Source organism: Urocitellus parryii, chromosome 9 (assembly GCF_045843805.1).
Source record: "Urocitellus parryii isolate mUroPar1 chromosome 9, mUroPar1.hap1, whole genome shotgun sequence".
Lineage (NCBI taxonomy): Eukaryota > Metazoa > Chordata > Mammalia > Rodentia > Sciuridae > Urocitellus > Urocitellus parryii.
The window spans coordinates 33,809,735-33,881,823 of NC_135539.1; the positions used below are offsets into that span (position 1 = coordinate 33,809,735).

General features: G+C 43.4%; 2 protein-coding genes and 1 pseudogene across 2 annotated transcripts; 1 reads left to right on the forward strand and 2 right to left on the reverse strand.

The window, feature by feature from the left end:
• Window positions 1-3,606: 3,606 nt before the first annotated feature.
• Window positions 3,607-51,076, reverse strand: LOC113193555 (sperm motility kinase 3A-like). Its single transcript, XM_026404183.2, has 5 exons — window positions 50,818-51,076; window positions 29,745-29,833; window positions 25,851-25,960; window positions 13,776-14,139; window positions 3,607-5,117 (listed from the first exon to the last, which is right to left on the reverse strand). Exons 4-5 carry the CDS (start codon window positions 13,797-13,799, stop codon window positions 4,335-4,337), a joined length of 807 nt encoding a protein of 268 aa, XP_026259968.1. The 5' UTR covers window positions 13,800-14,139; window positions 25,851-25,960; window positions 29,745-29,833; window positions 50,818-51,076; the 3' UTR covers window positions 3,607-4,334.
• On the reverse strand, window positions 41,719-50,853 carry LOC113193556 (guanine nucleotide-binding protein subunit alpha-12-like; annotated as a pseudogene).
• Window positions 51,077-64,898: 13,822 nt separating the features above from the next.
• On the forward strand, window positions 64,899-69,822 carry LOC113193531 (speedy protein E4-like). Its single transcript, XM_077802903.1, has 6 exons — window positions 64,899-64,999; window positions 65,563-65,783; window positions 66,353-66,411; window positions 67,390-67,475; window positions 68,188-68,356; window positions 69,763-69,822. Exons 1-6 carry the CDS (start codon window positions 64,899-64,901, stop codon window positions 69,820-69,822), a joined length of 696 nt encoding a protein of 231 aa, XP_077659029.1.
• The last annotated feature ends 2,267 nt before the right edge of the window (window positions 69,823-72,089 follow it).

The following is a 72,089-nucleotide window of genomic DNA, read 5'->3' on the forward strand; positions in this document are numbered from 1 at the left end:
ATTGTTCCAAGTATAGCCAAGTTAGTCACAAACTTGTTGAGATTTACCCTCCACAAACATTGTATAACTTAGATATGGCACAACTTTTTACTTTCCCACACAAAAGACTTTGTGATCCAGAAACATTTATTTTTCCTTCTACTTTCATGCTAAAATATATTTCCATGCTAGAACCTTTTTATAGCTCTTTCCTGTTGACCCCCATTAAAACTCACATTTTGTAATAATCCTTAATGAAATGTCTGAATTTAGACAAATTACTGCACTTTAATAAGATGAAATAGTTTTTTATAGTACTTGAATTGAAACCCAAATTAAATCTCTTGTACTCTTTGTATGTAGAATTACACCTAATAGAATCTTAACTCTTAGTAATGTTGTTTTTAGTGAAGACACAGAAATAAGGCATTCTCAAACCTTTTTCCATTTGCCAATTAATGAAACACATTTAATGTTTAAATATATTACCTTATGGAATTTAAGAAGTCAAGAATACTTGATTTGATATTTAGCAGTTGGTGTTTTAGCATTTTAACTTCATAAGTTAATCAGATGTCTCCTGTAACAAGCACATTTATAAAGATTAATCCCATTGTTGTTAAATCTAATTTACTCATATTAAATATAAAAAAGATATTAGACAAGTGTAGTTAACAGTATTAGCCATCTCTTCTTTTGTTGAAGACCAATCCTAGAAGCAAGAGAAATTATATTCTAGAAATTTTATAGAAACCAACACTTTATTGTCTGAGCACCTACTAAAACTTGTGAGTTAGTAATTTTAAAAACATCTTTAGTCTCATTTTTTTATTACTCAGCATTAAAAGAGAATAAAATCATGGCTTTTGCAGGTAAATGGATGAAGCTGGAGAATATAATGCTAAGTGAAATTAGCTAATCCCCCCAAATTAGCCAATCCTGAATGCTAAATGATTTCTCTGATTTAGGGATGCTAATCCATAATATGCTGTGTGTGGGAGGAGGGATGGGAGGATTAAATTAACTCTAGATAGGGCAGAAGGGAAAAGGGAAGGGAGCGGGCATAAGGGTAGGAAAGATGGTGGAATGCAGTGGCCATCATTACCCTAAGTACATGTAAGAAGAAGGAAGTGGCTCTACTTTGTGTACAACCAGAGATATGAAAAATTGTGCTCTATATGTGTAATATGAATTGTAATGCATTCTGTTGTCATATATAACAAATCAAAATAAAAAAAATAAATTGAACTTTTAAAAAAAGTCATGTGATTTTAAATTTGGATCCATTTCTCATTTAAATTTTGATATATGAGTGCTCATTTAGCTATATGCCAATTTTGACACCACATACATGATATATGGATACAAGCACATATGTAGACACAATACAATAAACAGATGTACACAGATAAATAAAAGAGATGGCAAACAAAGATCTTGCAGTTTTTTGTAGACAGGTCTTCACAGGTATGAGGCAATGCTACCAATCTTTATTAAAGCTTCTATTAGATTTAACATGTTAGAAATTAAAACAGAGGGAAAAAAAGAAATTAAAACAGAGCCTATCAGACTTTTACATTATGACTTAAACATAGGGCAGGCCTGTATAGTTGGAAATGCTAGGCATAAAGTCTGACAGCCATGGTGCACTAAAACCAAATGTTCAGGGTCCACTTGTCCTCAGTGGCTGTCAGATTTATTCCCAATATCACCATGTATATGTCCTTCTTAGGATTTTGTAATAGGAGATTTTTCCAATGTATTTGAGAGCTAACCCCTGAAAAACTGGCTTTTTGTGATCAAAGAGTGTAAAAACCTCTACAGTTAGATAAAATAAGTCTGATCAGAAAAATATATTAACTTAGGTATGCAGGATCAAATATGAGTTTACCATAAAACCATGAGCTCAGAAATATAGAAATTGAAAAAACAAACAAACAAGAGAGTTCTAAAACAATGACATAGCTGTAATTACTCTAGTAAGGGAGCGTGCAAAACATGTTTATCAGATCAGTGTAATTTTGGGTCAGATTAGAGTCACTCCAGATATTTTAAGAATGTGAGAATCAAGAAATTCTTAGGTAATGATTCTCAAGGTAAAGAAAATTTGTATATATGAGATCTTCTATTTTTCCTCCCGTGCTGTAGCATTTAGAAGGAACTTGTTAAGAAAGCAGGTGGTAGAGTGCAAGAAAAGATAAGATAGCCAGCTATTTAGGTCCTGCAGTGGCTTGAATTTAAAAATGACACTTTCTTTTTTTCAGTCTCACACCAGTTTTGGATAATCACCTCTGTAGCTTACATTTCAGATGCAAACCTTGGAGAGAGGGGGAGGTGAGGGTGTGGGGGAGAGATATCTGATAGAAGGCTAACAAGGGAGAGCTACTCTTTTGAGCTTGAGAGGGAAAGCCCCATAAGTAGGACATTTTCACTATTTTTCTTTAGTAAAATCAGTCTCTTGAGTGGGATGTTATACTTTTTGTTTACTCTGGAGACCTTTTTCCATTCCTGCAGTTGGTAATGAGTCCAGGTTTGGATGCAGACATCTCTTTTTCCAACTGTGATTAGGTTGGCAGCAGAAGAAAATGAGACACTTTTTCTGAGCATATGTGGGTCAAACTATCCCAATTTTTCAGTATTCAGGCTAGTGGTGAACCTGGCATACTATTGAGAATGAAGTTCCCATCTGAGTGCATCTTGTTGGGATGTCTCTCTAGAAGAGCTTCTAATGGCCAGCAAACCCATCTCTTACTACCTTGCTCTGAATTTGTTGCTGCCGCACCAGTGAGAATGAACAAAGTCCCAGGTTGCCATATGACAATGACCCTGAAGAATTTAGACTCAGCAGCATGACTGAACTCCTCCTGCCACCATTCAGCTTTTAAATGTGATGACCTACAGGGGAAAAAACTGACCTGTGGTGGGGAATATTCCCCCTGCTCTATGGGCTAAAGAACTTCTAGAGGAAAAGGGGAACATCTAGTGGTTATTAGATGCTTAATGTTCTTTTCTCAGAGGAGTGAATTGAAAATGCTGCCCTTTTTACAGCCAAAGAATCTCCTAAAAACAGAAACAATGGAGAAAATCCCTAAAGCTTGTAAGGGATTAATATGTGAACACAGGGAACCTAGGCATGTCCTTACGAACCATGCCATGTAAAATGTTCCTTTCTCAACAGCTAGAGTCTGATCAGATGAAGTGTGATAGGGGAGTGGAGGGGAGGGTTTGGGAGGAGTGAGTGTGGGGGAGTGCATTTTGGCCCCTTCGGAAGTGTATGTCACTGGGGCATTTGCCTAGCACCACTTGATTGACCAGTTACCCCAAGATGCACTATTAGGGCTGTTGGGAGATGGCTGCAACCTGTCATCCCCACATACTTTATGGAAGGGCATGAAGACCAGGAAAAGGATTCCTTCTGGCCAAAGCAACCAGCTCAAAGTGAATCAGGTACCCACTGGCTCAAGGGGAGCATCTCCATCTATACTCTGTCATGGTGAGGGAATCCCCATTTACATTGGCTTTAGGCAAGTGAGTCCCCACGAACCCTGGCTTAAGGTGAGCAAGTATATACAGTGAGCAGGAAAGGGAGGCACAGTGGTCCAGGTCTTAGAGAGGATGGCTGCTGGGCTCTGGCTCCTGCTGTGAGGCCTCTAAAAAAAAAACAAACAACAACAAAAAAATTTGCCTTTTAAAAATCTTAGAAACATCAATTTTATTATACAATTTGTGAAAAAAAATTAAGAATAAGTTTCTCTGAAAACATGGGAGAAAGGACAAAGGGCAGGGCAGGAGGAAGTGTCCCAGAGAAGAGTCTCTATGATGTGCTTCACATGTGGGAGCAGAGGAATCTTCTGGTGGATGCAGATGCTCTCCTGCCTGGAATCCATGTGGAGAAGCCTGAGCCAGTTAGCACACCCCACTCCCACACCATAATGTCAACATCCACACAGCTCAGGGTCTTCTGGCTGTCTGTCAGTTCTGTCCATCTAGGCTGGGCATTTCCACTGGAGCCACTCTGTTTCTGGACACTGGCCGCCAGAAGCAGGGTATACAGCAGAGATGCTGGATGCATTTGGCAATCTTACTCCTTTCCCTCTTCCAACCCTGGCTACTGTCTCAGAGTTGCCCATGGAGGTCCTATGGGAGGATGAGTGGCTGGGCACAGGGTCATGCTGGGGGGCTAGGCTGGGAGGGGGTGTGTCCACGTGAAGGAGTGGAGAGGGATAGCAGGCACACTGGCACTTCTAGCAGGCTTCTGCAGGAATTGCTTGGCCTCCTCAGGCTACTTCTTCTCACAGGGAAAGGGAAGGGCAGGCTCACTACAACACTTGTTGGGGCTGGGCAATGGTTGGGCTTCACCTGGAATGTGCAGGACTCCTTCTGGGTTCTCTGGCACTTAAGGATGAGGTATGTTGCCATTCTGTTATTGAATTTCCTACATTGCCATGGATACCCAGGTATTTTAATGGTCGCAACCCATGTTGATCATGGTTTTCAAAAATTGCAGGATCTAGGAGTTTGAGGAGTGCCTCAGGAGGAGGACTGGGTGAAGTTTCCTCACCCTGGGTCAGCCATGGGTGCTTCATTACATAGTCTATGGTGGGCCTCTGCATGGGATCCACTGTGAGTACCTCACAGAGGGAGCTCTGGGGTCCCTCGGAGACATGTGGGGGAATGTCATATGTTCCCTGCTTGATCAGCTTCTTCACCTCCCTATTACTGCTTGCCTCAAAAGAGCATTTTCCTGTGAGCATAGCATAGAGAAGGAGACCCAGGCTCCAGATATCTGCCTGTGGGCCCTTATATTCCTTCTCCTGAATGATTTCAGGGGCAACATGGAGGACAGTGCCAAAGAACTTCTTCAGCTTCTTCCCAGCTGTGAATCTGGTGCTCAGGTCAAAGTCGATGAATGTGATGTTGCTGCCAGCATCCACCCCCATATTCTCTGGCTTCAAGTCAAGGTGCACAATGCCCTTCTGGTGGAAATACTGCATGGCATGCACAATCTGCCTGAACAGTCTGTGGGCCTCCTCATCCTGCATGCCATCATTTTGTAGGATGAGGTCCATTAGCTGTCCCCCACCTGTATGCTCCATGATAAGGTAGATATATTCGTTGGTAGATATATTCTCCATGACCTGAAAGAGGTGGATCACGTTTGGGTGGTCCAAGCCCGCCATCACATCTGGTTCAGATGGGAAGGGGAAGTTCGAGGCTACTTTTGCCAAGACCTTCACCGCATCCTCTGTCCCAGAAAGGAGATGGTGGCAAGTTTCACCTCAGCAAAGCCCCCTTCCCCAATGTTCTGCAGGACCATATAATGGTCCGTGAAGGTGGGCTCACAGCAGGAGTCCTACCCCTTGAGCATTACACTGCTCTGACTACTCATCCTAAACTGGAACAAGGATGCTAGCTTAAAAACAAAAAACAGGGGCTGGGGTTGTGGCTCAATGGTAGAGCGCTCTCCTAACATGTGTGAGGCACTGGGTTCAATCCTCAGCACCACATAAAAAAATAAATAAACAAAACAAAGGTATTGTGTTCATCTACAACTAAACCAAAACCAAAACCAAAACCAAACCCCCCAAAAACCAACCAACCAACCAAACAACTAGAAAAGCAAAAACAAAACAAAAAAAACCCCAAATCAAAAAACCCAATATCCAAAGACCACAACCACCAGTCAGCAACCATCAACCACCACCCACCACCAAATGTGCTAACTATCTGGGAGTCTGACAGGTCACCATCAAGAGCTTCCTATACTTATGGACCAAAAAACCCAGCTGTAGCCACTCTCTTAAATACTATAGTTTGAAACTCACTCACAATGGCTCCAGGCACACCTAGGCACAACCCCCAGTGGTCATTGCACTTTTGGGCCTCCAGGACCTTTTCCACTTTCATAAGAATAATAATAAAGGACTTGTTGGGAAAAGGTATAACGGCAGCCACACCCCTAAAAAAACCCCAACATGGCGCCTGAGGAACTTCTCTTCCTGCCTCCTCCTTTCCCACGGGTGCCAAAAACTCCCGCCGGCGCCAATATTCAAATCTTGCTGGCGGAGAACCTTAGCCCCAATAAGAATAGTTTTGTGGGCTCCAGAACTGACATCTGGAAGAACTTACCAATAAACGGGTGACCCATCATTTACCTAAGCCCTGCCACCTCTCCTTAGATCTATATAAGCCCTCACGTCGCTTCTTCTTTCACTGGTGCTGAAACTTGGGAGACGGGTGAGCTCATTTTAACAGAGCCCCGTCTCTGGCTCTGCCGAGACATGTTGCCCTCATCCGCCTTTTCATACGCTGGCTCCTTACACCCACCACTGATCGGGCTTAGGTAAATTCCCCTCCTGGTTCGTCACCCTCTTCGGGCTACAGCAGGAACTGCGACTGTGATCGTGCGGCACACTCCTGAAGCCCGATAGAGAGACCCCACCCCACTAAGGTCTTTATGGCTGCAGTGGACTCTCTGATGACCTGTTCTCCTTTTGGGGAGTGAGGCTTCTAAGTGCAGGCGAGAGACCCCTCTGTTTCTTCCTTCTCCTCCTTCTGTAACCAGTAAATCCTAGTACTAGGTTCTCTGTGGCCTCCGGCTATTGCCTCCCACTTTTTGCCTCCCAAGAGTTGCAGTTCGGGTGGTGACCCTCACTGCCTCCCGTTTCCTGGCTCTTTCTAGAGTCTCTGTGATCCCCAAAGTCCTAAAAGGGGATGCCCTTAGCCCTTGCTGATCCTTCTGGCCCGAAGATTCTCTCTCTCTCTCTCCATCTCTTTCTGTGACCATGGGTGCCTCCTCGTCTATACCTGAAACCTCCCTCTCAAATGTATAATAAAAAATCTGACCACACTCTCTTTCACACCAGATATCAAACCCAAATTTCTGATCAAATTCTGTACCCAAGATTGGCCTATATATCCTCTGGATAATGGCAATCATTGGCCTCCAGAAGGCTCATTAGATCCAAATCTTCTCCAGGACCTTTTTAACTACTGCCAGCGTCTGAAAAAGATTCCCTGAGTTGAAGGTCTCGTACAGCACCCTGCTCTCTGCTCCTCCTGTTCTCCCTCTCAAGTCCTCCTTGCTTGCAAACCCCTCCTCCTTCCTCTACTTCTGCTCCTGACCTCGCGGACTCTTCCTCATTTGACCCGGCAGACGAACCCCCACCTTATCCCTCAGCCCCACCTGCTTCTCCCCTCCTGCCATCCCCTCCTCTTCCTCTGCCTGATCCCATGGATCCTCAGCCTTCCGTTTCATCCCCTTCCCCTCCGCCCTCTTCCGCCACCGCCTCCGTGGAGACATCCCCTTCCCCTCCCTCTTCTTCCTGCCCATCGCCGACCGCCTCTTTCAGTCCTCCTGTTACCAGGTCTAAGGGACCCCTTCCCGCTCCCATGACGATTGCACCTCTTCGTGAGGTTGCTGGTCCCAAGGGTGTTATCAGAGTACATGTGCCCTTCTCCATGTCCGATCTTACTCAGCTAGAGAGGAAGTTAGGCTCATTCACCACTGACCTCACCACTTACATTTGGGAGTTTCAATGGGTCCTGCAAGCATATAGCCTCACTCATCACGACATTTACATGCTTCTGGCCAATACACTTCTCCCTGAGGAAAGGCGACAGGTCTGGGAACTAGACCAGGCCCATGCTGATGAGAATCATAGAATCAAACTCAACCACCCTACGGGCCCACATGCTGTCCTGGAGCAGGATCCTCTATGGGATTATAACACCCTTGGAGCCTTACAGTCTCGTGACCTTTTTGCATCCTGCCTCTTGTCGGGCCTGAAGAAGGCTGCCCGCAAGGTCATTAATTTTCAAAAAGTGTATAAGGTCATTCAGAAGAAGAAAGAAACACCTTCAGAATTCCTGGATAGACTAACCAAGGCCCTCCAACAGTACACAAACCTTGACCCAGAAACCCCTGATGGTCGTCATGTTTTAATGACATATTTCCTGGCCCAAAGCTACCCTGACATTAAAGCCAACCTTAAGAAGCTTGAACAGGGTCCTGCTACTCCTCAGACCGAAATCCTTGTGGTTGCTTTCAAGGTTTTCCATGGTAGGGAGGACGAAAGCGAACGCTGCAGGCAGAAGGCCGAAATCGCCAAATTCCAAATGTTGGCCCAGGTCATTCAGGGAAGGTCATCACTCCTGATAAGACGCCCCCTGGAGCTTGCTTCAAATGTGGTAAGGAGGGACATTGGGCTAAGGCTTGTCCTTCACCGAGGACACCGTCCACCCCCTGCCCAAAATGACACAAGAGGGGGCGCACTGGGGGTCAGACTGTCCAACAACCCGGAGGGGAGGTTGGTCAGCCACCCCACAACCCCAGCCTCTCCTGGGCTTGGCAGAGGAGGATTGACAGAGTCCTGGGCCTTCCCTCCCGACTATTACCATCAAGAAGCAAGAGTCTAGGGTCACCTTCCTGGTGGATGGACGCTCCATTACCTTCCTCTTGGATACTGGTGCCACTTTTTCGGTCTTGAGGGAGTACTGGGTTCCTACCACACCCTAGAAAACTCCCTCCTATTGTCGGAGTAGGAGGTAAACAGATTTTCCCTCGGCAACCCTCCCCCGCTTATCATGTTATATGCAGGGAGCTCTTTTGTCCTTCACACACTCCTTTCTTGTTATGACCCATTGCCCCATTCCCCTTCTTGGAAGGGACATACTCTCACTATTGAAGGTCACCATTCACATATCACCCCACACCTCCCCCACCTCTCATTTCCTCATGATGTTCCTAGGGACAGATACACCTCTTTTACACATTCTCCCACAACTATCTAAACCAGTTAACCCTGAGGTTTGGGACACAACTACACCCTCTATGGCTAAGTGCAGTCCTATTCATATTGTCTTATGGGACACTTCAAGATATATTAATCAACCACAATATTCTCTTACAACCATAGCCCTCCTCAGATTAGAACCCATCATCCAGGATTTATTACAGAAGGGGTATCTTAGGCCTACACACTCTCCTTTCAAAACTCCCATTCTGGCAGTTAGGAAACCTAATGGGTCCTACAGACTGGTCCAAGACCTTCGCCTCATCAACTCCTCTGTAGTCCCCATTCACCCGCTAGTGCCCAACCCCTATACCCTTCTCTCTCAGATCCCTGCTATTACTACCCACTTCTCAGTCCTAGATTTAAAGGATGCTTTCTTTTCTATTCCCTTGTCCTCAGAATCTTAGGATATCTTTGCTTTTATGTGGACTGATCCTCACACCTGCCATTCTCGTCAGCTTACCGGGACCGTCCTTCCACAGGGATTCAGGGATAGTCCCCATCTCTTTGGCCAAGTTCTTGCCCAGGACCTCACATCTTTCCACCCTACCTGTCCTGACTCTACCCTCCTTCAATATGTCGATGATCTTCTTTTATGTAGTCCCTCTTGGGAACACTCTCAATCCCACACTGCCCAGCTTCTCAATTTCCTAGCAGATAAGGGGTATAGGGTGTCTCCCCACAAGGCCCAGGTTTCCCAGTCTACTGTCACCTACCTTGGTTTTTGCCTTGCACTGGGAAAAAAGGAAATAACACTGGATAGGAGGAAACTCCTCTCTAATCTTCCGGTGCCTCATACGAAAGCCGAAATACTATCATTCCTAGGACTAGCAGGATATTTTAGGGCCTGGATCCCAAATTATTCTCTTCTAGCCAAACCCCTGTATGACCTAGCAAAGGGACCCCCTGGTGAACCTCTTGCCTCCTCCTCCCCATCACTTCCGCAGACTTCAGCAACTCCTCTTAAAGGCACCCGCCCTTCACCTTCCCGATCTTTCAAGACCATTTCATCTATATGTCCATGAAAAACGGGGATAGGCACTTGGGGTTTTGGGTCAAACTTATGGGCCTACATTTGCACCTGTGGCATATCTATCCAAGCAATTACATCCTACTGCCCGTGGGCCCCTTGCTTTAGAGCTCTGGCTGCTGGACAAATCTTACACAAAGAAGCCTCTAAGCTGACTTTCGGGGCCCTTTAACTATCCACTCCCCACATCATTTGAAGGATCTTTTAGCTTATAAGGGCCTTCAAACCCTTCCTCCATCCAGAGTTTTGTCACTTCTCACTTCCTTTCTGGAAAACCCCAATATTACGTTCCCCCTGCCCTGCACTGAACCCTGCCTCCCTACTCCCAACAACCTCCACACCTGACGCACCAGTTCATAATTGCTTGGAAACCTTGGATAATTTCCTCCCCTGTCATTCTTCCATTTCTGAGGGACCACTCACCAAGCCCTACCTTATCTGGTTTACTGATGGCAGTTCCTTTAGGCAAAATGGCACTCATTATTCTGGATACACCATTGTTTCGGCTACTAAGATTATAGAAGCCAAAGCTCTGCCTCCAGGAACCACCAACCAGTAAGCTGAACTTGTAGCAGCCACTCGTGCCTGCCTTCTAGCGCAGGGCAAATCCCTCACCCTTTATACTGACTCAAAATATGTCTTCCATATTCTATTATCCCATGCTACAATCTGGAAGGAGCAAGGTCTACTTACCACCAAAGGTAATGCGATCACTAATTCGGCTCTTATAACCAATTTGATAGAGGCTTCCCACTTACCCACCCAGTTGGGAGTTGTCCATTGTAGGTCTCATCAGAAGGACAACTTTCTTGTTGCTGAGGGCAATGCCAAAGCTGACCAGGCAGCACGGACGGCTGCTACCATTTCCAATCATGACCCCCCTGGGGGGCATATAATGGTCACTTTAGACTGTCCATCTGAAGCCCCTACTTCTTCCAGTAAGAACAAGGACCTTTTCAAGTTCCTCCATCCTCTATTCCATTCCACTTCTCAGTCCTTGACCCTCTTTTTACAGAGCTTCTTCTCCCTCATCCCCTCTGACAAAGCCATGCTACAGAATATAGCCTTGTCAGATCTGTCAGTGGACTACCCTCACACTCCTTTAAGGCCTAAACTGTTTCCCTCCCACCAAGCCCGGGGACATGTTTCTGCTGCTGACTGGCAGGTAGATTTCACCAACGTGCCCGCAGTACGGTGTACTAAATACCTCCTTGTCTTTGTGGACACTTTCTCTGGTTGGGTTGAGGCATTTCCCACTTCCAATAAAAAGGCTTCCACTGCAGCTTCAATATTACTGACAGAAATCACTCCCAGATTCGGTATGCCCACTTCCTTACAATCTGAAAATGGCCCTGAGTTTATTTCTAGAATCATACAAAAGGTCTCTCAAGCCCTCTCCTTCAAGTGGCATTTCCGCTGTCCATATCGCCCCCAGGCTTCAGAAAAAGTGAAAAGGGTAAATCGGACTCTGAAGGAAGTTCTTACCAAATTGAGAATGGAATTAAACTTAGACTGGGTCAAGCTCCTTCCCTTGGCCTTGCTTCGGATCAGAGCTCTCCCTAAGAAACCATCTTTACTGTCTCCCTTTGAGATAATGTATGGAAGACCTCTTATACCACCTGGGTTGGTTGTTTCACAGGGACCTCTCTTACGAGATTTGTCTTTGCCTCTCTCGTTTCATCTCGCTCAGAACTCTGGAAATATCAGGAGTGGCTTCTCCCGGACCCAGACTCCTCTCCAAACACTCCTCCCTTAACACCTGGGAGTTTAGTCTATTATAATACCTTGGAGGAGAAAGGGCCTCTTGCCCCAAAATGGGAAGGCCCCCATCCGGTCATTCTCTGTACCCTCACTGCCGCCAAACTCTCCTTACCAGACAACCGTCTTACCCCCTGGATTCACATTTCTAGGTTGAAGCCATACCATCAAGAAGTCTCATCGACTGACGACAGGACCATCTCAGGGGAACTCCAAGAGTCACTTCCTGAACCTCCCCTTTACTCCTGCTCTCCACACCCATCTCATCCCTTTAAGTTGAGGAACACTCGGAACCCAATTCCTCTAAAAGAAGGCACAATGAGCTCTCCCAACACTCTAGCTCTCTTTGTTTATTTTCTGTGCTCTGTTGGGACTGGTCTTCACCTTCCTCTCCTACCATGTACCAATTCATCCTTCAGGAACGATACTCAGAACACAGCATGCAGAAGGTCCGCACAATCAATGTAAATACTTGCTTCATCCACAACTGCACCTCTGTTTCCCTAAAACTGACACCTTCCAGGTTCTTCGATCCAGGTAGCTATGATGATCCTTTCATTTGCTTTCTTTTTGATCAGATTGAAAATTATTGCCGCCAGTGGCCAGAGGTTTATAATGGGTGTCCTTACTGGTCATGCATAATTCATTATACAAATCGTAAGGCCAGGATTCAGACTGGATTCCTTAAACGGCATGGGCAACATGCGAAACCAACCTCATGGTACACTTTAACTATATCTGACCCCAAAGACCAATGATGGGAATATACTGAGTTTACTGTCTACCCTCGGATAAGTGCAGCCAAACCCATAGGATGTATGACTATTTCCTGCTCCCTGATAATGCCACCTAAGGCAACCATCCAGGTAATTGAACACATCAAGGAGTCAGAATCAAAGCTTCAAGATCTTATCGATAGCCCATCCAAAGGGGATTCAGAACCTTCAACCCCCTCAGGCCCCCCCTCCCTCATGGCTTAATTTGCTATACCAAACCCTCCGATTATTAAACTCCACCCTCTTTCTGTGCCCACTTCTCAGTGCTTCCTCTGTGCTTCACTCAGTCATCTGCTTCTAGCAGCAGTCCCATTAGCGGCAAGAAATATTTCAGCAAAAACCTATAATTTCTCAAAGAAAGGACAACCCCTACATGTGGCACGCATCCCACAGTGGGAAAGTTATTCCACCAATGCTTCATTCCCTTTCATCTGTTTCTACCCGCCAACAATGAATCCTTTACCCATTTGTGCCTTGAGCTATAGCACCCCATCGAGCCCTGCGTTTATGCAACCTGGACATTTCCTCTGGTGTAACGTGTCTTTAAGTACCTCAACGACCAATGTCTCTGGCACCTGTTTCTAGGTTACTGTAGTTCCTCAGCTGTCTTTGTACACTTCTGCCGAATTCTGACAACTGGTCCCACCTTCCCGCACCCGTAGGGCAGTCTTTCTGCTGGTTCTGGTAGGCCTCACTTTAACAACCTCAGTGGTGAGTCTTGGACTCTCTGGTGGAGCTATAGGTCATGCTCTATGGGCATCCAATGACCTTCAACAAAAACTGCAAGAAGTGTTCGATACCACTGCTGAATCTCTGGGCTCCTTGCAGCGGCAGGTTATTTCATTGGCACAGGTGGCTTTACAGAACCGAAGGGCGATTGATCTCCTCACTGCAGAAAAAGGGGGTACATGCCTGTTCCTCATAGAGGAATGTTGCTACTATGTTAATGAGTCTGGGCTAATAGAAAAGAATGTTGTTAAATTGCAGGAATTATCGACCCAATTGCTCAAACCCACCTCCCCTAATCCCATAACGGGGTTCTTCCAATCCTCTCTCGCCACATACTTGCTACCTTTCTTGGGGCCCCTTATTGGGATGCTCCTTTTTTGCTCTCTCTTGCCCTGTATAACGAAGTTCCTTCAAACCCAATTACAGAAAATTTCTAATCAAACTTTCAACCAGCTTCTGCTTAGGCATTACCAGCCTCTGATGACCAATGAACCCCCAACAACTTCAAGAGAGCTCACTCAGTGCTGAAGCTTACTACCAGGCACGATGGAATGTAACGGACATCGGACAGCGGGAGACAATGAGCGCAGAGGATCTCTTAGTCTGCCATCCTGTATTTTTGAGCCTTTATGTCCTTTTAAGCCTTCTCATGGCCCTCGGCCTCTTCTCTGTCAGTCCCCCAACATGGAACTCCTGCCAAAAACTGACCTTTGAGTTAATTTTTATCTTCATCCTGTTTTTGTTTGCTCTGATCTTCTTCAGGTGCTGGTGACACCATGTCGAGGCAACGCTTCCAATACTTCCTAGAATCTCTGTTACAAGACCAGTGGCTGATACCAACAATCTCCTCCATCCAGGACTGGTTCGATGCCATCGATGACTTGTGGCTTCAAGGAACCTTTATAGACTTCACCCCTACCAATGTAGCTGTCTATAGTCACTGGGTTTTATTTCTGGTTGCCTTGGTATCCCCAGACCTGCCCCCGAACATTCCTCCACTTCCCCTTTCTAGGTCCCACGCCGCCCCCGCACAGTAGGAAGCAGCCAGATTTGACCAACGACGCCCCAGTTCCTAAGAAAACAAAAAGGGAGGAATGTTGGGAAAAGGTATTATGGCAGCCACATCCCAAAAAAACCCCAACATGGCACCTGAGGAGCTTCTCTTCCTGCCTTCCCCTTTCCCGCTGGCACCCAAAACTCCCGCTGGCGCCAATTCTCCTGCCGGCACCAATATTCAAATCTCGCTGGTGGGGAACCTTAGCCCCAATAAGAACTAATTTCGTGGGCTCTGGAACTGACATCTGGAAGAACTTACCAATAAACAGGTGATCCATCATTTACCTAAGCCCTGCCACCTCTCCTTAGATCTATATAAGCCCACAGCCTTTTGTAATAAAGTGGAACTCCTCCAGTAATTTGTCTCACATCGCTTCTTCTTTCAGGACTCTGGAAGATTTTTTGCTTTAATGGGTTATGGAGACTGATGTTTACTTGTTTAGAATTTAAAATTTGTAGGATAATTCAGCAGTCTTTTCATTTTGAATCTGAAAATCTAGAATCACTTTTGTAATCTGTAATGAGCTTTGAAAGAGCTCATCATATCTAGGCTCAAGGTTTCTGCTTCTTTGCTGCCCTGAATGGAGCAGCTTTCCTCCACTGGGTCCTTGCCCCATGGTGGAATACCTCCCCTTGGGGATAGCAATGGAGTCACCTATTTAAGAACTGAGACCTCTGGAACTGTTAGCCCCAGAGAAGCTTTTCCTCTAGTTTGTTCTTGTTGGGGGTCTTGGTCAAAGAGAGAGAAAAAAGGCTAATTAAAACAGCCATACATCACTGTGTCCAGCTGGAAAAATGCGTGTGTGTGTGTGTGTGTGTGTGTGTGTGTGTGTGTATGATGTTGAATCAGGTCCTTGAACACACTGGAGAAGCTCTATAATGTGCACATCCCATCCCTAGGGTTGGAGCTTCCTGGCCTAACCTCAATCCTGTTACAATGAGGCCGAACTGTCAACAGGAATTTTGGAGGGATACAGTCAAACCACAGCACATGATAAATAAGAGTCCAGGGGGCAGGTCCTTATTATATGTGCCCTGTGTAAAGGGAGTCTTTTAGGTTGCACTGAAGGATATTAGATAGGAACTCAGATCTTGATAAAGACAGAAAGAGGTCCCATATTCATGACAATCATAAAAGCTAGTGCTACTTTTATTTTCTACATGTAAGACAATAATGTATCAAAACACCCAATTTTATTCTATGTCATCAAATAATTATCATATATAACACTGTAACATGAGTAACCGAAGGGGAGGAGTTGGAGAGATACAGCAGCCACATCTGTACACAACTGAAGTCATGCTGTTATAGATTCACATCAGAATGGCATCTATTTCTCATGTTAAATGGAACCCCATAGGAACCACAAAGAAAGGCTTGTACAGCATACTCAAAATGAGAGGTAAGAGTATTGAAATATTTTACTGCAATCATGAATAAATAGGAGGAAAGATAATCAAATAACCAAAGCAAGTCCCAATGAATCAAAGCTTGTGCTGTTCTCCTTATCCTTATAAGGATACAAGGCACACTGAACCAAGGGCCAATGCTGTTGTCCTTATAAGGGCACAAGCCAAGCTGAAACAGCTCCCCCCACCCACAATCTCCTTATAGGACACAAACCACACACTCCCCTGGATGACACTCCCCTGAGAGGATTGGGCCCACAGCTGGTGCCCCTGGGAATGGGGATGTCTTGTCCCTTAAAGATTTTTAGGTTTCCTTTCATCTCATGCCTAAATGACCAAAAGGCAGGAAAAGAGCATCAACGAGGTATTGCTTGTGTTGGAAAGTGAGACCTTTCTACTAACCTGGAGGTGTTAGGAATTGGTGGATGGGGAAGTGCTATCTAGTTATTTCTTTTTCTTTGATAATCAGCTACCTGTCTTTTTCCCCTTTCTCAGGTGGTTGGCAGATGGTTGGTAGACAGGCTGGCTAGCTGGGAATTACTAGAGAAATGTCTGGTACATATAATAAATTGTAACTGTATATTTCTGTTGTATTGTGGTGGCACCTGCTCCTCCACAAAACTTCTTCAGAGACCCTCACCATAACTGTTCAGCAAGAATTTCTGCAGAAGAGTTTTCAGGCAAGAAGGCCTTGGTCTGAAGCCTTCTCGGAGGCATTTACATTTCAAAGGAAAGTAGTTAGATCCCAAAAGTTCTTCACAATCCCAAAGATAAGAATGAATGGTGCAAATTAGATTCCCTGAAACCAGCTGGCAAGAAAGGGGAAGGGAACTCTCCCTTTCCCAGGGACTGATTTTCACAAACAGCATCCTTGAATTATTTTTGTATCTAGGCCTGGGTTGACTGCAATAGGAAAAAAACCTACTTTTATGTGGACTTTTGCAGATTGTAAGCCTCTGAGCCCCCCTTCCCCTACATACTGGGCATAAAGTTATAAACATTTTTGAACTCGGGGTTCAGGGGGATGAACTAATTTAGGTGAAAGCCCCCTCTGGACTGCTGCAGCTAAAAAACCTGCTTCCTGCTAATTCCTCGGTGTCCAGCCTCATCTGTCCTACAACAGTCTTACAGCATCTAAATCCCTTATTCTCATATACTGAAATATTTGTGTCTACAAATTTCCACTGATTTAACCTATTTTTATACTGTACATGGGGGGGCTGGGATTGTGGCTCAGCGGTAGCACACTTGCCTGGCATGTGTGAGGCACTGAGTTCAATTCTCAGCACCATGTATAAATAAATAAAGGTCTATCAACAACTAAAAAAAATACTGTACATGGAATACTGCTGTTCTCATGATAGAAAAAATCTACATTGTTTCATATGTGTTTTGTTTGTGCAGAGAACAAAAGAGCAAATGCATTCTGCATAAAACCTGCCCCTTTATGTTACCAAGCTAAGCATTAGTCCTTATACAAATCAACCAACAATTACTTGGCATAAATTGTAATAAACAGATGTGCATTTTCCCTCAAGGACTTTATCTTTTCCACTATGGGAATGGGAGGAGCTTCCACTGGCATCCAAATCTGTTTTGAATACTATTGCTGAGTAACAAACTGTCTCCAAACTTAGTAGTGAAAAATATAGACTGAATCATGGTTATAAGTTTTGTTGGATCAGAAATTAGGACAGAGCATAGGGGAGATGGCTTGCCTCTGCTTCAGGTTCTCTGGTATCTCATCTTGGAAGACTCACTGACACATATGGGACTTAATGGTTGGTGACCAGAATCATTGGGAGTCTCATTCACATGTCTGGCACCTGGACTGAGATGTCTTGCATACTGACCTCAGCAGGATTGTCAATCAGAGTACATGTATGAGTCTTCTCCATACATCTGTGCTCTCCCCAGAAGTGGCAGCCTCAGGATAGTTGAACATATAACTTGAAAGCTGTGGCTCCAGTGCAAGGGTTCCAGTGGGCAAGGCAGAAGCCCCATTGCCTGTTATGATCCGGCCTTGGTGGTCACATAGTATAACCTCTTGTAGGGCATGGCTGCCCGCTTCCAGGTCTTGGGGCTACACATGTGGCTGGGATGGCTCCTGTTTGATCAGCCAGGAGGTGGTGCTGTGGGCAGTAATGGAGAAGGCGGACCACCTCCAGGATAGGTCTGGGACTCTTCTACCCTCATGGACAACTCATGCCTTCCCTTAAGGACTATGGGATGGGTGTACACGTGAACTTGCTCTACCCCTCTGACCTTTATTCTGATTGGCTCCTGTGCAGTGTATAAGCTGTGTGTACTTCCTCATTAAATGAGATCCTGTTTCCACTCGTCTCTCTGGCACATCTGATTGTCTTCCCGCGAGGGAGGGCTGGGTGCGGCCCGCCAGTCAACCTTTACCTCTCTTGGCTTGTCTTGGTTGGGGCGTGCTTTCCCCACTTCTCCCGCCAGTCAGGAGGAGATGGGGGGGGGGGCTAAAACCCCTGACATCTGGCGCCTGGAAGAGGGACGCCAAACCCGGACGCTGAACATGGACACAAAGGAAGTATTGGTGAGCCAAGCCAAGCAAGTTTCAAGGTAAGGGTATACCTGGTAAGATGGGGCAATCTTATACTAAGTACGATGACCCAGGTTGTGAAGCCACTGTTAAGGAGCCTCTTGGGTTACAGCGAGTCAGTCCTCTAGCTGCCCAGGAGAAGAAAGATTTAAAACCTCACTCTGACAATGTCCTCCTAGATCCTTTTGATTCCTGGCCTGGTCCCCTGGGTTCCACACCAAGTGCCCCTGTCCTGGAACACATAGTAGAGAGTCAGGATGGGGAATGGCCTCCGTCATATTATCACCCCCCCGCGGAAATTCTCTGCCCTCTCATGCAAACCCGGAAAAGCCGGGTAAACCGGCCATCTTGTATGGCTTTCCCAGTAAATGCTAACCCTGAGAGAAATAGACTGGCTTTATGGTATCCCTGGGAGGCCCAAGATTTGAAAGAACTCAAAAAGGCCCTCTCCGAGGATGGACCTAATTCACCCTGGGCTGAAATCATCCTCCAGGATCTGGCCCACCAACAATGTACCACCCAAGACTGGAAAAACTTACCCAAGGCCATGCTTCCTGGTCCCCTGTACCTGAAGTGGTGTGCTTTTTTAAATGAGGAGTGCCATGCTCAGGCTGAGAGGAATCAGGCTGTTAATCCCCCAGTTCCTGTAACTTATGGGATGCTGTTAGGGTCCAGTGATCAATTTTCCACAGGCCTTCAGCAGGCTGCTATCCCTGCCCACTACCAGGAGCAAGTACGGGCTTTAGGACTGGCGGCATGGAAAAAGTTGGAGGAAGGCCCCTCAGAGCCCCCGATAGCAGGAATTACTCAGAGGGCTATGGAGGATTTTGCCACCTTCATCCAGAGGGTGGAAAAGAGCCTCCAAAGGAAATTCCCCCCAGGGCCCCTTCGAGACCAGTTTGTCAAGATGCTGGTCTGGGAGGGGATGACCAGAGTCCACAAGTTAGCCTGTGTGGGGATGAAGGACAGATCTATGGGGAGGTGGATAGTGGCCACTAACGATGTCGGTACTCAAACCCACCAATCACAGTCGTTGGTCACGGCCTTGCAGGCCCAAACGGCTTCGCTTGCTGAGGCCCTTACTACACTGCCCTTGCCTCTTCCAGTGGCGCTGGGAAAGGGGTTTGTTATGGATGTGGTCAATAGGGCCACTTCAAGAGAGAGTGCTCTACAGGCCGAATAAGACCCGGTGCCCCACAGGGACGTCCCTCAGGCTGGACTAAGGGACAAACTCCACCTAAGACGCCTTGCCCCTGGTGTAGAAAGGGATTCCATTGGTGGAGGGATTGTAAGTCTAAATTTGATATTGAGGGGAAGCCTTTAAACTAATAATGGGGCACCCTCCAGTCCTGTCACCCAAAGGAGGCACTCCGCCTAGTGGCCCGCCTAGGGCCCACTGGACAATCCCAATAATCCCAGGAATTAGGCCAAAAATGGATATCTTCATAGCAGGGAAAAAGTTCTGCTGCTTGATTGACACTGGAGCGGATCGGACAGTATTAAGGAAAGAGGAGGTTCCCCCACAATGGAAGCTGATTCCCGGACCTCAGTTATTGAGGGTGGCGGGGGGGGGGATACAAGGTCTGAAGAAACCAAGGACTGGCTTATTTGGAAGGATGTAGATGGTAGTCAGGGAGAAGTATGCCCTCTAGTGGTGTCTGGCCTGACAGCTAATCTGTTGGGACAGGATATTTGGGGGAAAGCTGAGGTGTTCATCACCACAGATCACAAAGGGATATATGACGATATCCTAGAGGAAGAAGAGTGCCAACAACAGTTTGCCCATTGGGTCCCCTTAGCAATTACCGGGGGTATTCATCGAGGCAGAACACTTCTGCACCCTGTGTGAGGCCTCACCCCCAATCCTAAAGGCCACTGTTCCTACTGTCCCCGCCATTCAATGGTTCCGGGCCCTCCAGTGTGGGTGGAACAGTGGCCACTTCTCCTAGATAAACTACAAAAGCTAAAGGAAATAATATTAAAACAATTGACCTTAGGGCATATTAGGCCCTCCCTGAGCCCTTGGAATAGTCCTGTATTTGTCATACAAAAGGCCACAGGGAAATGGAGAATGTTACAGGACCTAAGAAAGATTAATGAGCGGATGATTCCCATTGGTACCCCCTTATGAGGGCTACCCTGGATCCCCTCCATCCCTCGGGATTTGACTCTCATTGTGATTGATATCAAGGATTGCTTCTTTTCTATTCCCCTTGATCCCCAGGACTGCAAGAAGTTTGCCTTCTCCATTCCCTCTGTTAACTTCCAGGGGCCAGACCAAAGATATGAGTGGATGGTGTTACCCCAGGGCATGGCTAACAGTCCAGCTTTTTGTCAACATTATGTTTCACAAGTCCTGCAACCCCTTTGGAGGTGACCGGATATAATTCTATGTTTACATGGATGACATCATTATTGGGGTGGTGGATGCCAAAGCATTAGGCTCTGCCTATACGGAACTCCAGACTCTCTTACAAAAGGGAGGATTATATATATCTAATGACAAGGTCCAGTCCTTACCCCCTTTTAAAATTCTAGGGGCCGAACTTAAGTTAGACTCTGTCTGTCCCCTTAAGTCTCAATTACTTTTCCAGTCGTCCTATACCTTGGTGGAATTACAAAAACTGTTGGGCAAACTCAACTGGTTGAGGCCTTGGCTTCACCTGCCTACAGAAGACCTGCTTCCGCTTTTCGACTCTAAGAGATAAAGTCCCCACAGAAGTCATCACAATGACTCCATTGCATCAATCAATATTCCAAAAGATTCAGTCAGCCTTAGATGCAGCACAATTGGCTTGCTATAGGCCCCAATGCCCACTCTGTCTTTAGATCCTTCCTGGTTTGGAGCTTTCTTCGGCCGCCATTACCCAGTTAGGTGAGCCTCTTCAATAGATACATGTGACTGTGGGAGGGGCCCCTAGGGTCTATTCCCAACTTGACCAGTTGGCTGATCTGATTGTTAAGGATAGGGATATTTCCTTGAGACATTATGCGCAGGATCCTGATGTGCTAGTAGTCCCCTACCGGTTTTTGGACTTTGAATGGGTCAGAAGAAACCATAGTCAGGTATCCAATGCTTTGGAAGGTTTCATGGGAAAGGTGGATTGTCATTATGGTACTTTGAGATGGGTGACATCATTCTCGAGGTTACAATGGACACCCCCCATACTTTTTTCCACCAGACCCCTCACTAAAGTGATAATGTCTTTACTGATGGGGGAAAGGCAGGATCTGCCGCTGTGGTGTACTCTGCCTCTTCCCCTGTCAGTGAAGGAAAAAGTACCCACTATTTTGAGCCAGTTATGGGATAATTTAAGGAACTATATGCAGTTGCCTTGGCCTTGACCCATCTCCATGGACTGATGAACTTATTTTCTGACAGCCTATGTGTAGTCAACTAGTACCAACTCTAGTGTCAGCATATATTAAGTTGGACAAAACCCCAATTACTCCTCTAATGATTCAAGTCCAATCCTTGTTAAAAGAGCAGGCTGAGCCCATTTTTCTGCAGCATCTCAGGGGACACCAAGAATTACCTGGAATCTTGACACAGGGGAACCAAATGGCTGATCAATTGGCTACCAATGGGACTATCATAGCTACCGCTCAGTCTCAACAGAACCTTCAGATGGCTCAAGGACTTCATGAACTTACTCACTTAAACTGGAGAGTGTTACATCAAAGATTCCCCCTGATTCCCATAAAAGGTTTTAAAAAGATCATAAGGACATGTAAATCATGTATGCCGTTTTTACAGGTCCCACCTCTTCAATCCCCTGGGGGTCAACCCCAGGGGCCTCAGACCTAATGTCGTCTGGCAAACTGATGTGACCCACTATGTACCTTTTGGAAAATTAAAAAATATATATTTATGTCTATAGATACTTATTCACATGCTTGTTGGGCAACTGCTCAGTCGGGCAAAAAAGCTTGACATGCTGAAAGTAATTTCCTACAATGTTTTGCCATTTTTGGGATTACCCCTACAGGTTAAAACAGACAATGGGCCCTGCTTTGTGAGCAAATCATTACAAGAATTCTTCCAAACTTGGAATATTAAACATACCACTGGAATACCATACAATCCAAAAGGTCAAGCTATAATTGAGAGGCATAATAAGACCTTAAAGGACCAACTAATAAAACAAAAAGGGGGAAGCAACCCCCAGGACCAATTAAGGACAGCCATGCTTACACTAAATATTTTAAATTTTTCCAAAGACCAATCTCTAACTGCTTTCCAGAGACACTGGTCTAGTCAGACACCTTATTTAAAGATAGAGGTCCAAAGGAGGGACCCTCTTACTGGATCATGGCACGGTCCTGATCCCTCATTAGTGCAGGGAGGGGATTTGGGTGTGTATTCCCGATTGAGGAGCCAAGTCCAATTTGGGTATCTGCTAGAGATCTAAAATATTGTTCACCAGAACAAAAATTATTACCCAAGAGCACCCCCTCTTGAGGTAGGATTCTTTATTTTCTCATTTGTAGGAATGAAAAGACCACTCTGGACGCTTTGCCTGGTTGTGACCGGACTCCTCATCATCTCCTTCATGGCATTCATCGTGGCCACGAGGATGGGAACTGGACTTGCTGGCCTCAGTGCACCATGTTGTCACACTACCTGCAATCTCAACTCGACTCCTTGGCTGTGGTAGTCCTCCAAACCTGCTTACTGCCCAAGGAGGAGGACTATGTCTGTTCCTACAGGAGGAGTGCTGTTTCTACTAGGCTCCTCCGGTTTCTCAAGGATCGAGCCAGAGCTATTCAACTGATGGTGGTCTAGCAGCAATATGCCGTCTTACAAGATACTGACTGTGAACCCTATGAGATTGGCCACGGCCCCTACCGGGATATGCAGATGTAAGCCAGGAGCAGAGCCATCTCCCTTCCTTGAGGCTTCCCATTGGGCCTTCAGACCCTGCAGGTAGGATTGCCTGAAGAGCTAGAGTGGTAGTCAATGACGGGTAAGATCCCCAGAGGGGGACAACCTAAGACAGGCACACTTTCGAGTAAGGCAAACACCTGCTAATAAAACAAAAAAGGGGAGATGTAGGGCATGGCTGCCCGCTTCCCAGTCTTGGGGCTACACATGTGGCTGGGATGGCTCCTGGCGATCAGCCAGGAGGCGGTGCAGTGGGTGGTGATAGAGAAGGTGGACCACCTCCAGGATAGGTCTGGGACTCTTCCGCCCTTGTGGACAGCTCGTGCCTTCCCTTATAGACTATGGGATGGGTGTACATGTGAACTTGCTCCACCCCTCTGACCTTTATTCTGATTGGCTCCTGTGCAGTATATAAGCTGTGTGTACTTCCTCATTAAAGCAGATCCTTCTCTCTGGCGCATCTGATTGTCCTCCCACAAGGGAGGGCTGGGTGTGGGCCGCCAGTCAACCTTTACCTCTCTTGGCTTGTCTTGGTCGGGGCGTGCTTTCCCCACTTCTCCTGACAACCTCTATTCTATTTTATTGTTTGAAGATGTTATCAGTCTATCCAGTTTTCCCCAAGAAGAAGATATAAACCTCACACCTTGATGGGAGGCATGTAGAAAAGTTTTTTTTTAAAATATTTATTTATTAGTTATTGGCGGACACAACATCTTTGTTTGTATGTGGTGCTGGAGGATGGAACCCGGGCCGCACGCATGCCAGGCGAGCGCGCTACCGCTTGAGCCACATCCCCAGCCCCAGTAGAAAAGTTTTATAGTCATGTTTAAAACCCCTCACTTCTAAGTATTAGAAACTGAAGTATAGAATCCTGTGGAAGGCAATCTGATCTTAATTCATTTCATCACCCTGTCTTTGGGCCTCATTTTCATTGACATGTCTCATTCACTTTTTATGAGAAATCAGAGCTCCCCATCATGCCCTGAATGTGCTGGCAACATGGTGGTGAAAAAACTCTTATGTCCTTTCCTGAATCCAGTGCTTATCATGAATTAAGCCAACTTTGAGAGAGGAACCCTTGGCACTGGCTGGACCAGTGGCAGCGAACCTTCCTAATGTTCTGAACATTAATAGAACCCATGCTTTGTTCAGGGCAAAGCAGTTAGGTGCAGAGTAACAGGCTGCATGGGCAAGCATGCTGAGAACAGTGACCTACACCAAACCTCCATCTACCCCACAGCACCCTTTCTCCTTAGGATCTTGTCCACTGGTCTCATGCTTCTCTCAGAGTGCAACAGTTTTCTGGAAATACACAGAGCCAGGGAGAAAGCAGCATTTTCCTGTGGATTCAGATGTTTGAGCTATGTTCTTTGGGGCTATAGGACTCCTGTGAGAGACTCTTCCTTAGCTTCATCAGGGATCTTTAGAAAATAAGGTGGCTGGATGTCAGGACCTTGGATCATGGCACAGAGATCTTGGGACTTGAGACCCACTGGCAACAGGGAGGTGAAGATGTTCCAATGGACTGCCAGGATTTCAATGACACCCTACATCCTGGTTCAGCTGGTGTATAGTCCTGGTACTGAGTGCCAGAGGTGGTGCTTCCTGCCCACCCTGCCAGAAACTGATGTGCCTGAGTGTGCTATAGAATGTCTGTCAGCTGTGGCCAGTAATCCTGTCCTTGCCTAGATTCACAGCACCTTGCCCACTGGCCCCAAATGTCTTATCACATAAGATAAAAAGGATGCGGCAACCATCTCCACTCCCATAGTGTCACCCAGCAGCAGCTGGCAGATCCAGGTGTAGTCTTTCTTTTGTGAGTATTGCTCAGGACAGAGCAGGACCTTTAGCTAAGAATCATAACAACTCTATATTTATTGAGCCCTTATTATGTTTTACACATTATAAACAATGTGCATACTCTGCTTTCATCAACATAACAAATCTGAAGTATCAAGTATCCCAAGCATAAGTACTGCTAAATATTCACTGGCATTACATAGTGACAGATGAGTTTGGAAAAGGCTGATAGTCTAAACTGCAATAGAAATGGTAATTCTCCAGGAAAGGAGTACATGTAGAATTTTCCAACCTTACTTAGTCATAAGGCAACTTGGAGAACTGGGTATTTTAAGAAACACAAAATTGAAGCTTGAGCAGATGGTATAGAAATGAATCGATAAAATACGGTGTCCTATGAGGAGTGGTCTAAGAGGCATTTGGCAATAAGTAGATTTTAAACCATCATGGTGGAACTCATGCCACTGTCTTTGAAAATGAATATTCATGATATACATGGGATAGCTAGTGCCTCTGGAAGTTCACTATGGTTTATCCTTAGAAGACTAGCATCTACTTTAAAACTCTCCAAAGAAGGCTGCAATGATATCACAGGTGCAAGGAGCTTCATCTGCTGCTTACTACCAGTCACAAGTACAAGGTAGAAAATGCTGAGCCACTGAGGTGTTCCCAGGCTGCCCCTCTGATGTGTCCATCTTCTTCAAGAATGTGGAAGGCTCTTTCCTGAGTACAGTACTACATGGAGCCCAGGCCAAAGCCACCCCAGGACTGATATAAACTGCAATCTGACCCTCGTTCTGTTTGTTATTCTAAATCTGCATCCTAAATACACTCTTCTTTCCTTTTCTTCTTCTGATATCATCAAAATATTTCAGTCTGTTTTTGCAGCATTTATACATCTTTTATACAACTTCATATTCATTCCACCAAATGCTTTTGAAAGCACTGATTGTAGAAGGGAGGGTTAGAGTTAGAGTTAGAGTTAGGGGTTAGGGGCAGACGAATGGGGGGTAAACAGCAAGAGATCAGTGGGTAGCCAGGGCTGCCTTCAGAGAAACAGTATTACCTCTGCTTGAATCCCAAGTTGTGGAGCGACAAGGAATGGCAGCCTCCCTCTAGTTGCCATCTTGGAACTCCCTCTGCCCTCTGCCTTTTAACCTCTTTGTCCTGTTTGCCCTGTGTAGAAGATATTACAGCATTATTGCAAAGGATTTTAAAAAATATTTCTCCTAGTAAAAACAAACACACAAGCTTCCCAAAGGCCAGTTTTAAAAAATTAAAGAAAACCAAAGGGAACATAAAGCTCACTTGAGAGGAGTGGAGGAAAGCATGGGCACATCCTGTCCCTGGCAGAGAGACTGGAGGTGCAGCCACATCTCATTGCTCTCTCTTTCTTCCTTCCTGTATCTACACCAATATTGTTTTGCCTTCTGCCTTTGTATTTCCAAGACACATGCCTAATTCCTTGCTCAGCACAGGTCCCGTGTGAAGTGCTTCCTGCTAGTCCTTCCTACAGGTGTCTTCCAAGTCTGTGGCTTTCTACATACCCCCTGAAAATCCTTCCCAGATGGGTTCAACCACCCCTTATGCCTCCTCCTCAATTGTGTTACTCCTTGCTTTCTAGACAAAGTCTAGAGTCCTTTAGAAGGTTCTGTTTGGCAGAGGCATCTGAACCAAAGGATGGTCCTCTGTAACACTTAATAGGGGTGGTGCAGTCCTGTATGAAGATGGTCCACCTGGTCTCTTTTATGGGAAGCTGACTTTAAGGAGAGGGGTCCTACCTGGTAGTACTGCTGAGGAGCAACCTGGTTTCTTTCCCCAGCTACCTGCCAACGACATGGAGGAGGACAACTAGGCTCCTAAATAAAACATCTTTCATTTCCTCTATGGGAATAGCTACACCCAGCATCCCCTGTTCCACAGAGTGCACTAGCAATTCATCTGTTTCGTGGGCTGGAACACTTGGGTTTCCAGGGAGGTGTGTGAGGAGGTGGATGTGGCTGTGTGTGCTTGTGGGGGGAGAGGGATGGACTGACTGGAGAGACACAGGAAGGTGAGTAGTTGCAGGTGGGATCTGGGGAGGAGAAAGCTTTGGAGGCTGTGCAGGAAGCGAAAGACTTCCTTGGCAGTCATAAGTTTGTGTGTGGGTGTGTATGTGTGCATACCCAATATGTATGTCAATTTACTCTGTGCAATCTAACATTTGGTGGTAACTTATCATAGATACACAACTGATTTAAGTAATAAAAGAAAGTCCAATTTCAAGAAAATAAATTCCTATCTTGAGGAAATATGAAAGTACATAAAATTGTAAAGCCAAGTTCAGTTTCAATGCAATAAGTGAACTATATAGTCTAATAAAGCAGAACTTAGGTGACTTTTTTAAGATATATATCTTTGCTCTTTTTTTTTTTTTGTGGTGTTGGGGACTGAACCAAGGTAGGTCCTTGTGCATGCGATGCAAACCAACTGAGCTGTATCCCCAGCCCCTATATCTTTGCTCTTTAATATATATTTATATACAGATACATCTGCCAATTGTAAACTATAGTGTACTTTAAAGGAATGGGTAAAATGAGATGAACGGAACCTTAATGCTATATATATATATATATATATATATATATATATATATATATATTCCATTCATTCAATCTTTGCACAATTAATTTCTACTTTCAACCTAAGTAGATTTACAGTTTAATTATTTGTCCAGAACACTGAGAGGTACTCTTTAGTTTTAAACAAATCTGCCAGGCTTATTGATATGTAGAATGTATAATGGAGTTTAGATGCTATAAGATGCATCCAAGCATGTAACTTTTTAAAAAATATTTTAATTTTTGATGGTCACAACACTTTTTAAAAAAATATTTATTAAGTTTTAGGTGGAAACAATATCTTTATTTTACATTTATGTGGTGCTGAGGATCGAACCCAGTGCCTCATGCATGGTAGGTGAGCGCTCTACCACTGAGCCACAACCCCAGCCCCCCAGACACTTTTATTTATTTATTTTTATGCGGTGTTGAGGATCAAACCCAGTGCCTCACACATGCTGGCAAGTGCTCTACCACTGAGCCACCACACCAGCTTCAGCATGTAACTTTTTGATGTACGCAAGCAGGAATATCACCAACATTAAAGCGTTATTCTACTGAAATCAGAGACAATGATAAACCTGTCTCTTGATAAAATCAACTCCTCAAACTTGATTAGGTGGGACACCAAAAAAATTGTTATTTGTCAAAGCATCTTTTCAAAATTTTCCAGAGATAGCATAATTTAGTTACCTCATATAAAATAGAAAAATGGGCTCAATTTTTATTGAAAAGAAAGCTGAAAATATGATGTCCCTTAACCTTACGTAACATATAATACAGAATATGCTCCTGATAAATGTTGTCCATGTTAATAATAGGTAAAATGTGGCAGTGACATCCACATATAGTTAATTCATTTATCACTAGGCTAAATAAATCTAATAATTATACCTTGATATATTACTCCTTTATAGCCTAAAGAACATAGTTAATAGAGTAATGCCTCTCTCAATGTTTATTTGTAAGATATTTGTAGACTGTTAATCATGGCTACTAGAAAGATGATATCAAGATGAAGTTATTTTATAGAGAAAAAATAACTTCAAAACCCTTAATATCCTGTAGTTATCAGCTTTTGTGAGGGCTCTTTTCTTTCCAGATTCAAGCTTATGATCCTGAGCTCTGAGTGTGGGGCCAAAATCACACCCGGATTCCTTAGAAGTCCTGGAACCATGTTGGCTTGAGGTCATCAGTCTGAGGGGAGGTATAAAATTCTGTATCCCTGGCCTGATGACAAGGTCATTTATTGTCTATTTAGGATGCTCAAGGATCTAACTACTTAATCCACTCCTGTCCACCCACCCACAGCCACCCTCTGCACATGCTGAAGCACTCTGACTCTCCCAGTCAGCTTCACAGCCACACAGGTGACCTCCTAGAAATGTGCTGGATGCTCCATGGCTGCTAAGCCAGATCTGAGAGAGAACAGTTTGTCACACAGGATATGTTTGAAATCTTTACAAGCAACTGATCCCAAATTCAGCTTTGATGAAAGGTTGATCTCAGTCTAAAGTGAAACTTTAGCCACGGATCTCTCTCTCCCACTGGAATTTGTCTTTTCACCTTCTCCTTTTAATTCATCTTGGGCAAGCACCTCCTAAGATCCCAAGCATGGAGATTTATTCATAACAAAGTGAATTTGCAATAATAGGATATTCCATGTAACTCTTCCCATATTCCACAATTTTCATCTCATTTTCTAAATAAAGGGTTTAAGCCAGAATTTATTTCTTAATATTTGCTGCGTTCATTCTGGTTCCATTTTCCCCAGTCACCTCTGACATTTTAGATAGATGTTGAATAAAAATTGTTTCTGAGGTAAATGATCCTGCCTGTATTTTATATATTCAGTGGTCACAGCCTAGAATGTTTTGAATGGGCATGTAGGGGCTGTGGGAGGGAATTACTTTAAAACTTGAAATGAGAACCATAGGATTTTCCTAGAGTTTTAATGTTATTGGTGTATTTTGAACTATACTCATGTTAAATAGTTTTGAGAGAGTTGCTGTTTTGAAAACTTATTGTTCCTCATTAGTTTTGTGATGAGTGTTATAACAGGTTTATGTACATAAATATTTTTAATTTAAAGACTTTGGTTTTTAATCTTTGAATCTATTGTATCGCTTACATTGATAGCTCAGTGGTAACACCCCAAAGTCTTGTAAATATAAAATTTTCATTTGATGTTTAATCATCATTATTGTAAATATTGAGCTGCTATTTTTTAACTTGCCTTGACATGTCTGTCATTTTAAATTAAGTCTGCATTTCAAGACAGCACATGTGCTATGTGCCTTTGAAGATCACAGCACAGTGTATTTTGTGGAGAAATGTAATGAGGATGAAATTCTTCTTACCTTAATAACACATACGTTCATGTCATTCTGGACTGTTTGCGGAAAAACTGTGTTTAACAGGGTTGTCATCAATTGACCAAATTGCTGACCTGTGGGGAAAAGAAAACAGTTCAATTATTTTTCACATAGGAAAAAAACAGAGAAAGTGGCAGATCCTAAATTGAAGAGTGGAAACATGAAACATGGGGAGGACACTGAGGGAGAGACAGCACAGGAAGAGTCAAAGAAACAAAATTCTTAGGGAGTTGTATAACAATCATAAATCCCCAATCAAAGATATGCTGTCCTGGTAATGGTCCAAGGATGGGGACACAGGGAATGGTAGACTTTGCTACTGGACAGCCCTCTCGGTGTGGCCCTTCCCTAGTAGGGAGCCAGGAGCCTATGTCGCTGCAGAACATGGCAGCTGGTATGGTTATCATCTGTGGAGACACCCTGCATAAGCCAGCTGCCCAGTCATGGGGGCACAGGCAAAGGGCTTGGTTGGAGGCAGCTCTTATTATCCTGATGAGGCTGTAAAAAGGGAATTGAAGGTCAGCTCTGGTTGTGAAAGGATTTGATTTCTCATTTATGTCCTTCATCTGGGGCTTATTCAACAATCTGATGGGAACTTTTATAATTTTACCCAGTTGAGGGGGTATGGTGTGTTCAACAGACCCTGGGTAAGCTCTGAGGGCTGAGGTGGTGGGTGTAGCCTCTCCTCCCATGGTGCTCCTTGAAATGGTTGGCCCTTGAGGGCAGTCAATCTTCTCTTAGGACGGGACTCAGGGACCTGGGAGGACAATAACTGTAGTAGGGGAGGAGCTATGAAGGACAAGACTTTACACATGTCCTGGGATGGCCCAAGGACTCTAAGAGCCATGGAGCTGACCCAGGGCCAGTATGGCTGCTCAAAGAAATATTCCAGTGTTGTGATGTTGACCAGTGTCCACTGACACAAGAAACACAACAGAGCCTGGGGCTGCTGCAGCTCTGTGGACTTGCTCCTACAGAGAGGGTGAGTACCCAGAAGGGATGCTGCTACTCAGTGGATGGAGCAGCAAAGTTTCCTGAGGACATGTGCTCAGATCTGGAGGATGGAGATTGCCTTCTCTGGGGCTCCCCTGGCACACTCTGGCCAGACCAGGAGGACACAGGTGCTATTCTAGGGAGAGGCCCACACAGAGTGGCTCCAAGAACTGGGGTCTTCTGTGAGCCTGATCCCGAAAGATGGAAGAAATACAGAGGGACCTGGTTTCAATGAAAACCAAGGAATTTATAGACCTTAAAATAACAGGCTACCAATGGAAAGCAGTATGGAGATTCCTTGGGAAATTGGGAATGGAACCACCTTTTGACCCACTCCTCTGTCTATACACAAAGGACTTAAAAACAGCATACTACAAGGACAGACACACATCAATGCTTACTGCAGCATAATTTACAATAGCTAAACTGTGGAACCAACCTAGATGTCCTTCAGTAGATGGATTAAAAAATGTGGTATATATAAATACAACCGAATATTACTCAGTAGTGAAACAGAATAAAATCACTGCATTTGCAGGTAAATGGATGGAGTTGGAAAATATAATGCTAAGTGAAGTAAGCCAATCCCAAAAAACCAAATGCTGAATGTTTTCTCTGATATAAGGAGGGGGAGCATGGAAAGTGGGGTTGGGAGGGGGAACATGGGAATAGACAAACTGTAGATAGGGCAAAGGGGAAGGAGAGGGAGGGAGGGGGCAAGGGGGTAAAAATAGATGGTGGAATGAGATGGACATCACTACCCTAAGTACATATATGAAAAAGACATGAATGGTGTGAATATACTTGTATACAAGCAGAGAAAAGAAAAATTGTGCTTTACATATGTAATATGAATTATAATGCATTCTGCTGTCATATATAACAAATTAGAATAAAAATTTAAAAAAATAACAGGTTATCAAAGACACACACTCCTGAATAATTGAGGAATCAGGGAAAGCCCACTGCCTCATGTGAAGGATCCCAGCTTTTTAAAACTACTAGAATAAATGCAAATAGCCAGTGGGAATGGCTGACATCACCTCAATCCACAAGAATCCAAAATAACAGGCTTAGTAAGAAGACAACAAAAACAAGCTTCAGCCAGGGGTTTGATTTAAAAACGAATTTCCAAGAATTATCTAGGAGTTACTGGGTTTTCAGTTAATCCCTGACTCCCAGACTCCTAGTGATGGTTGGAGGCAACCAGAACACACAAAAAACAGGTGGGTTGGGGCTGGAGATGTGGCTCAGCGGTAGCGCGCTCGCCTGGCATGCGTGCGGCCCGGGTTCGATCCTCAGCACCACATACCAACAAAGATGTTGTGTCCACCGAGAACTAAAAAAAAATAAATGTTAAAAATTCTCTCTCTCTCTCTCTCTCCTCTCTCACTCTCTCTTTAAAAAAAAAAAAACAGGTGGGTTGCAAAGACCCACTTCCTGCAAGGAACAGCTCCACCAGAGTAACTTACAAGCCTGTCCATCCTCAGACCCTCTCCCAGATGATCCCAGCTCTCCATATTAACCAGAAAGGAGAGCAGCCAGGCCCATGAGCAAGGCCACCCCAGATGCTACCACCTGGGCCTGCAAATGAACACTGCACTTTCTAACATGGGCCAGGCCGTTGCACCTGGGCTCTCCGTTCCTCCTCTGGCCCCAGCCACAATGTCTCACCCCTCACAGCATTTGCTGTCTTAACACTGTGTTCCACCCATGCCCCTCCCTGGTGTAGGGTGTCTTTCCTCCATGCATGCATGGTTTTCTGGTTGTAGCACAGATGCCAATTCTTGACTAAAGTGACATGTCTGCCCCACTGGGGCCCATGCTGTAGGTGCACCTTATGTTTGTTTATAAACTTTACCGCCATCTGTGAGTTTGCTTCTGGGGCTGTCACTGGTCAGTAGTCAGCGGGAGCTCACAAGGACCATGACTTTGAGGCATGTACACACACACTCACCTGCCATGCCTAGCAACTTGGATCAACTTGGAAGCCACTCCTCCTCAGGTGGCCTTTAGGGAGCAGGAACTGACTTCCTGTTTCTTTCAACATCTGCCTAGGGCCGAGCACGGGATCTCAGAAGGGGAAGGAAGCGGTACAGTCCCATCCCCCACAGCGGACACTCCACCGAGGCAGTCAGCGGCCACCATCCGGGAAAGCTGAAGGATACACCGCCACTCTCCTTCAGAGTGCAACATCAAAACAGGTCGGTGTCATTCAGCTCACCCCCCAGACAGCGGGAATTCGCATAAAATCTCTCCTAGGCTTGCCGGGAGAGGGAGTATCAAGCTGAGCCTCCATAAAGACTAGGGGGAAACTAGAGACACCTGACCTCCAACCCCTCCTCCCAGTAGCAGCCAAAAGGAAACCTGGCTAGCCATCGCTGGGGGAGGGGCAAGCAGAAAAAATCAAAGTGATAGAGTGCCAGGGATCCCAACAGCCTGCAGCAGGGCCCCGGAGATCCAGGCCAACTGATTCGCGTGGCCTGCCCTGCGGCTACAGAAGGCGTGGCGCCTCAGTGAAGCCATTAATTAGCAAGCAGGGAGGTTAGGGACTGCCATTAGGTGGAATCCCGCCAGCCAAGCCCACACGGACCCTTGGGCCGAGCACGGGATCTCAGAAGGGGAAGGAAGCGGTACAGTCCCATCCCCCACAGCGGACACTCCACCGAGGCAGTCAGCGGCCACCATCCGGGAAAGCTGAAGGATACACCGCCACTCTCCTTCAGAGTGCAACATCAAAACAGCGGACACTCCATCCAGGCAGTCAGCGGCCACCATCCGGGAAAGCTGAAGGATACACCACCACTCGCCAACAGCTTGCAACATCAAACAGCCAGCAGCAGGACCCCGGAGATCCAGGCCAACTGATTCGCGCGGCCTGCCCCGCAGCTACAGAAGGCGTGGCGCCTCAGAGAAGCCATTAATTAGCAAGCAGGGAGGTTAGGGACTGCCATTAGGCGGAATCCCGCCAGCCAAGCCCACCGCCCACGCCCGGAACAGGCCCAGCGACCTGCCAGCATGGTAGTCACGACACCCCAATTGGAATAGGGACAGAGCAGAGCCGCCTTCCACTCCCGGAACAGGCCCAGAGAGCCGCCAGTGTGGTAGACACGTCACCCCAATTGGAGTAGGGGCACAGCCGCCGCCCGCACCTGCAAGGGAGACTTTTCAAGTATACAAGAGCAACATAAATAAATAGGGGGTAAATTTCAAAACACAACAGTTGCACCAAGCAGAAAGAAACGCGAGCAGTATGAAAAGACAAGGAAAGAAAGGACCACAAGCAATGCAGGTCAACTCAACTTTAGAAGAGGTAATAGCTGCAACAGATGGAATATCAGATAAAGAGTTAAGGATATATATGCTTCAGATGATCTGGAGTCTCAAGGAAGACATGAGACAGCAAAATCAGACAATGAAAGATCACATTGACAAACAAATCCAGGAAGTAAAAGATCAATTTCACAGGGAGATAGAGGTAATAAAAAACAAACAAATAGAAATTCTAGAAATGCAGGAAACAATAAACCAACTTAAAAACTCAATTGAGAATACTACCAGCAGAGTAGATCACTTAGAAGAGAGAACATCAGACAATGAAGACAAAGTATTTCAACTGGAAAAGAACATAGACAGCTCAGCAAGTCTGCTAAGAAACCATGAGCAGAACATCCAAGAATTATGGGACAATATCAAAAGACCAAATTTAAGAGTCATTGGGATACAGGAAGGCACAGAGCTCCATTCCAAAGGAATAAACAGTCTATTCAGTGAAATAATACGAGAAAACTTCCCAGAATTGAAGATTGAGACAGAATCCCAAATCCTAGAAGCCTACAGGACGCCGAATGTGCAAAATCATAAGAGATCCACACCTAGACACATTATAATGAAGATGTCCAACATACAGAATAAGGAGAGAATTTTAAAAGCTGCAAGAGAAAGAAAGCAGATTACATTTAGGGGTAAACCAATCAGGATAACAGCTGATCTCTCAACACAGACTCTGAAAGCTAGAAGATCCTGGAATAACATATTTCAAACACTGAAAGACAATGGGCTCCAACCAAGAATCGTGTATCCGGCGAAATTAAGCTTCAGGTTAGAAGATGAAATTAAAACCTTCCACAATAAACAAAAGTTAAAAGAATTCGCAGCTAGAAAACCATCTCTTCAAAAAATCCTTGGCAAAACATTACAGGAAGAGGAAATGGAAAATAACATTGAAAACCAACAATGGGAGGTAGGACAGTAAAGGGGGGAAAGTAGTCAAAGAGGATAACAAATCAGGTTTAGTAACATCAATAAACAAATATGGATAGAAGAACAAACCATATCTCAATAATAACCCTAAATGTTAATGGCTTAAACTCACCAATTAAGAGACACAGGCTAGTAGAATGGATCAAAAAACAAGACCCAACAATATGCTGTCTACAGGAGACGCATTTGATAGGAAAAGATATACATAGACTGAAGGTGAAAGGTTGGGAAAAATCATATCACTCATATGGACCGCGGAAACAAGCAGGAGTGTCCATACTCATATCTAATAAAATAGATTTCAAGCCAAAGCTAATCAAAAGGGATATAGAAGGACACTTCATACTGCTCAAGGGAACCATACACCAACAAGACATAACAATCATAAATATATATGCCCCAAATAATGGTGCAGCTGTGTTCATCAAGCAAACTCTTCTCAAGTTCAAGAGTCTAATAGACCAACATACAATAATCATGGGAGACTTCAACACACCTCTCTCACCACTGGACAGATCTTCCAAACAAAAGTTAAATAAGGAAACTATAGAGCTCAATAACACAATTAACAACCTAGACTTAATTGACATATATAGACTATACCACCCAATATCAAGTAGCTACACTTTTTTCTCAGCAGCACATGGAATCTTCTCAAAAATAGACCATATACTATGTCACAGGGCAACTCTTAGACAATACAAAGGGGTAGAGATAATACCATGCATCTTATCTGATCATAATGGAATGAAACTGAAAATCAATGATAAAAGAAGAAAGGAAAAATCAAGCATCACCTGGAGAATGAACAATAGGTTGCTGAGTGATCAATGGGTTTTAGAAGACATCAAGGAGGAAATTAAAAAATTCCTAGAGTTAAATGAAAACACAGACACAACATATCGGAATCTATGGGACACATTGAAAGCAGTTCTAAGAGGAAAATTCATTGCTTGGAGTTCATTCCTCAAAAAAAGAAAAAACCAACAAATAAATGATCTCATACTTCATCTCAAAATCCTAGAAAAAGAAGAGCAAAACAACAGCAAAAGAAGTAGAAGGCAAGAAATAATTAAAATCAGAGCTGAAATTAATGAAATTGAAACAAAAGAAACAATTGAAAAAATTGACAAAACTAAAAGCTGGTTCTTTGAAAAAATAAATAAAATTGACAGACCCTTAGCCATGCTAACGAAGAGAAGAAGAGAGAGAACCCAAATTACTAGCATACGGGATGAAAAAGGCAATATCACAACAGACACTTCAGAAATACAGAAGATAATCAGAAATTACTTTGAATCCTTATACTCCAATAAAATAGAAGATAGTGAAGGCATAGATAAATTCCTTGAATCCTATGATCTGCCCAGATTGAGCCAGGAGGATATAGACAACCTAAACAGACCAATAACAATAGAGGAAATAGAAGAAACCATCAAAAGACTACCAACTAAGAAAAGCCCAGGACCGGATGGGTATACAGCAGAGTTTTACAAAACCTTTAAAGAGGAACTAACACCAATACTTTTCAAGCTATTTCAGGAAATAGAAAAAGAGGGAGAACTTCCAAATTCATTCTACGAGGCCAACATCACCCTGATTCCGAAACCAGACAAAGACACTTCAAAGAAGGAAAACTACAGACCAATATCTCTAATGAACCTTGACGCAAAAATCCTCAATAAAATTCTGGCGAATCGGATTCAAATACATATCAAAAAAATTATACATCATGATCAAGTAGGATTCATCCCTGGGATGCAAGGCTGGTTTAATATACGGAAATCAATAAATGTTATTCACCACATCAATAGACTTAAAAATAAGAACCATATGATCATCTCAATAGATGCAGAAAAAGCATTCGACAAAGTACAGCATCCCTTTATGTTCAAAACGCTAGAAAAATTAGGGATAACAGGATCATACCTCAACATTGTAAAAGCAATCTATGATAAGCCACAGGCTAGCATCATTCTGAATGGAGAAAAATTGAAGGCATTCCCTCTAAGATCTGGTACAAGACAGGGATGCCCTCTCTCACCACTTCTGTTCAACATAGTCCTCGAAACACTGGCCAGAGCAATTAGACAGTCAAAAGAAATTAAAGGCATAAAAATAGGAAAAGAAGAACTTAAATTATCACTATTTGCAGATGATATGATTCTATACCTAGCAGACCCAAAAGGGTCTACAAAGAAGCTATTAGAGCTAATAAATGAATTCAGCAAAGTGGCAGGATATAAGATCAACACGCATAAATCAAAGGCATTCCTGTATATCAGCGACAAATCCTCTGAAACGGAAATGAGGACAACTACTCCATTCACAATATCCCCCCCCAAAATAAAATACTTGGGAATCAACCTAACAAAAGAGGTGAAAGATTTATACAATGAAAATTACAGAACCCTAAAGAAAGACATAGAAGAAGACCTTAGAAGATGGAAAAACATACCCTGCTCATGGATAGGCAGAACTAACATCATCAAAATGGCGATATTACCAAAAGTTCTCTATAAGTTCAATGCAATGCCAATCAAAATCCCAACAGCATATCTTGTAGAAATAGATAAAAGAATCATGAAATTCATATGGAATAATAAAAGACCCAGAATAGCAAAAACAATACTAAGCAGGAAGTGTGAATCAGGCGGTATAGCGATACCAGACTTCAAACTACACTACAGAGCAATAGTAACAAAAACAGCATGGTACTGGTACCAAAACAGGCGGGTGGACCAATGGTACAGAATAGAGGACACAGTAACCAATCCACAAAACTACAACTATCTTATATTTGATAAAGGGGCTAAAAGCATGCAATGGAGGAAGGATAGCATCTTCAACAAATGGTGCTGGGAAAACTGGAAATCCATTTGCACCAAAATGAATCTGAATCCCTATCTCTCGCCGTGCACAAAAGTTAACTCAAAATGGATCAAGGAGCTTGATATTAAATCAGAGACACGGCATCTGATAGAAGAAAAAGTTGGTTATGATCTACACGCTGTGGGATCGGGCTCCAAATTCCTCAATAGGACACCCATAGCGTAGAGTTAACAAATAGAATCAACAAATGGGACTTACTCAAACTAAAAAGTTTTTTCTCAGCAAAAGAAACAATAAGAGAGATAAACAGGGAGCCTACATCCTGGGAACAAATCTTTACTCCACACACTTCAGATAGAGCCCTAATAACCAGAATATACAAAGAACTCAAAAAATTAGACAATAAGATAACAAATAACCCAATCAATAAATGGGCCAAGGACCTGAACAGACACTTCTCAGAGGAGGACATACAATCAATCAACAAGTACATGAAAAAATGCTCACCATCGCTAGCAGTCAGAGAAATGCAAATCAAAACTACCCTAAGATACCATCTCACTCCAGTAAGACTGGCAGCCATTAGGAAGTCAAACAACAATAAGTGCTGGAGAGGATGCGGGGAAAAGGGCACTCTTGTTCATTGCTGGTGGGACTGCAAATTGGTGCAGCCAATTTGGAAAGCAGTATGGAGATTTCTCGGAAAGCTGGGAATGGAACCACCATTTGACCCAGCTATTCCCCTTCTCGGTCTATTCCCTAAAGCCCTAACAAGAGCATGCTACAGGGACACTGCTACATCGATGTTCATAGCAGCTCAATTCATGATAGCAAGACTGTGGAACCAGCCTAGATGCCCTTCAATAGATGAATGGATAAAAAAAATGTGGCATTTATACACTATGGAGTATTACTCTGCATTAAAAAATGACAAAATCATAGAATTTGGAGGGAAATGGATGGCATTAGAGCAGATTATGCTAAGTGAAGCTAGTCAATCTTTAAAAAACAAATACCAAATGACTCCTTTGATATAAGGGGTGTAAACAAGGACAGGGTAGGGACGAAGAGCTTGAGAAGAATATTTACATTAAACAGGGATGAGAGGTGGGAGGGAAAGGGAGTGAGAAGGGAAATTGCATGGAAATGGAAGGCGATCCTCAGGGTTATACAAAATGTCATATAAGAGGAAAGGAGGGGTAAGACAAGAGAATACAAATGGAAGAAATGATTTACAGTAGAAGGGGTAGAGAGAGAAAAGGGGAGGGGAGGGGAGGGGAGGGGAGGGGGGATAGTAGACAATAGGACAGACAGCAGAATACATCAGACACTAGAAAGGCAATATGTCAATCAATGGAAGGGTAACTGATGTGATACAGCAATTTGTATACGGGGTAAAAGCGGGAGTTCATAATCCACTTGAATCAAACCGTGTAATATGATGTATTAAGAACTATGTAATGTTATGAATGACCAATAAAAAAAAAAACAAAAAAACATCTGCCTAGGTTGAGGCTTCTGATGTTATTTAACAGACAGAGGAAGCTAGAATTAGATGGAGAACCTCATATGCTTATGCTATCGTAAGCATATGGTCTAATACACAGTGGTTTAAATGTTGAGTTCCCTCCTCAATCCTGCTGCTGTGTCTGCCTTCCCATCACATCTCCCTGAAACATTCACTTTACATGGGGCTCTTGAGAGTCATGGACCCCAAGCAGGAGTGGTGCTTGCAAAAGGCAGAGGAGGGTGCAAGGATAAGTGCCCTGCCCTGGCTGTAGCATCTGCCTATGACAGACCTTGTGTGTGGCAATTTTGTCTGCCCACAGGGCACTGTTTTTAAGTCCACCTAAATTCAAGAATCAGTACTGAGATCACGGGTGACTGACATACAATATGTTCTATGTTATTCAGATTTTCTAGAGTGCTTCCCTATTATATCTCATATCAATAATTGCTGTAAGCCCAAATTAGAAGTTTAAGTGAAAATGAGAGAAATCCTCATTTCAACTCAATCAGTACTTCCTTCCTGTTTAGAATGCAAGGCTCCCACGGGAGTCCCTCTACAAGGTGGCCATTCCTCCTTGTGTGACAGTTTTTCATGCAAGGCACTGCTTGTGGCAGTGGATATTCCACTCATCCCTGTGCAAGGATGCTGCTGCTGTGCTGTTGAGTGTGGGGAGCCACTCTGAATGATTCGCACCTTCCATCCTGGAGCAGAGAGACTTTGACCAGTCACTATATTTCGTAGTGACCTAGACATTGCCCCGGTCCAGGAAGTTTGAGAGCGTGTCTTCAGACGTAGGTGTGTCACCCCATGGATTGAGCTACGCTTACCTATTCCTTTGTAATACTACCCTTTTGCCCTGCTTGGGATAGAAAGTTCCATGGAAACTCCCTTTGTGTGTCCCCTTCTCTTGCTTTGCCGTTGGGTATGGCCTTCCTAGATGTCAGTCAACCTGCTGACAGCAGACATCATGAATCTAGACTTAACCCCCTGAAACCTGACCCCATGCCTCATTTGAATGGCTTCTCCTCAATAAAAAGGTTCAGCACGTGCTCGCTCTCTCTTTCTGCGGACCCTTAAGGTCAGAGGAGCCGTCACAGGACCCCAAAGAAAAAGGTACCTCTGTCCCTTGTGTGATTATTTCATACAGCCCAATTCACCTGGAGTGACCCTGAGTGTTTTTGTCATGTGGAATGTGACAGGTGAGGACAGGCTGGGAGTCCTGGCTACATGTCCCTACAGATATCCATATATTGAGCATCCAGCCTCCCATCTTCGCTCATCTACTGGAGGTTTTAGAAAAACCTATTAGACTGGGCACTTCATTAATGCTCACATCAATTCCATATTTTTGAGAGCCAGAGTTGAGGCTTTGATGTTATTAACAGAGAGGGGAGGCTAGTATTAGGTGGGAAACCTCATGTGTTTACGCTCTTGTCACCTGTAGCATTTTCTGCCTTGGTCCTGTTGACTTCTCATATTTCACCCACACTTATAGGTCTGAGCATATGATAGTTATTAAGTTGAAAAATGACTGACTCTTGTTGAATGAACACCGGGTAGGATGTGAGACTGGTCTAGGTGTGATGAAGAAGTGCCAGGGTGGTCAGCACCAGGGTAGAAGATGGCACAGTGAAGGAAAGGCAGGAGAGGGGCTGGGCCAGAGCTGTGCACTTATGCACTTGCCCACGTATGATCCTGACACACGCATTCTGTCTACATCAAGGTCTGTAGGAGACCTCTGCTTTAGGAGAGGCACCAGTCAAAGGTAGAGACTTATCCAGGAAGCCTGTAACCCTGCACTCAAGATCCACCCCAAGTGCATTGTTCTGCTTTGACACAGGTCAGTAGATTGTCTCATTCAGGGGCACACTGTATGGCAGCAGTCTGTGTGGTGGGAACTGGCACATTGATGGGAGGTGACAACCCAGGAAGACAAATGTCGTTTAAGGAAACTTTTAATAGATTTGTAGAAATCACACGTATAAAACCCGTTAAACTACCCACCATGGGTGTAAAATTCACTCATTGAGGGAATGTAGCTGAGCACACAATTCTTGATTAAACTGTCTGGAAAGGAATATAGTTTCTGTAAAAAAAAAAAAAAAAGAGGCTGTTTTGTTGGTACTGCAGATTAACACCAAAGTGAGCACGGGGATTTCAGTATTTCACCACTCCCCAGAATCAGAAGCTAACATGGAGTTCCCATGTCCTCTTGCCTAGAACTCATGGCTGGGCTGGAGTCCAGCTTTCTTGACCCAGGTGTATGACAGATGTGTCCAAGAAGCCCTGCAGAACCACACAGGCCACAAGCACTAATAGCCATGCAGGCAGCCTCAAAAAGGCACGAGGGGGCTTCCTCTCTCACAGTAGCATTACGTCCCTTAGGTTCTCCTGCAGGATCGAGTTCTTCACAGCATGGAATATGAAGTGGATGTTCTTGGTTTCTATGGCGGAAGTGAAATGGGGATCAGCAGCTTGCTGTGGTTTCACCTCCTTCTGTCAAAACATTGGATCAGGCATAGCTGGATTTCCTCCAGTTGGTGAGGGTCACCACTGAAATTCAGAAAGTGTTTCCTGAGGCTGACCATCTTCACATTCTCTTCTAGGAGGTCCATATTCTTGAGGAAAAAAATTATGGAGACATTGAAGAAGAACTTATTGAGGATGGTCTCAAAGATGTTCAATGACTCCCTTCACTAATTGCTGTGCCTGTCTTCCAAGAGTGCCTGTTTGTTTTCACAAGAGGACACCATGAACAGGATTGACATGTTCCCATCAAAGCACTGGAACTAATTTAGGCACTGAGACCAGGCGCTACTCACACCACCATCTTAAAAGGGATTTTTTAAAAATAATGAAGTCGGGGCTGGGGATGTGGCTCAAGCGGTTGCGCACTCGCCTGGCATGCGTGCAACCCAGGTTCGATCCTCAGCCCCACATACAAACAAAGATGTTGTGTCCGCTGAAAACTAAACAATAAATATTAAAAAATTAAAAAAAAATAATGAAGTCATGTTCCACAATCCTCTTGGTGGCCTTCCTGGCCAGCAAGATGTCTTGCTTACTAGGGAAGTAGTTCTATAAAATACAGCATGAGGGAGACATTCAAGAGAAAATAAGAACCAGAACATGTCAAAAGAAAAGGATGTAGGGAAAAGTTACCCCAACTTTGCAAGAAGTTTAAATTTCATTTACACAGTCATACACATACTGTAAAACAGGTGAAAGGTTCAAATGCCTCATTTCAAAATGAATGGAGGCTCATCAATCTGAGGAGGAATGATCAGAAACCCTACTGCCAGGCCCCAGAGGAAAATCACTTTTTTCTCTTTTTGTTTCTACACAACAGATATCTTTTGTTTCTCACTTCCAGAGCATAAACATTCCAAAAACTTAGTATTACTTCATTTAATTTAGGTTTTGCAATGCTATATAAATTCAGTATTTTGTTCATCTTAGAAAACCCTGTTTTTGCCTTTGCTTTGGTTGTCTGTATTCTTCCTTCTTCTTCTTCTGTTTTTTTTTTTTTGATAATACAGATTGAACCCAGGAGTACTTAAACACTGAACACACTCCAAGCTCTTTTTAATTTTTTTTTTTTAATTTTGAGACAGGTCTCATTAAGTTGCTGAAAGCCTCACTAAGTTGCTGAGGCTGACTTTGAACTTGGACTACTCATGCATCAGCTTCCATAGCCACTAAGATTATAGCACTGTGCTACTGTGCCCAGCTCTATTCTTCCTTCTTACAAGAGAGGGAATGCAGAAAAACAAGAACCAGTAAGAAATAAAAAGTCAATAAATGCATAAGGTAATATGAATTATTTTTCATATACAAACCAGTGCGTCACTCAGTCTGATTTTAACACTGTTAAGAAGCCCTCTTGACACTGGGCTACCTGTCTTGTTCCTCAGAAAGACTTGTTCACCTGACTCTCAAATGCATCTGTGATGAGAAGAAACTAAATAAGACGGAAAACCTCACCTGACAATGGTGATTGCCACAATGCCATTCACAACAGTCCTGTCACACTGGAAGTTGACCACTATGCAGAGAAGCCTAGACCAATCTCTGACATAAAGAGTGCTGGGTGGATGTACAACATCATAGACATTGACTTCTGTGATGCAGGGTTACAAATGGTTTCTAAAATACAGAAAATAACCAATGGCTCACTTGCCTCCTCAGAGAAGAGCTTCCCTTTCACACAAGTACAGCTAAGGGGGCACACATCTGTACACACCCACACCCACCTCGGATTCCTCCCACTTGTGCTTGGTAAACATTGCACACACTGAAGAGCAACTGACAAAGTGAAGCCTGACTCACAACAAAAAGCTTGACTTGTTTCTCAGCTTCAGTGGGGGTTAAAGCTACTTCTGGGTTCTAACTGGGGTGTACATGTAATCACTGTCCAAATGGGGAGACTTCTGAGAGCAAAAGGGGGCACTGTTAATAATCATGCTGGGGCAACAAGCACACCACAGGGCTGTCCCAGGCAAACAGGATGCAGTCCCCCAGGTTCTAGCATCCAAGAAAACAAGCTCCGCACTTACAGGAGACTGTTTTGTTCTAAATACCATCCTAAATCCTGTATGTCTGTTTTTCTTTAAGCCTCACAAATTGTGGGTTAATCATTACCCACTGTACAAATGAGAAAACTAAGGCTCAGACAGCATAAGAGGTACTTTCTAAAATATAATGTGGATCTACATGACCTAGGCTCTTTGACATGTGGTCCTCACTCTGGAAACTGAACTATTCTTTTTTGTTTCACACTGAGGATGGAACCCAAGGCCTTGTTCATGCTAAGCATGGGTTCTACCACTGAGCAACATCTCTAGTTCCAGAAGTGAAAAATTCTGATGTGTGAGACCCTTTGAAAAAGCCAACATTGAGACCTGACGTTTTTACTGTATTTTTCAAACAAATCCAAGTATCAGTAGAGGCCTGTGTGCTTAAATACGATGTAAAACATCAACTCTCTCCTTTTGGGAAAAAGCAAGGATAAACACTAATTCAAGCAAAATAAAAATGCCATATGATTAAAACAAAAATAACAGTGAAAAAAATCAAAGATGTAAAGAATGACATGGTAAAGAAATGGCATTTAATTCCAAAAATTATCCGCTGTTAGTCTCATTTTTAAAATATTAGGCAACCTCTGGACTTATTTTCGGCAGACAGACAGATTTTATAAAGTAATTAATCCTTTTTTTTTTTTTTAAGCAGGGGAGAGGGTACTAGGGATTGAACTCAGGGGCACTTGACCGCTGAGTCACATCCCCAATCCTTTTTTTGAGATTTATTCAGAGACAGGGTCTCCCTGAGTTGCTCAGTACCTCATCATTGCTGAGACTGGCTTTGAACTACTCATGATCCTCCTGCCTCAGCCTCCTGAGCCACTGGGATCACAAGCATGCGCCACTGCGCCCAGCTCTTAAAATATTTATTCTAACAGTCTTCTCTTTCTCAGACAGATAAAGGGTGCAGACCTATAAAAACAGATCCCTTAATAGCCCTCCCATGAGAACAGAAAACAGTACCCCCACACTGCCTCCAGGAAAGCAGGGATTCTCAACAAGGACCACCTAACACCGTCCATCCTGACATTATTTCAAGCACCTGGGCTAAAAATACCAAAATTGACAACAGCTACAGATGCTGCATTAATGAAATACACACATATGTATAGGAAGCAAAATAGAGTGCTTCAGATCAAGGTTCCAGAAAAGACACGAGACACTGAAGGTCCCTTTCCATAGTTACACCTGCCTGGGAAGGCATCTTTATTTGGACCTTCACTTTCCTCTCAAGATACAGAAGCAGGTATGAACCTGCCTCTGCAGTAGGTGCCCTGATGCAATGACCCACTACCAAGGAGCACAGCTGTGGTGCAACATCCTCACCTGTCTGCTTCAAGTGACCTATGGTCCTGCATCAGGCACAGTCACTGATGGCAGAGGAACAAAGAGGCCTGTTTCACAGAATCCTGAGCTTCAATGCCTCTGGTCACTGCATACATCTTCTGTGGCTGGAGATAAGCAAGTGCTCTTAAGGCTCAAAGGCAGAAAAGAAGACGATGATGTCTCATCACCAAAGCCAAACATGGCGAATGGCAGCCTTCACCTATCAAGGACATTCTCTGTGAAAACATAGTAGCAAAGAGAACAGAGGTTTCCATTTAAACCTCTCACTCAGTGACAACTACAGGATTTCATCTGGGAGGTTCTTAAATCCAAAACAAACAAACAAACAAACAAACAAACAGGAAGAGTGGCACATGCCTGTAAACCCAATGACTTGGGAGGCTGAGGTTCAAAGACAACCTCAGCATCTTAGAGAGACCCCATCTCCAAATATAAAATAAAAAGGGTTGGAGATATGGCTCAGTGGACAAGTGCCCCAGGGTCCAGTTCCCAGACAGACAGCCACAAACAGAACCACACAAAATAATAAAAAAGAAAAGAAATGACCACAATAATCTCAAGAATGTTCCCCAAAACACTTGCTTACATATATTTATAACCAAGAAAAAGAGGATTGGTCCTTTGAATACAGATGACTGAATTATATTTGTTCCAAATGCTCCCTCTACAATGTGTGATATTTCTTTTAAAGAGAAATATCAGCCCAAAGCTAAATACATTGACTTCAGGCTCAAGCGATAGATTATTGAAGGGCAATGGAAGTTATACACATACCAAGAATAAGATTTACCAATGTGTTAATTATTTAAAAAGTAGACCTGAAACTAAAATTTGTAGAAGGGAAACCTCGCTGATTCAGTGCAGGTAATGCAAACAAAGGGTAAAAAGTTCAAATAGGTCAAGTAGGTAAAAACCCAATTTTAGGGCTGAAGCGTATGTAGCTCAGTGGTAGAACACCTGCCTAGCAGCATAATGCCCTGGGTTCTATCCCTAGTATACAAAATAATGGTGATTATGATAATAATAACAAAGTACATTTTAAGCCCACCATTGAACCCTTAGTCTTCAGTTCCCTTCCCTAGAAATAAGCCAGTAGCTGTGTCTCCTTCAGGGAGAGTCTGTACATAAACAATACATATTATATTCTATGGAAAACAGCCATAAATAACATACAATATCCTGGACCTTAGTATATAGGAAATCCCCCTTTAATTTCATAACTTATTTTCTCTATTTAAAAAAATTTAGTTGTAGTTTGACACAATGCCTTTATTTATTTATTTTTATGTGGTGTTGTGGATTGAACTTAGTGCCTCACACAGGATAGGTGAGCACTTTACTGCTGAGCCACAGCCCCAGTTCCTTATTTTCTCTCTCTATTTTTTTACCTGTTTCAGTGCCATCAGTCTAAGGGCAGAGGTGAAAAGTAGTTCTGGGCCAGCTTGCTCTGGAATGGACACTATCAGAGGTATAGGGGGATAGGCCTGCCATAAATCCAAATCCAGCAATCACTTTTTCATAGAAAGGTGCACAGTAAACCATGACATGGACAAAGTACAGTTCACCTAACCAGTGACCTTTGAGATACACATAGTGTTCTCTGGTGTTTTATTTCTAGGAACAGTACCATAATGAAGATCCCCACAAGTGCTGCTTTGCACAAGTCAAATATAGAGGAAAAAAAAGGGTAAGGATTCACACAATCTCATTACCATATTAGCTTCCCACAGGCTAATTTATTTTCTCACCAACAAAATGAGCTGCCTGAGGGCTGGAGATGTGGCTCAAGGCAGAGTACTTGTCTGGCATGCTGAAGACCTAGATTCCATTCTTGGCACTGGGGGGAAAAAGCTGCCTATTCTATCCAGCCTCATCGGGCAATGTACTAAGAGATTTTATTTTGTGATTGAGGTTGAACATTTTATACAGTTGAATTTGCTTTCTCTACTGCTCATGTTGTTTGCCTGGGGGTTCAATTCCTAGACACTGCTAAAGCCCTTCTATACTGAGAAGACTGCTTCTTTGTTTCTCATGTTACAAATGCTTTATCCTATTGGGTTTTCTTGTTTGCTTTTTACCTTTTTTATGGTATTCTTCATGGAAATATAAATAATAATTTTACTGAGACATTTAATACTCATTATTTGTAACAAATTAGTAATTAAGCTGACATTTTTTATAAAACATTGTTTTAAGTTTAGTTGGGATACCTCTAGCCACAAATAATAGAAAATCCAACTCAACCTGGTTTAAAGGCAGGAAGGAGCTGTACAGGAGACTGGCTGTGAGAGGTGGATGGGCATCAGGCTTCTCATGGGGCTGCCTCCTCTGTGTTTGAGTGAAGAAGCAACACCACCCAAAACAGCCCATGCTGATCTCTCCTACAGCAGCAAGGAAGCACTTCCCCAGAAACTTCCAGCAAATGCTCCTGACTTTCAGTGGCCCACTCTGGGTCCCATATCCACTCCTAAACCAATCACCCACATGTGGGGACCATCTGAGCTGGGCTCACGTTGACACACTTGGCATTAAGGGCTGGGGATGGACTAAACAAAGTAGGGCTTGGTTGGAAAAGACTGTGGGACAGGCAACCCATGACACCAACATGACCTGCAGAGGACTCCTGGGCTCTGACCAGGGGTGTGATGGGGTAGGCATCATGTTTCAGCCCATTACCCCAAACTGTCAGGACCTGAACTCTATCACCCATTGTATCACTACCCTTCCAGTTGGCCACCCACAATTTGATATGCATGTGCCTATATCCTGACACCCTTTGGAGGGTGACATGTCACACAGCCCTTCTGCCTGCTCAATTTTTAAAATTTCCCATGCACTTTTTAAAATAAACATTTTTTAGTTGTAGTTAGATACAATATCTTTACTTTATTTATTTTTATGTGGTACTGAGGATTGAACCCAGGGCCTTGCACGAGCTAGGTGAGAGCTCTACCGCTGAGCCACAACCCCAGCCCCTCCCCCCCATGCACTTTTTTATTAGCTACAGAATGCTCAGCTCACTGTGAACCACAGCAATAAAAGAAGGGAAGATTCCAATATTTCCAGAGGTATTTAAAAAAAATATTGTGGAAATCTCGAATATACAGGAAAAATTATCATTGAGATTAGGTGGAAGGACTGGAGTGGACTGTGGTTAGCCCTATAAGGCAATGAGTTCAATCCCCATATCAAAAATGAAAAAAAGGGGGGTGAGCAAAATAAGTATAACTAACTCATTAATAAAAGGCTAAATAAACTTGTTTATACTGTTATGTTAGTAGACAATTCTCCAAAACTGATATAAAAAATGGCCAAATAACAGAAAGCACATAAAAGGATGGTCAACACCATTAGTCATCAAAGAAATGCAAATCAAAATCATGTGATACCATTTCCTGTTCACTAGGATACCTATAACCAGAAAGTCTGATAAAAATGTGTTGGTGAGGAATTAGAACCCTTCTACACTGCTGGTGGGTAAATAAAAGGTGTAGCTGCTCACAGTGTGGCAGTTACTCAAAAATGTGAAACAGAGTTATCACATGACCCAGCAACTGCACTCCTAGGTACATAGGTGGGAGAAATGAAAACACATATCTATTAAAAAAACCTGCATGCAAATGTTCATAGCAGCATTACTGGTAACAGTTCAGAAAGGGAAACAACCCAAATGTTTACCAACTGATGAGTGAGTAAAAGGTCAATCCCTTCAATGTAACCTTAATCAGCCATAAGGAGGAAGGAGATACTGAGCATGAATAACATGGATGAACCTTGAAAACATTAAGCTAAGAAGCCAGAACAAAAGGCCACAAAGTCAATAATTCCACCTCTATGATGTCCAGAATAGGCAAATTGATGGGGATAGAATGCAGATGAGTGTATGCCTAGGGCTGGGTGAACTGGGGGGGAAATGAGGAATAACTGCTAACTAGTGAAGAGAGGATTTCTTTTGGAGATGATGAAAATGTTCTGAAGTTGACTGTGGTGATAGCTGCACAACTCTGACATGTACTGAAAGCCCCTGAATTGTACTCTTTAAATGGGTGAGTTGCATAGTATGGAAATTACATCTCAATAAGGCTATTAAATAAAAAGGAATAGGTGTCAAACAGAAAAGGCTACTCTTTACCTTTCATGTTGTCACACATGATGGCCCACACAGCACCTATAACAACTGATAGCAGGACCGTGAGAACTCCAACAGCACAATCTAACTTCCCTTTGTGCATGACATATAAAATCAAAATGCCAATCCACCTGTCCAGAAACAGGGAGGGTCAGAAATGGAACCTAAGAAACTGCTCTGTAAAACATGATACCAAAAAATAAAGGGAGTTAATATTTTGCAAAACAAGGTAAGCATGATGTGAATAATAATTTTCATCAATATAAAGATACACCAATTCAACTAAAGAGTATGGCTTTCTTTTTTCACTTTTCATGCTAACTCACGTTATTGTTCTTATTCTATGTTTGCTATATTCCATTTAAATGCATCTCAAGACATAAGCAAACAAATAAAAGTCAGCTGCTAAAACACTGCTCACAATATGCTACTGGTAAACCAACAAACTACATGTTTGCTAAATTTCGAACAAGAGAATTTGTACATCTGTGAATTAACAAGATCAACACACAATGAAACTGAACCAAGAGGGAAAGAATTGAACAGAGATGCAAACATGTTCATGGTGAGCATTGATAAAACTCAAAAGGAGAAGTCCTGTGGCCTTGAAACTACCATTTTGTAATCACTGCAGAACAATGAAAGACAGCACCAAACAACACGAAGTCATAATGACCCTGACCCACCCCTACAGGTATTTTAGCAGAAGGCAGTGCACCACTTGGCAAAATTGCCCTATTAAAGATTCAAGCCCACAGCCTTTAAGAAGTGAAACTGGGGGGCTGGGAATTTAGCTCATTGGCTGAGTGCTTGTGTTTTTCATCGGTTTTGTGCTATCAGGTTTCCATGTCTACACATAATAGGGAAATGATCTCCAAAATACCTGACCCTGAAAACTGGAAAGTTCCTGGAAAGCAGATCACATTTCTTGTTCTGAAATCCCTTTCCCCTTCAGAATCTATTTTTTTAGAACCATGATATTATTCCTTGCCCACACCCTTTGCCAGCAGACTTCAGGCACCTGTGGCGCTCCCCACTGGTTCCACACTCCAGAACAACACACGTATGCGGAGCCTTTCTGCTTCTCGAGAAATTCTGCCACCCCCAGCTCAAGAAGGCAAGGAAGGGCATTATTTCCTACTTCCCTCTTGCAGAGCAGGAGCTCTGCTCTTCCGCGCAGAGTGGGAACCACGCAAGTGCACCTGGCTCCGCAAAGTTCGAGGCTGTGATTTTCGGTTGGCAACAACGGCCCCGCCCCACCAGTCCTCCACGCGGCAGCCAGTGCTCCTGCCCTGCAGCGCTGACCTCTGGGCCGCAGAAGTGACCCCAGACACGGATACGGTCTCCCCTCTCCCGGCCTCGGCCTGACATCTGTAAAACGGGGACAGCAACCGCACCTACCTGCTCCTCCACGGTGAGGACCAGGCAAAAGGCCATCGCCGTGACAGTACCCCGCAGGCTGGCGACTCTCGTCAGAGCCTCAGGTGACGGCTCGCCTCCCTGCTCCTCGTCGCCGCCCAGGACAGCAGTGACTCGCAGGAACAGATTGAAGAACGCGGGGAAGAGCAAGTCATAGCGGGCAAGCGACGGCCAAAGAGCAGCAAGCCAGGAACCGCCTCAGACGACGCCACACCTCCTTCAACTCCTTTGGACTCCACAGTCATTTATGCCCAACTCCGCACCAGCGCCCAGGACAGGGCACTGCGCATGCTCGCTTAGGCCAGGCGCGCGCACGCGCACTGACCCATGTTGCCCGCCCCGCGCAACCCTCCCTGTTTCTGACCGGCTCCCTAACCCAGTCATTTGGTCACCGAGTTTACGTCTTTTTCATTGAGAAAGAAATTGAAATCTTTTATTTCCAAAATGAACCATCCAGATCATAGTATGGCTGTAAAGAAGGTAAAGCATCTCCATGCCTCTTTTTTTTTTCATGAGGAATATGTTTTGTACATACAGACATTGCCCAGCACTTAAGGACACACCAGACAGCTTTAAAAACAAACAACAACAACAAATAAAAAACCAACCTTAATTTTATTTATGTTTATGTGGTGCTGAAGATCGAATCCAGTGCCTCACAGTGCTCTACCACTGAGCCACAACCCCAGCCCAGGCATTATTTTTAAGTTTTAGGTGGACACAACATGTTGTTTTTATGTGATGCTGAGGATTGAACCCAGTGCCTCACGCTAAGCGAGTGCTCTATCACTGAGCCACAACCCCAGGCCTCCCCCCTTCCCCCGCATCTTTAACAAGGGATAACATCTTATGATATTTGTCTTGGCATGACTTTTGGCAAAATAGCTTTGATATCCTTCTTTGCTTGTTCTTTTAGGTTAGCTTCGCTATTTGCAAGTTACAGGAAGCAGTCTAAGAGACTTGGTATTTCATTATTCTTCATATTAGCCGCGAAAAACTTATCTTGAATCTTTGGTTTTTCCAAATTGATTCATACCTTCTTGTATTTCTCCATCTATGACTTGATTTTCTTTGTTTCAAGTAAAATGATTTATTTTATTCAGGTAAAATTAATATCTTTGCATTTGGTATTTGCCACTGTTGTCTACTGTTTTGATCAGGTGATTTTCCAGGAATTTGGAGAGTTGTTTTTCTGAGAATTCTTTAAAGTCCTGAGATCTTCAGGTCTCAGACCATAAAGTAAATAAATCACATTGTTAGTTTTAGGATACACAAATTTCCTTATGACAAATCCATATTATGCTAGAAACCTTATTAAGTGAGTAAATAGGTTTTATCTTTTCATTCTGTTTTGCAACAGAGTCAAGTGTAGTGTTGGGGCTGACTAAAAACTTGTATCCTTTAAGTGCTTGAGGTGAAATTAGAACAGAGACTTGGAGAGCCGTATTTTAATATTTGTTATAGGTTGAATATGAGGTGTCCCCCAAAGCTCATGAGATCAAGTAATAATGTTTACAGGTGAAATGATTGGACTGTGAGAACTGCAATCTAAGCAGTTCAGTGGATTAACTAACTTGATGGATTAATAATTTGAAAGGAATACTGTACTGTGTGTTAAGTGTAGGCAAATGAGGTGTGGCTAGAGAAAATAGGTCACTGGGGTCACTTGCCTTTGGGTTTGATATTTTGTCCCTAGTGCCTTAGCCCATTCTCTCTGCTTCCTGGATGCCATGTTCTTCTGAGCACCAGGCCCTACTGCCATGGTGCCTCACTTGGGCCCAGAGTAATGGGCCTGGGAGATCAAGGGTTAAGACCTCTGAAATCAGGAACCTCAAATGAAGCTTCCACTTCTAAATTGTGCTTGTCAGGGATTTGGGTAACAGCAGTGAAAAGCTGACTAACAGTATTATATTTAAAAAATTAGGATTTTCCTAGTTATTTAAAAGGATTAGTGTTATGTTGCAACTTGCTCTTAAATTGTAAGTATAAAAGCAGGCATTATTTAAACCTGCAGGAAAAACATGTAAAGAACCTACAGCAAGATTAACTGGGCAAGGTAGTGCACACCTATAATACCAGTGACTAGGGAGGCTGAACCAGTAGGAGCTGAAGTTTGAGGCCAGCCTCAGCAACTCAGCAAGACCTGTCTCCAAAGTAAAACTTAAAAAAAAATCAAGGATTTTTTTTTACATCAGTGATAAAGCAGGGGTTCAATCCCCAATACTTGAAGAAGAAAAAATATAGACCATACTATAAAAGGGTTACCTCAAACAGGTTGGGGAACCCATCCCAGGTAGAGTTCAGGTTCCCTGGAAAATTCTACCTCTGACTAGTAGTGGGAAAAATAACAGAAAAACTCTTCTTGAAGCCCCAATTCTATCACTATTGAACCTCAGTGGCCATTTGGGAAGGCACTTTCTCCTCATCTACTCTCTAACAAGGATTCTGAGCAGAACTGACCAATGTCATCAACTGGACAGGAAGGGTTCCTGCCAGGATCAGGTACTAACCAGCTTTCAGGGGTGCTGTCTTTAATGAGAATAGGGGCCTTGGAGGTGACTAATGTATGCCAAACTTGGTTTTGTGAGCTTCACCAACAAGGGCCCCTTTAAACCTTACAGAAATCCTAAGGCAGAATTTTTCCACGAATCAGGGGAACAAGGCTGATATTAGATTCCTTGTCCGGGGAGCAGCAAGTGCATTTACACAAGTATGACCCTAAAACTCATGCTTTTCTTATTTAGAGTTCCCATAAGGCACTGTGGTTTATATCAAACTATTTCTCTACCTGCTCTCTTGGCCAGAGTGTGAGGCAGTAGGAAACTTGATTCAAACTCTCTGAATGAACTGGACAGGAATAGATTGGTGCCTGTGAGTTTTTGTAGTCATCACTTCACACACACATGGACTGGGAGTGTAGATCAGTGGTAGAACACTTGCTTAGCATGGGACAAGGCCCTGTGTTCAATCCTCAACATTACAAAAAAAGAAAGAAACATACACACACCCCTCAATGAAAACCATTAATTAGGGGCTGGGGTTATGGCTCAGCGGTAGAGCATGCTCCTCTTACGTGTGAAACCCTGGGTTCGATCCTCAGCACCACATAAAATAAATAAACAAATTAAAGATATTGTGTCCATGTATAACTAAAAAATATTAAAAAAGAAAACCATTAATTACCTGATAATCTTTCTTCAAGAAGTGAAATTAACTATGAAACAGTGCTTCGTAAGGGGAGTCAGACAAGGCAAGGCCTTTGTTTCTAACACAGGAGGACTTGGCCGAGTCCTGCACTCCAGCTCAGGCACCCTCCTTTAATTAGAAGTCATCCTGGTTCACCATGAAATGGTGGTGATGTCTTATCCAAATTTATTTTTACATGGGAATAATGACTACAGGTGGCTTGACATGCTGAGGTTCTTGTTCTGTGTATGGTGCTCTACTGAGAGTGACCCCAGCTTGTCTGTGCAAAGACAGGTATGAGCCCCACTCAGCCTACCCCCCTCCCGAGTCTGGGCAGCAGGGGGTCTGCTGGACCTGCATTAAGTGCTCTCCATAGAGCCCCTGCTTCCTGCTGATGGTACAGTATGTGATGGGGACCATCACCATTTTGCTGTAGAGGTTATGATAGTAATGATAGTAAAGGATGCAGTTATAGTGCTGGTGTGAGTTTTTGTGAATGGGACAGTTTGTTCAGAGGATGCACATTAAAAGTCAGTTTCCAGGTAAGCTCTGTATCCCTTGTCAGAAAGGTTTTTCTCCTCTCCCTTAGCCATGAATTTCCCTCTCCCCTATAAATTAACTGCCCTTTTACCCTTTCCTCTTCATTTGAGCCATTCTTCCCTAAGGATACCAAGTATGGAGATTTATTTATAACAATGTGAATGTGACACAATAGGATATTCCATGAAACTATTCACATATTCCACAATGAAAATAATTCTCATTAACTCTATTTTCGTCCCAGTTTGCTCTCAGTAAAATGGCTTATGGCCAGAACTCATTTCTGAATATTTGCTTCCCTCTAATTTACTACTTCTGGATGAAGCTCTCCTCTTATACAATCATATTTTTCCCTGTCAAGTTCATGGTCAAGCAAGTTTTTTAGAATCACAGGGGGTTAAGAATATACTAGCTTCAGGGCAGCTTCTTACACAGCATACAGTTGAGTTTGGACTTGGGCAGAGGATGAAGCAAAGGTTTTATTGCAAACAAGTGGAAGCAGCCAAGTTAGGAGCAGGCATTGTAGGGACAAACTAGGGGATAGGTCAGGGATCAGACACCTGGTCTCCTGGTTCCTGATGTTGATATGTTAGTGATGTTTGTTACACAGTTAGTACAGATGTGAAATAAGTGGCAAAGACCATGGTGTGAGTTAAGTTTAAGGCCCCATTCTCCAAGTGTGCTTTGCTCTAGCTGCATTATCAGCTCAAGTCCTTGTTTATACAGCAGACCTCTGGGCCTGACCCTGGGCATAGGAAATAATTTTTGAAGTCAGGGTTAGTAAAGTCTGGGGATCAAAACTGAAAATGATGATTCAGTACTGGTGTCAAAAATGATGGATCAGAAAAGGCTGGGTTTGTAGGTTGGTCTAAAGCCCTAGTTAGGACTGACTCAGGTTGTAACTCATCTTCACATCTATAGAACTGTGTCCATGAAGTACAACAACCTCTCTTCTTCCTTCCAGACCACTGGCAGAGACACATTTTGAGCAAGACATCTATGGAGACACAGGCAGGCATTAGGAGGGGAGAGAGGAGCCTCCCATACAGATAATCCAGAAGAACCTAGACTCTTCTAGGAGGATTTGCATAGTTACCATGTTGTACTCGTGGCATCTAGGGTTCTTTCTGTTCCATTTTTCCCCAATCACCCTCTAAATTTTAGAGTGTTGAATAAAAACTGTCTGTAAAGTAAATGATTTGTTCCCATATTTTAAATATTTAGTTGTCATAGTCTAGGATGTTTTGAATGGGCATGTAGGGACTCTGGGAGGGAATTATTTTTAAACATGAAATTGGAACCATAGGATTGTCATAGAGAGTTTGCCTACATATCATACATTTTGTTGGTTTATTTTGACCATGTTGGCCAAAGAATTATTACTGTATTTATTTGAAATAGTTTTGAGGTAGTATTTTGAAAACTTGCTATTTCTAATTAGTTATCTGTTAGGTCTTATAATTGATATATGTACATAAATATTTTCCATTTAAGAGAGGGTTTTTATATATTTTATTTATATATCTATTACTTTTATAGCTCAGTGGTAGCACTGCCAAATTTTGTTAATATGCAATTTTCATTTGATGTTTAGTTTTCATTATTGAGTTGCTGACACTGAACTGCCATGTGCCTTGACCTGTTGTCATTTTAAAGTGGGTGTGTATTTTAGATGTGCTACATGCTTTTGAAAAGCACAGCACAGTGCATTCTTGGGCAAACTTAATAAACATCTTCTCACATTTGAGACCATGTGTGATCATATCAGTCTGGACGTCTTCTTTGCTGTCAAATGCCACTGTTTTTAAAGGGGTTCTAGTTACCTGACTCAATTATTACCTCTGAAAAAGAATACTCGATTGCTTTTCATATAGGAAAACAAAAGAAAAGGTGGCAGACCTTAAGCTAGAGACTAGAAGCAGGAAACAGAGAGGACCTTGAGGGAGACAACCCATTTCAGAGACCCCCTCAGGGCTTACAGAAGCACATTACCAGCTAGATGCAAACAAGATGCTTATATCACTTTATAGGGATCCATCACTGATTTCCTCAAGGAAATGCTATACAAAATGGACAGAGGAAAGTTCTCTAACTCTTGGCAACATGCTAAGTTTAACTTTCCTTTTGTTACGTACATATTAATTTACTATTTGCAGTGCTTCAAACGGGACCCAGCTAGACCAATACTATACCACAGGGCATACCTCCAGCCCAACATTTAAAAAAATCTGTACAATGAAGCTAACAGTGTCCATGAAAATTGTCAAGTAAATGTGCTAGTAAATAATAATGTACAAGGATAATATCTCTGTGATTTTAACATAAAAATACACTTTCACAAAAATACCTAAATAATAAAACCATTTATAGAATAACTGCTTCTACTTCAGAAGGGTTTTTAGAGGAAAATTAAAATGTAAAATAAGATCAACAAGCATGCCAAAAGGGACATGCTCTTTCTTAACATAGGACAAAAATAAAGCCCCACATAGTCCAACAGGTTTTCATGAGAGAATGTATGGTGTTGGGCAAGTCAGGGAGCCTTTCTGTGATTTGCTTTCCTTGTTTGACCTCAGAGACCAACAGTTGTAGGTCCTAAGTAGTTGATGATGTTCTCAACCACTCCAGACTCAGTATCTGCCACTGGACACCTGGATGGGTGTGTCAAACCTCTGAACCCATTCCAGTACTTTCTCGAGCCAAAGCACACCTGCACTCAGCACCTGATGCAGGTTTGTCATATACTGTGAATACATTGGTCCTTGTCCAAAAGCTGAAATGGGACCAACATGGAATGAGTCAGCAGGGAACCAAGATGGGGTGACAGATCGGGACAAGGAATGGGAATGGAAACCAGGATCTGGAATGATGGTTTCCAGATCTATGTTCTTATCTGGGAGGGAGTACAGAGGGGCCACCTTGGGAGGAAGCTGCAGAGGAGGTAAATTCGGGGACCCCAGTAGCAAACTCATGCTTTAGCTCCAGTTCTCCCTTATTGCTCTGTGACCAGGGCAACTTTGTGAACCCAGTTTTCTTTTCAAACAAGTTCCATATGTCTCCCAGCTTCCTTTCTAAATAAGGATTAACAGAGTTAGGATGACAAAGGAGAGAGATTTATACAAGGACCAGCTCCATAATCACAGAGCAAGTAAAGAGGGTGAACTTTCAACTGACATACAATGAATGCACAATGGCTGTATATTTACATCTATACATCAGCACATGCAGTACTTCATTCCTTCTTTAGACTGATAATATTCCTTCATATGGATAAAACACATTCCCACCAGTGATGTTAATGGAGTTAAAGATTCTCCACATCTCTGCCAACATTTGGTACCTTCCTCTTTTGTCTTAGCCATCATAGATGTGATGGACTTTCTGAAGGTGGTTTGGGTTTGTATCCTGCATCAACTTTGTCTCCTCCTCACAGGGAAGTTGCCACTCTGACATACCAAATCAATTCATGATTATTTTTACATTAACATTGATGAAATTTTTCATTTTTCTAACATATAATCCATTTTCCAAACAAGTTGGTATATAGTCCCTTTTATTCACAGGCTTGAACTCTGTTTTATAACATAATGTACATCCCTGTGCACAGTTCTGGTGGTCAGATGTAAATGGACTGGCACTTACTTTTATAGTATTTCATAGCACTTAGTTTATCTATTTCTCTTACTTACAAATGTAACATTGTCTCTGTTCATGCCTCTACATTTTGCTGTTAGTATTTACATTTCAGGAGATTTTTCATTTCACTTTGCCAAATTCCCTCCAAAGGAACCCACTGAGAAGATCATAATGCTATAGTCTGTATCTCTTGAACAAAACTAATGCTTCTCCAGCTGAATTCACATAGATTTGTAAAATGGATCTAAGCTTCTGAACTTCTGTTATCAGCCTCCTAAATCTGGATTCAAAACTTGATCAGACTTTCCTCATGGGGGAAAAGGATAGATTTTTGTTAGGTTTAAGTAAAAATCAAACAATGGGGAATTAGATCAGTTAGAACATATTGTCTCTGCAGAATGTTGTCTTATTGCCGTGTAGTCATCTGCTTTTCCTAACTATAGCACCCTTACCACTTTTCAAAGAGAAGTAGTGGATTATGCCCACCACTCCATCAAGTGCTCTGTAAAACAGAAACCAGGGGTGATAACATGTCACTTTTTAGCCTAAAACGTATTTCCACACCTGGAAAAATTCATCCTGAACAAGACAGAGCACACACGCATAGTTGCATACATGAAGTCCCAGCAGCTCACCCCCCCTAAAAATACAAGGTAAAAACAGAACCATTTCTACCACCACATTTTGGCCACTAGCATCATAAAATATTATTTTGCTTGTATTTGCCCATGAGAAGAAATATCTTCTAGCCAATATCATAAAGATAGTTTGGACTGAGTGAGAGGTAACAGTTCTAAGATACAGCAATTGTAAATCCAAAACTCTTTCACTGATTTCCAGTAATAATTTAAAATCAGGATGCGCTAGGGACAGTAGTTTGGATCTGCAGTGTCCCCTAAGGCCCATGCATTGGAGGCCTGGTCACCATCTTGTAGTGTTATTGGGAGGTGGTGGACTCTTTAGAAGATGGGGGTGTAAATTAGGAGGTAGTCAAGTCAATGGGGGTGTGCTCTTGAGGAGATAGTGGAACATGGGCCCCTTCCTGTTGCTCTTTCCTTCTTGACTGCCATGAGGTGAGCAGACCTCCTATACTTCATGCTCCAAACCTGAGATTCTGGGTACCTATAGGTCCTAAGCAATAGGACAAGCAACCACGGTCTGAAACCTCTGAGATTGTGAGCCAAAGTGAACTTTTCCTTCTTTTAAGAAGATTATTTGGGTATTTTGTCACAGAAAACTGACCAATACACTAGGTTATATCACGAAACCATCTAAGACATCTCAGTGGCTCCAAATGAGAAAGTTGTCCTTATGCACACTGTATGTCCTCAGTGGATGTGCAAGCAGCCTGCCATTGGGTCCTTGAGGCACACAGGCTGGTGAAATGGCCACCATCTCCAACGTAGGTGGTTGCTACACCAGAGAAATGAAGGATTTCTGTGCATCTTATATTAGAAATACTCTGCACTAAAGTTAATGAAGGTGATATTGATTCTATAGCTGGGAAATACAGACTGCTAGAGCACACACAGGTGTGGAGCATACTTGGGTGGAGAGTTTGGGATTTTCCTCTATATGCTAACCCATGTCTTTTTTTTTAATATTTATTTTTTAGTTCTTGGCGGACACAACATCTTTGTTGGTATGTGGTGCTGAGGATCGAACCCGGGCCGCACGCATGCCAGGCGAGCGCGCTACCGCTTGAGCCACATCCCCATCCCCAACTAACCCATGTCTTTATACATGCAATCATGTCAGTCATTGAATTCTCCATGACTTTACCATGATCTAAAATATTAACAAAGTCTTGAATTAAACTGTCATCCTTTTGCAGACAAACCATATACACCATCAGGCCGGGTAGTCTGACACTGTGAGCTCTGCTGTAGAAATCTTACTAACCCAGTAATAAGTATTGGTTCATCCCAATGAGTGGGCATTTAACCTATCCTGATTTCTTGGCATTCCCAGCTCATCTGTGCCATTCAACTCATTCAGCAAAAAATGGTCCATGTCCAGCACTGCTATTGGAAGTGTCTGGATGGCCGACAACATCATGTCCAACTCTTATTAAAGTTGAACATGGCCTTGCTGAAGGAGTGAAAGTGACAATGGTGACAGAGAGAGCACATGTCCAACCTCCAGGGAACACTTCTCTGTGTGCTTTTCTGCCTTAGGTCATGAACAAAAGCCATACTTGGATGTCTAGGAAGCAAGGGAAGAGGGGTAAAGCCAGAATTTACCTGGACCTTGCTCTCACCTCCCACTGTGCGCTCACCACATTTAGACCCAGACTGGGAGTCTCTGCATGTCTCATCTCTCTCAGATTCTCTGCACCATGACCTCCAGCTACCATGTCTCCTTAGACACCAACTCTGTCCTTTCTGCTCAAAGAAACTGCTGGCTCCCCCAAGTCCCCTCTGTGTCTTGAAATTCCCCATCTGGACAGTGAGCTCAACTGGCTTTTCTCTCAGGAATCTAAACTGTTAAAAACTGATATTGAGAAACTAATGTGACTCCATTTCTGAGAAACCAGCTTCTACCTCAAGGCCTGTCCTAAGGAAGGGGGCGTGACCCTTGTCCTTGGAAAAACCTACAGAGCACTCCTAGGCACATACCCACTCTGCTAAGTTATTTGTCTGTAAATAACAGGAGGGATCTGTGGTGTCAGGTGTCCCTGACTCAGTCAGGCTAGGTGAGAACCCATAGCAACCCCCTAGCAACCACCAATCAGCATGAGACAGGGAAACTACCTGGGATGCCAGATGACCCCTCAGTAGTTTATGGTGGTTGATAACATATTGGGAAACCATGTAGTTTAGCACATACCCCCATTGTGGCCTAAACCAATCAATTCAAAGGAATCCCCCTCTTGCACTAACCCATCACCCTTACCCAACTTGATCCTGCCAGTGAATGTGCTAATCAATGTTAGGAGTTGTTGTTTGATTTTCCCACGGTATGGAATGATTTGCTGTGTGATGTTGTGACGCATACAGTATCTCCCCAAAACCTATAAAATCTCACTGATCAAAGGACCAGGACTCACTTCTTGGGAACGCTGCATCAGAAACGATTGTGAGTCCAGGTTCAAGCTTGCAATAAAGACTCTTGTGTGATTGCATCGGATTCAGCTCCTGGAGGTCTATTGGGGTCCCACGAATCTGGCATTACAATATTACATATATTTTCCCTCTTTTTAAACATGATTCACATGGGACAGAAAATCTCAACCCTGAGAATCCATGTTTGGCAGTTGTGGCAAATATCCTCCTTAGCACTCATTTTCTTTCCCAAGACTTTCACTGGTTCTATTAGTCACAGAACAGGTATTTCTCTTCCAGGTCCAGAGACCTTGACTCCTCAAGGAGGAGGGAAGGAGAGGAGCAGACCAGGCAAGGTGTGGAGAACCTGCTGGGGAAGAGGTGGCAGAGCTTCCTTGGGAGGTTCCTATCCATGTGAACTCCAAGGCTCAACAAGGGACTTCCAGCAACAAGGACAACTGCAGCATTCTTCAGATGGTCCCCATCAGTGGCAGACCTGAGGACTAGCACAGCCCTCCCATGGTAAGCCCTCACCTTCCCATAAAAATGTTTCCTCTTTATTTTCTTCTATAGTGGTTTCAATTTCTCCCTCCCTCCCGCTTTCCTTCTTTCCTCTTCTTTATTTCTTTCTTTCCTTCTTTCTTTCTTTTTTCCCTTTATTTTCTTTCTTACCTTCTTTTCTTTTTTTTTTTGGTACCAGGGATAGAACCCAGGGGCACTCAACCACTAAGCCACATCCCCAACCCTTTTTTATATTTTCTTTAGAGACAGGGTCTTGCTGAGTTGCTTAGGGCCTTGCTAAGTTGCTGAAGCTAGGTCTGAACTCACAAGACTCCTGTCTCAGCCTCTGGAGCCTCTGAGGTTACATTCACGTTCTACTCCACCCAGCCTGATTTCAGCTTCTTTAGGATCCCTGCTACCTAATCCAAAGACAGATTTGGAAAACTGTCATGTCCTTTCAGTTAGAATCTATGAGGCAAGGGCCAGAAACTGTACTGTAGTGTTCCTACCTCTGACCTTATGCAAAAAGGCTGGTGTTTGCAAAGCAGATCTATTCACTCTGTTATCTTTCCAGTATAACTATCATCATTGCTGCACAGGACTGCATCAACAGGAAGAGAAGTGGAGAGGTGAAGGTACCTATCAGGCAAAAACTAGTCATGTTACTGTCCCAAAATAATTGGGACTTCTTATGGTCTGGAAGAGAATTTTAGTGGGAACAGAAACTTCTCATGTACACTCGTGCATCATTAACCAGTAAGATGAGGACTGAAAAATGTGCTGATGGGCAATTTGTCACTGTGCCAAGTCACTGAGTGTATTTACAGAGGCTAAGATGGTTCCTAAGTCACTAGTCTATACCATTGTGTGGGACCTCCATCATATATATGGACCGTCATTGACCGAAAAATTATCATGTTGCATGTGAATGTACTTGAAAGCTGTCCACTGTAAGAGAGTATGAACTTTCTATTTGTTGTGGGAGGACCCAAGCACCTCTGATGTTTAAAGGCATCATGACTATTATTTCTCTGAATAAGCAGAGAAATTGGTCTTCCACAGCAATGGGACCTGCTTCTTGACTGCCAGGACCTTTCCCATCAGGGAGATACTTAGAGGGCAGCCCAGGCCTGGGAGAGTTGCCAGGGAACTCACGGTTTCTTGGAAGGTTGATGGATCCTCATTCAACTCTGAACATCTATGGCTGCCCAATAAGGTGTTCTCTGACTCTCAGTAGATAACAAGAATCAACCTTCATTTACTCTTGTTTGGCATGGGATCATCAGAATCATGTAAGATATTAAAATGCAAAATAAAACCTCATGCACAACATGAATAACAAGTGTGCTTCCGTCAATAAGGTCCAATAATGGCAAATAAAAGACTTCAGGCTTAAGTGTAGAAAACAACCCAATGCCCACAGAGGGATGAACAAATGGACAACAGATGGAGTCTGCCCATCTGTTATTCAGCCTTAAGAAAGAGGGAAATTCTGATCCATCCTCCAGAAATGTAGGATCTTGAGGACAGTGCACAAAGTGAAATAAGGCAGACACACTGGGACACACACTGTATGAATTCCCAGTCCTCAATACAGATAATGTACTGAGGGTTGTCCAATTTCATAGAGATAGAAATGAGAATGGTGATCAGCAGGAGGTGAAGAGGAGAAGTGGGAGTTAGTGTTTCATGGGTGAAGACTGTCTGCTTATGTTGATGGAAAAGCTCTGCAGATGGATGATGGAGGTGGATGCACAAGAGAAATTTATAGTCATGCCCCACATGATAACATTATGGCCAGTGATGGGAAAATACACCACATACATGAATTTGTTCCACAATATGACATAGCATAAGTAAGACTGTAGCCATCTCAGTTGGTGTAAGAGCACTGTAGAATGTTTGTGCAATGATGAATCATCCTGAAACACATTTTCAGGAATATATCTCCATTATTAAGTGAGACATGCATGTAATCAACACCACTCACCTCTACACATCACAATGGTTAACATGGTAAGTTTTCTACATATTTAACCACATTTTGTGGCTACAAAGAAAAACATGGATTGAATGCCCAGCTGGAAAGGAGCTGAGTTAGGACGTTTGGAAGCAGTTCCCCAGTTCCACTGCGTGCTGGGACACATCCCTTGAACTTCCCACCTTCTCGGCAAATACTATATTCTGTCTTGTATGGGAAAACTTCCATTTGTTTCTTTTTTCACATGTGAGATTTTCCATAGGGCACATGGGTGACAGTGAAATATCCGGATCAAGAGCAATATCTTTGCTCCCAAATATACTATGTAAACTGGAGAGAGATTGATTGGAAATGAGAGGCTAACTTGAGATGATCCATAGACTCCCAGAAAGTGGAGACACTCTGTGAAGAGTATGAGCATGTGTAGAATTTCCTATGATTTTATGTTTTCAAAAGGAATCCTGTGTTAAAGGTGCCTAAGTGCACAGTGTATGTCGCCTCGACAGATTTCTGAAAACAGTGAAGGCCAGTGGCACTTAGAGGAATAGATTTGCTAAATTGAGTGTTTCCATTTAGGTTTTTCAAGTGATAATTCAGTGTATGTGGGTTCTTTTGTACATATTGAGCTCCTTCTTGGGAAGTCTTGTCATTTCTGCCCTTCTCCATCTTCCTTGCCATCCTCCTTCCTCTCCCCCACACTAAGCTCTGAAATGGAAATGCTAAAAGGCAGGTAATCTAACATGTTTTGTGTTGAGAATGGAGAGAAGAACCCACATTCTAGAGAGAAGTGAAAGAGGGAGGAGTCAGAGACCCGTAGGGTAGTTTGGCAAGGTGGACAGAGTTTGGATCAGTCACAGCAGAGACCATCTCCTCTAGAACTCTAGGACAGGTGCACACACCAGTCTGACAGTTACAGGTGTTTTCCTTCAAACTGGTTGCCAGGTTGGAATGAGCAATGACATCAGAGGCTTCCAACCTTCCTGATTGGAAGGGACAGACTCTGTGGACCACTGGCAGTGCAGTAGGCAACAGTTTGACCTCAGAACTGTTCCTCACTTGGTTTCTCCCATTTGGAGAAGAACGAACAGATTCCTATACAACCAAATTCTGGAAGAAGGCTTTGCCTTAGTAAGAATCTAGGTTTTGTAGAAGGAAGACAGAGTATTGGAGAACTTATGGCGGATCAACAAATCTCCCAGTCTGGGCAATCGCCTTCCCAGCCAAGCACCTCAGAAACCCACCTGGAGGTGGTGGTAGATGATGAGGTCCCAGGTCCATCAGGTGAGGGAGCTAGAGTGAGAACTGATTTGACAGGATGACTGGTAAGGAGGAAGGAAAGGGTAGAGAACCCAGAAAAGGTAGACTAGGGAGCCCACTTTTGAAGTTTAAAGTTCCTTGCCATGGAACAAGGTAGTCCACATGGATGGAAATCTGTAGAGAAAGGAGTTGGGTTAGAAGATGAGATATAAGCATAGGAATTAGGTAGAGGAGATGTAAAAAGGGTCACTCCCCCCATGGAAGAAAGTATCCATAATGAGGAAGAGTTTTGAGGAACAGGGAGAAGGGACACTGGTAAGGAGAATCAGGGGCACATGTTTATCAGCAAAGGGGAGAGGTTGAACAATAGCTCAGAAGAAGGTAACAGTTGAAGGTCTGGGGGTGGGAGGTGAACTGGGATCAGAGGATGAAAGGATGAGTTCCAAATTCAGGAGCTTGACTCTGCTTCCTTTACTCAGGTCTGTGGGTAAAACCCTGCCTCCCATGTCGGTCCTCAAGGAAGAGAGAGTGGACCTCAGAATCTGAGGGAGACTCGGAGGATGATCCCCCGGGGATTTTTGATTCTGCACTCTGGGTAGAATCTGGCCTCCTGCCTGAGACCACTGGCCTAAAGAGAAAGAGGGAGTCCTCCACTGAATCTGAGGATGAGCTGGAGGATGTGGAAAGTGGGCTAAATCACCCCTGGGATGTGGAGTCACTGTGTGGCCTCAAAATGAAACTCAAAAAACGGCGCATGGACTTGGTGCAACCAGAACACCATGAGGTTTTCAACCGGCTTCTAGGTAGGGAGACACCCAGGTAGCGCCCTCCAATCCTTTCTTTACACAAAGAAGGAACTTATAGCCACTGCACTTTTCCAAAGAGCCCTGCTATCCCTGAGATCCCCATTCCTGGAGGACTCAGGATTCATCTCCCTGAGAGACTTTTAGATGATGGATGCTTACGTTAGACTTGACAAGGTCTCTGCTTGGAATCACAGAACTTGGTTCCAATTGTCCTGATTAAAGACATCCTGACTCTAATAGATTTCCTCCTCCATGAGAGAATGACCTAGTAATTCTCTGATTCTAAGGTGGTGGTATATCTTGGGTGATGATGAGCCTTCACAGTTTACTCAAAGCTTTTATTCATATAGATATCCAGATGTTACACAAACCCTCACTCAGTTGTTTCTCTGAGGGGGGTCTCATGTCAAAGCAACTTGCCCAAGGAATGTTCCTGTCCTCTATCTATCCACCTTTATGGGGCTCCAATCCCACACCTTCTCCAAGGGAGGTCCTGTTCTCTCTGTTCTCTATCACCCATTGAAGCCCCTTCTGGTTCCCAACTAACACCAGTGTTCTGTTCACAGAGGATCCTGTTGTCAAAAGATTCCTGGCCTGGGACAAGAACCTGAGGGTGTCTGACAAGGTGAGGTTGTTTTCAAGTGTTACTGATCCAGCACAGCCTGGAGTGGGAAGGGCTTTCTGACCTTATGGTCCTCTATTGGGCTCCAATCCAACACCTTCTCCAAGGGAGGTTCTATTCTCTCTGCTCTCTCTTACCCATTGAAGCCTCGTGAACATGGTCCCATTACTCACCCCTCAGGGAGGAGGAAATCTATTAGAGTCATAATGTCTGCAATCAGGATGATTGGAACCAAGCTCTGTGATCCCAAGCAGAGACCTTGTCAGGTCTAATGTAAGCATCCATCATCTAATAGTCTCTCAGGTAGATGCATTCTGAGTCCTCCAGACATGGGGGAGAGATCAGCCATAGCAGGGCACTTTGGAAAAGTGCATTGGCTATAGAAAAATTATAGCATTGAAGTATAGTTCCCCCCCCCCCACAATTCCCTAGTCAAAACAAACACACAAGCTCCACATGGTCCTTCTCTCTGCCTCTGCATAGAGCCAACAAGATGTACCAAGTCCTGGCACCTTTGTAACTTGTCAACATATCCCTTTAGGGCCTAGCAGCTTTTTGCAGAGAGGACAGGTGGACCTTGCTTCTGCTTGGGTTGCTTGGGCTCCAAGTCCGAGACCACAGTCTTGCATGCCTATCACCTCTCTGCTTGATACCACCTGAGGTTCTGGGCTCCTCTCCTCTTTTCTCTCCCTAGGATCTCCTATTCTTAAGCTTACCCAAGACCCTCCTCACCCAGCTGACCTACATGCCTTCTCTCAAAAGGTCCCCTCAGAGCTGGCCCTCCAGTACACATCTAGGCCTCCTCTCTCCCTGACTGCTCCGACTGACCTTGGTCCTTCTTGTCCTTCCTCAAGGAAGCAGGTCTCTTTACTTGGTTACTTTCTCTTAGTGGCACTGTCTACCCCAGACCTCCATTCCTCTGTCCCCTCTTTCCTCCTGTTCCAGGATGTGACCTCTCTGTCTTTCCTCTCTCTCCATCAGTACCTCCTGTCTATGGTCATAGCTTATTTTAGCCGGGCTGGCCTCTTCTCCTGGCAGTACCAACGAATCCACTTCTTTGTGGCCCTGTAAGTATTTGGTCTCCATCAATCAGAACTCACTACCTGGGAGGGTAGAAAGTGAGCAGAGGGGCACTAACCTGTCCTTTACTTTTGGCCTGTTTGTCCTGTTTACTCTGTGTAGAAGAAATTGTAGCATTGTAGTATAGTTTTTCCCCCACAATTCCTGACTCAAAATAAACACACAAGCTCCCTAAAAGCGAGTTTTAAAAAAATAAAGGAAACTTGAGAAGAGTGGAGGAAAGCATGGGCACATCCTGTCCCTGGCAGAGAGACTGGAGTTGCAGACACATCTTCCTTCCTGTATCTACACCAATACTGTTCTGTCTTCTGCCTTTGGATTTCTAAAACAGATGCCCAATTCCCAACCTGGCACAGGTGCAGTGTAAGGTGCTCCCCTCTGGTCCTTCATACATGTGTCTTCTCACATTTGTGGCATTCTATGTACCCCCTGAAATTCCTTCCAGAATGGATCCAACCACCTCATAGGCCTCCTCCACAAGTGTTGCTCACTGCTTTCCAGACAAAGGCTGGAGTCCTTCAGAAGGTGTGTGTCTGGCAGAGTCCTCTGGACCAAGGCATGGTCCTCTGTAACACTTAATAGGGCTGGTGCAGTCCTGTCTGAAGATGGTCCTCTGGGAGTCCCTTTTTTAGAAGCTGACTCCAAGGGGAGGCTTTTCCTGGTTGTGTTGCTGAGGAGCAACCTGGTTTCTTTCCCCAGCTACCTGGCCAATGACATGGAGGAGGACAACCAGGCTCCTAAACAAGACATCTTTCGTTTCCTCTATGGGAAGAGCTACGCCCAGCGTCCCCTGTTCCGCAAACTGCGCTATCAGTTCATCTGCTCCATGGGCTGGAACACTCGGGTTTCCAAGGAGGAGTGTGAGGAGGTGGGTGGTGCTGTGTGTGCTTGTGGAGGGAGAGGGATGGGCTGACTGGAGAGACACAGGAAGGTGGGTGGCTGCAGGTGGGCTCTGGGGAGGAGAAAACTCCGATGGCTGTGCAGGGAGGGAAGGATTTCCTGGGCAGTCTTCAGTTTTTTTTTTTTTTTTTTGTGGCGGGGGGGGGGTGGCTCGGAGGTTTGTTAGTGAATAAAATGTGTATCTCAATTTACTGTATACCATCTAACAAAAATTTGGTGGAAATTTATCAGATATATATAAGTGATTCAAGTAATAAAAGAAAGTCTCATTTCAAGAAAATGAAGTTCTTGAGGAAAAGTAAAGTACATTAAAAATGTAAAGACAAGTCCAATTTCTATGCAATAAGGGAATTACAGTTTAATAAAGCAGAGTCAAGTGATTTTTTTACATATGTATCTTTGGTCTTTAATATATATTTGTGTATAGATAGATCTAACCATTGTAAACTATGGTTTATTTTGAAGGAAGTGGATAAATGAGATGAAAGGAATCTTTATACTAGACTAAAATTATTCACAAAGCAGAACATTTTACAGTGAAATATTTTTTCATTCATAGAATTTTTACACAATTGATTTCTACTTTGGATGTAACTAAAATTACAGTTTAATTATTTGTCTAGAACACTGAGATGTACTCTTTAGTTTAAAACAAAAATCATACCAAAATTATTCATCTGCCAGTCTTATAGTCATGTAAAAATTATAATAGGGTTTCAGTGATTAAAGATACATCTAACCATGTAACTTAAAAGTTTTTTTCATGTACTCAAGCAAAAACTTCACTACATTAAACCATTATTCTATTCAAATCAGAGACAATGATAAAGCTGTCTCTTGATAAAATCAAGTTTCCAAATTTGATTCAATGGGACACCAAAACCACTGTCTCTGTCAAAGCATCTTTACAAAATTTTCCACACAGGTAGCATTAATTTAGTTGTCTAATATAAAATAGGAAAATATACTCAATTTTTATTGAAAAGAAAGCTGAAAATATGATGTCCCACATCTTACATAATATGCTCCTAATATACAGCCATGTTAGTAATAAGTAAAATAATGTTGTGATATCCATATTTAGCTACTTCATTTGTCACCAGGCTAAATAAATCTAATAATTACACCTTGATAGCTGACAGAACTTAGTTAATAGAATCAAGCCTCTCAACATTTAAGATATTTGTAGACTGCTGAATCATAGTAACTAGAAAGAAGAAATTGTAGCATTGTGTATAGTTTTTTCCCCACAATTCCTGACTCAAATCAAAGTGAACTAATTTTAAGGAATGTGAAAATAGATTAACCATGACTTCAAAACACTCAATATCTTGTAAACTTATCAGCTTTTTGGGGGGCTCTTTTTCTTTCCAGATTCAAGCTTATAATCCTGAGCTCTGGGTGTGGAGCCGAGATCGCACTCTTATTCCCTAGAAGACCCGGAAGAATGGAGGCCTGAGGGGAGAATCAAAATTCTGTATCTCTGGCCTTATGACAGAGTCACTGATTGTCTATTTATAATGCTCAAGGACCTAGCCTCTCGATCCACTCCTTTACACCTCCACTCATAGTCACTGTGTGCAGATGGTGAAACAGACTGAATCCAAGTCAGCTTCATGGTCTCAAACCCCAACCACACAGATGAGCTTCTATATGTGCTGAGTGCTATGAGGCTACTCAGCCACACCTGAGAAAGAACAGCTTATCACACAGGATGTGCTAGAAATCCTTAACCCAGACAAATTTGGCCCAAATGTCAGCAGTGGTGAAAGGCTGATCTTGGTCTAAAGTGAATGTCCTTTAGCCATGAATATCTCACTTCCCTGTAAATTGTCTTTTTACCCTTTCCTTTTAATTCATCTTGGGTCAAGCATCTCTTAAGGATACCAAGCATGAAGATGATTTATTTATAGGATTATCATAGTTTTAGTATATATAATAAATGCTTATTTTGAACTATGTTTATTTTAAATTGTTTTGAGACATATGTTGTTTGGAAAATTGTTGTTTCTTATTAGTTTTGTGATGAGTGTATAACAGGTTTGTGTACATAATTATTTCTCTGAAGTTTTTAATCTTTTTATCTATTTTATGTATTACTTTTAAACCTCAGTGGTATTACCCCATAGTCTTATAAATATAAATTTTCATTTGATGTTCAATCATCATTATTGTAAATATCAAGCTGCTGTTATGTAACTTGGATTGACATGTTTTTCTGTCATTTTAAAGTATGTATTGTAAGATAACACATGTGCTATGTACATTTTTTTTTTTGGGGGGGAGCTATATGCTTTTGAAGAGCACAGCATTTGTGGGGAAACTGAATAAAGTTGAGAATCTTCTTACCTTAATGATGCATCCGATCATGACATTCTGGATTGTTTGTTTGCTGACAAATGTTACTATTGTTTAACAGGGTTGTTGTTAATTGACCAAATTTCTTACCTGTGGGAGGAAAACACCTCAATTATTTTTCACGTCTGAAAACAACAGAGAAGGTTGCAGAACTTTATACTAGAGACTAGAAGCAGGAAACACAGGGAGAACATTGAAAGAGACAACACAGAAGAGTGAAAGAAAATTCTAGGAGAGCTGTAAAACAATCTAAATCCAAAATCAAGAAGAGGCATCTCAACAGGAGATGCCTTCCTGGTAATGGTCCAAGGATGGGGACACACAGGGACTGGTAGACTTTGCTACTGGAGTCACAGTTTGAGTTTTTTCCACAATCTATTTCTAGTTTTACATAACAGAAGGAAACCCAAAGGGTCTTGTTTGAAATAGAAACTGGTGAAGGGAAATGAAGGTACTAGGGCAAGTTGTGAGAAGAATGAGATGATAGGAAGAGCTCAAGCTGGTAAACAGATAGGCACAGAGAGGAAAGGGCTAACAGTGTAGGCACTGAATGACTGCAGACAAGCATCTTGGGAGATGGGAACTTCAGAGAATATGGAAGCAGCTGTGGAAAGAAGCAGGTGAAGCAAAGTGTCAGAAGGAAAACAAAGCTAAAGAGAGGTGGCAACAGAGCTAGTGATGAGATGTGATGTGGGGTTAGAGGCAAGTGGAGATGATGTGAAGAGGCTGGAAAGTACCTACATGAAATGAGCTTAAGGCTGGTTGAATGTGTCAAAAGAGGAATGGTGGTTGGGTGAGTGGAGCAACTGAAGAGGTAAAAGTTCACTGAAGGAAAAAGTCATTAAAGACCAGCACTGTGCAATGCAATTCTGATGCTGATCAATTGCATGGAGGTCACATGCTGCAGGTTGAGGCCCACTCTACACTGCCCTGTCTTCAGAAACCAGTTGTAAGCTGTTTCCCAGGCTACTCGCACTTCTCACCAACGACTGCATATTCGGGGAATCCCACGATAGTATTTTATAATTCTCTAAAACTTCTCACTGAGATTAAGAGAGCACAAATCCTATAATTACTGTTTTGTCATGTGGAAAAGGACACAAATTGGCACCAGCTAAAAGAGGCACGTGGCTGAAGGTCTAGGAAGGTCTGAATGAAAGCTGTTATGTCCTTAGGATGCAGCATCTTCAGAGGACATTCGATGTATATGACCAACCTGGGAAGCTGACCTTGATTTCAGTGTCCAGAGTTTTTACTGGAATTTCACTAAGCATTTGGTAGGAGTGGGATGAGTAGAGCGATAAACCAGGCTCAGGTCCTGCCCTGTGGGTGCTTACCATAGA

Coding starts and splice junctions, on each gene's coding strand:
- LOC113193555 (XM_026404183.2), bottom strand. CDS start 13,799: ATGAAGATAAAAATTAACTCAAAG. Junction 5,118..13,775: donor AGATAAAAATTAACTCAAAG/GTCAGTTTTTGG, acceptor CACCTCTTTCAG/GTCATGGAGAATATATCTAC.
- LOC113193531 (XM_077802903.1), top strand. CDS start 64,899: ATGGCGGATCAACAAATCTCCCAGTCTGGGCAATCGCCTTCCCAGCCA. Junction 65,000..65,562: donor GATGATGAGGTCCCAGGTCC/ATCAGGTGAGGG, acceptor GGGGATTTTTGA/TTCTGCACTCTGGGTAGAAT. Junction 65,784..66,352: donor GGTTTTCAACCGGCTTCTAG/GTAGGGAGACAC, acceptor TTCTGTTCACAG/AGGATCCTGTTGTCAAAAGA.